Source organism: Lissotriton vulgaris, chromosome 3_1 (assembly GCF_964263255.1).
Source record: "Lissotriton vulgaris chromosome 3_1, aLisVul1.2, whole genome shotgun sequence".
Taxonomy (NCBI): domain Eukaryota; kingdom Metazoa; phylum Chordata; class Amphibia; order Caudata; family Salamandridae; genus Lissotriton; species Lissotriton vulgaris.
In genome coordinates, this window is record NC_141689.1 from 137,009,163 (window position 1) to 137,081,251 (window position 72,089).

Consider the following 72,089-nt stretch of genomic DNA (forward strand, 5'->3'; position numbering starts at 1 on the left):
AGACTCTAACACATCCAGAACGCCTCCACACGACTCATCTTGGACATCCCCCAACACAGCCACATCTCCGGACACCTGAGAGACCTTCACTGCCTCCCCGTCAGCAAGAGAATCACGTTCCAACTCCTCACCCACGCACACAAGGCCCTCCACGACCTGGGCCCCAGGTACCTCAACAACCGCCTGACCTTCTACACTCCCACCCGCCAGCTACGATCGACCAGCCACGCCCTCGCCGCCGTGCCACGCATCCGAAGATCCACCATGGGAGGAAGATCCTTCTCCTACCTGGCAGCCAAGACTTGGAACTCCCTCCCCATCCACCTCCGTCTGACCCAAGACCACCTCTGCTTCAGGAAGCAACTCAAGACATGGCTGTTCGAGCAGTAGCGGACCCCCCTCCCCCAAGTGCCTTGAGACCCTCTGGGTGAGTAGCGCGCTATACAAATATCCTGATTGATTGATTGATTGATTGCCTGCATGCTCGGGATGTGTAGCGCGCGAAGTTACCCATGATGTTTGTCCCGCCGCATGCTCGCGTCCCCTTATTTCCGGTCACTACTAACGTGTTCGCGAGTTATTCTGTGCCAGATTGCAGTTTCTGCATGTTCGGCAACTCGATCTTACCGACAAGCATCCTCGCGCACGCGAAAATGCTATTGAGCGCGCGAGAACTACGCTACGCAGCAGTTTGCGGAGTATTCGACAACTTCGCGTTCTCCGCGGAGCGCGGAGTTGCCGAAACTCCGCAAACTCCGCGAACGGAGCGTAGTTCTTCGCCCAGGGTTAGTGATCATTATGTTTTAGGGCGCCTTTAAACCGGAGCAGGTGCTCTTGGTATTTTAGTGGAATTTCAATCTCCTCGCAAGGAGTGTATTCATCTGGAGGTTCCTCTATTTTGTAATAGTGGAAGTCTTTTGTCGCAGCGTGTGCTGCTGGAAAATGTATCCATGAATAGAATACATCTGTCTGCCGATATTCATGTGCCTCTATCACTAATATGACTGTACCACCTTGCGGTGTCAGTCCATTTTCTATAATTTTTAGAGTTATAGTTCTTCTTAGATAGACCGGAATGATTATAGCATTCGGTTCAGTTTCATGGAGACTTGTGTCTTCCTCTAAGAGTTGAGCTGCTAGTTTTATTCGCTCCCTTTCGTCTTCAATTTCTGACATTTTAACTGACAGAAAGCTTTCTGTTGCAGATCGAGTTTCAAGGAAACAAAAATTAGGTGCACAATATTTTGGAACACTGTATCCTTCAACGTTGATCAAACCAAAAACCAATACATAGGATTCTCAACCTACTAAGTTCCGGCAGAAATTAACTTTTCACCCACTCCAGACGTCTATTGGAGTTGTAACTCTAGTGCAGGGTTCTTCAAACTGTGGGGCGCGCCCCCCCAGGGGGGGCGCAGCACCATCCCAGGGAGGCGCGCGCTCCATTCATATCTTCCCTTTGTGCCCGTTCCTTTGTCTGGTTGATTCTCCCAGGAGTGGGCCAATTCATGAAGTCGACAGCTTCGGCTGCAGTGCAGGCCAGGAGTCTCCTCTGCTAAAAACGAAAGCAAACAAACAGACATGCTTTCAGCTTTAGCAGAGGAGACCCCTTGCCTCCCACTGCAGCTGAAGCTGTCAACTCCGTGAATTGGCCCCCTCCAGGGAGAGTTAGCTCTTCCCAGAAGGGAGAGAAGGTTTCCGGAGAGGGTTTGAGGCACGGGCGGGGTGGGCTCTGGCCCAGGGCCCCAGCCTTTCAAGGGGGATCGGAGTGAGGGGGAGGGGGGGCGGGAGTCCTTCAGTTATTTTGGGAAGGGAGGGAGAGGTTGCAATCCGGGTTTGGGCCATGAATCGGTACGGCGGGCTCTGGTCTGCGGTCATCAACTCATGAGGATCTTTGTGTGGGGCACCGAAGTGTCTGTGTTCAGGGATGTTGGTCTGCAGATTCGAATTTGAATCATCAAATGTGTGAGGAATGTCGGTTGGAGCCGGCCACCAGACGTCCGTTATGTTGCCATGTGGGTGAATAGATGTATGGGTGGAGTGGTGAATGTATGGGTGGAGTGATGGCTGGAATGGGTGATATGTGGGTGACATGGTGGATGTATGGGTGGGGGGTGGATGGATGAGTGAGGGGATGGATGGGTGGGTGAAGGGGTGGATGGATGGTGGGAGAGAGGATGGATGCATGAGTGGAGGGATGGATGGGAGTGGATGGATGTGTGTATGGTTGGAAGGGTAGAAGGATGGGTGGAGGGATGGATGGATCAGTGAAATGGTGTATGGATCTATGGGGGGGTGGATTTTGGGCGAGTCAGTGGGTGGATGGATGAGAGAGGTGATGGATGGATTGATGTATTGATGGGTGAAGGGGTTAATGAATGAATGGATGGATGGATGAGTGAAGGGGTGGATGTGGGGATGGATGGGTGATTGAGGAGGGTGGATGGACGGGGATGGATGGAGGAGTGAAGGGGTGGGTGAGAGGTCAATGGATGGATTCATGAGTGGATGAGTGGATGGATGAGTGGGTGGATGGGTGAAGGGTGGATGGAGGGATGGGTGGGGGGTTGAGTTGGTGAACGGATGAGTGACTGGGTAGATGGATGAGTGGGTGGGGGGATGGATGGATGGGTGAGAGGGTGGGTGGTTGGATGGATGAGTGAGTGGATAGAAGGGTGGAGGAGTGGATGGATAGGTGGAAGAGTGGATGGATTAATGGAGGAGTGGATGGATGAGTGGGAGGATAGCTTGGGTGAAAGGGGGAGTGGTTAGATGGATGAGTGGGTGGATGGATGGGTGGAAGAGTGGATGGATTGGTGAGGGGATGGATTGGGTGAAGGGATGGATGGATGATGGATGGATGGGTGAGGGGGTGGATGAAGGGATGGATGGGTGAAATGATGGATGGAGGGATGGATGGTGGATGGGTTTGCAAGTGGTTGAAGGGGTTTGGATGTGGATGGGGCACAGATGGAGGGACGGAATGAATGGTGGGAGAGTTGGTGGATGATACGGTGTACATGATGGATGGGGAGGATTGTGATGACTTCCTTTGCCTTGGAGGATTGTGTTTTGAGCTGTGTGGTATGCCTCTGTCGTTTCGCCACACCCACTCACAGGCCTGCAGTTTGCTAGGCACTCTGGTTGTGTTGAGCATTGTTTGCCGGATATGGCCCGAGGTGTGCGCGTTGCAGTCGATCATGTGGTGTGCCAGATTCCTGAGGTTTCGGTTGGGTGATGGGGGGCCCAACATCTGGGGGAATTCAGCTGGGGGAGTTCAACCTGGAAATGTTTGAATACCTCTGCTCAGTGTCTTGCGTTAGATTATCGCCTTACCACACGTTGGGCGCCATGTATTGTAGTTCCTATTTTCCCAATAGGCTCTGCGCATTGGAATAACATAAACAGCAGTGTAGACATAGGACTGAGGTCATCTAGGTCTCTACTGACTATGTTAAACTTAATTTAGGTTTGCGCCTGCTAGCTCAGAGGTCATGGAAACTTTCTTTTTTTTTTTTTGTCCTCATATTCGCCCTTGGTAACCATATAGTGACGAAGAAGTATAGAAGATGATTGAGGCACTGGCCCAGGTAAACTGGGGGGGATTTAGATGGTACCTGACAGCGCATCCCACAGTGCCACTCATCCCAACCTTGTCCTCATCCAATGGAACCAACAGGGTTAGTGAACTGCTATGTACAACCCATTTTATAGCCAGAGTCGCATATATTGGGTATGTAAAGCAAAAAGGGATCCAAAAAAATAAAAGTAAAAATAAATGATCCATCCAAGCAGCACAATCATAGGACTTGGGGGGGGGGGGGAAAACCCCACGATGTTCTGGCCTATAGTTACCAGTTCAAAGGTAGCCAAAATCTCCTCTTGTGTTGGTTGCCTACTCTAGCCAGATCTAATATGGACATCTGTAACATCGCTGCTCGCCAGTCTGTATAGAAAGGAGGTGTCTTGTCTTTCCAGCGTTTACAAATTTCTCTTCTAGCTAATAAACAGCTATAAAAGACCAGTTTTTTACTTATACCTTCAATCTCAGGTATAATACCAAAGAACACTAACGTGGGGCAGGGACTAACTTGTAGATCAATTGCTAGTGAAAGGGAGGCACAGATTTCGTTCCAAAAAGATGTTATATAGGGACACTCAAAGAACATGTGTACATCTGTTCTGCTAGTAAACCACATCTAGGGCATGCAACCTGAGCATTATTGGTGAACTTTGATAGACGTAGTGGAGAATAGTAGGCTCTATGCAGTGTCATCAAGTGATTACGACGAAGCCAGGAAGGTTTTACAGTCTCCCCCAGAATCTTAAAAGATTTGAGCCACAAACCCTCTACATCAGTATTAGGTATATATGTTTCCCAAAGGGAATGCGGAAGCAGAAATTCACCATCAATCTCATCTAGTATAAGGTTGTACCAAAATGTTATCTCTTTTTTAAATGGAGGTTTGTCCATCATATAGGATACTAGATTATGATCAGCACCTAATTTATGCCTACCCCTTCCTAGGCTGTAAGCTTGAGACCAGCTCTGGATTTGAAGATATTTAAAGCGTGAAAAGCGAGTTCCTATTATTGAGCTCAAGGTCTCCCATGGAAGTAATTCTCCATCAACAAACAGGTCCCCCCAAGCTGAGATCCCAGCCTCTCTAACTGGGAGAGCTAAACTGTCCAAAAGCCAAGATGGAGCACCTGGGGAATCCCATAACGGGGCCCTACTCTGGTAATAATCCAAATTAAGTGTACGTCTTAGATTTCTAAGTCCCTCAGCACCTTTAACTTAACCTTCTTAAAGTATTTTGGGTCTCCAAATTTTAACAGAAAGTTTGTTAGCCCAATTATTTCCCCTTTAAGAAGTGCCACGAATAATTTACCGCTCCCTACGTTATTAGGGGTCTTTAAAAGCATCCTAATATGGGAAAATTGGAAAGCCCAGGCGTATATCTGAAGGTCTGGTGCTGCAAGGCCTCCTTTTTCTCGACGCCGTCTGATCTTCTTCCAGGATAACCTGGGCATACGGCTATTCCAAATGAATCTATTTAATTCCGTTTGAAGTTTGGCAATCAAAGATGGATCAAAGAAAAGAGGGGTAGTGTTAAACAAAAACATAATCTTGGGTAAAATAGTCATTTTGACCAAATTAGATCTACCTATCAGGGAAATAGGAAGAGCTGACCATGACCTCAGCAATCTTCGAGCTTCCTTAGCCACTCGGGCAAAATTTAACGGGGCGATCTTATTAATATCCGTATAGATATGTAATCCGAGATACCTAAGGGCAGCACTTGGCTGTACTCCTATAACCGGAGCAGATTGATTCCAAACCATAATATCGGTTTTGGAAGCATTCACTTCATAACCGGATATTGCTCCAAACTCTTCTGCAATAGATATGACCGTAGGGAAGGCTGAACTTGACTCAGATGAAAAGATAAGAACATCGTCCGCGTATAGTGCGACTTGCCGCTCCCAACCTTCGAAAATAAAAGGTTTTATACTAGTATTGTCCCGAATCAGTTGAGCAAAAGGCTCGATATATAAATCAAATAAAAGTGGTGAGAGGGGACACCCTTGACGGGTTCCTCGTGTAATATCAAATGGCTCCGTGAGCTCCCCGTTAACCAATAATGAAGCAGAAGGATTTTTATATAATAGTTTTACTGCTCATCTAAAATTCTCTCCCAGATTGAACCTTTTTAACACTTCTTCTAAATACACCCAGTTTACCCTGTCAAAGGATTTGGTGGCATCCAGGGTGAAAACTGCTGGCGGAAGTGATGCTGAACTGGCCATATCTATTGCACCAATGAGGTCATACGTCAGTTCATGCAGTTGCCTCTCTTTCACAAAATCTTTTTGATCCATATGCAAAATGTTATTTGCTACACCACTCAATCTATTCGCAAGTACGGCTGCAAAGATTTTGTAATCCGTACTGAGAATTGAGATTGGTCTATACGACCCACAATTAGATGCGGGTTTACCAGGCTTTAAAATCGGGGTTATGGAGGCCCTGTCCCAAGAAGCAGGAGGTAGGGCACCTTCTAGTAAGATGTTGTTAAACAGATTTGTTAGGTAGGGAAGAATAGTTGGACTTATTACTTTGTATATTTCTGAGGGTAACCCATCTGGTCCTGCTGCTTTGCCTTTTTTACTTTTCGAGATGGCAAAGCTAACTTCCTCCGATGTAATGGGGCCGTCCAACATTCCCATTTGTTCAGGGGTTAGAGCCGATAAAGCGATCCTGGTTAGCCAGTCCCTTGCTTGATTGGGTTGTACAAAACTATCTTCTTGATATATCTCACTAAAGAAAGTCCTAAAAGCGCCACTAATTCCCTCATCTGTAGAATTTAATCTACCATCTTTGCTGATGGTGCTAATATTATTTCCGACCCTATCAGTCTTTGACTTTCAGGCAAGGAGCTTACCAGCACCTTCCCCATATTCAAAGTGGGCCGGTCTACTAGCCTCCCATCTCTCTAAGACCCGTGCATTCAAGACTGAGGAAAGACTAGGACTATTACTTTCTCTTGCATCCCAACAGGTATGGACCCTATATATGTAAAATTCCTGGTAATCTCTTCTTGAAGTCTTGCTATCTCCACTTCCAGAGAGGCAACTGCTTCCCTATAAATCTTACTTTTATGTGCAGATATATTGGTTATATAGCCCCTTAGGGTTGCTTTGAATGCGTCCCATGTTATTCCAGGTGGCGCAGACCCCTGGTTAAACTCCCAAAAGAGATTAACTTCTTGATTTAATGCCTCTGAGATATCCGAAGAGAAAAGTATTGATCTATCGAACGATCAGTATTTTAACGAGGGCCTGGATGGAACCTCAAACTCAAGCAAGATGGCAGTGTGGTCTGAGAGATGGAAAGGTAGATGAGAAACTGATTTTACGTATTTGACTAAATTTTGATTAATCAGAATGAAGTCTATCCGAGACTGATGATGAAATTTATAATTTTTAAAAGTGACCCCTTCTGAGACCCATGTAGAGTCCTCCATATGTCGATATAGTTCAAAGTTTTCATATTATTTAACAAAAACATCCTAGTCTTGGATAAAGTTATAGCCCTGTTAGTGGAAGACTTATCTAATAATGGATCTAGAACAATATTAAAGTCGCCTGCTAGGATAACCAGCTCTGAAAATGCATATAGTTCTGCAAAGAGAGATACCAATACTGATGGATCGTCTTGGTTTGGACCATAGTAACCTACTATGGTGAATGGTGAGCCCGAAATAATAACAGAAGCTATTGCCCATCGACCATTCGGGTCTACCTGTTTAGTGACTAGCCTAGCCTTGATAGATTTTTTAAAAAGAATGGCCACCCCCCTAATGTTTGAGGTTTGAGATGTTATAACTCCAAAATCTATCCATCTATTCTTGCTCAACAGGTATTGCATTTCCGTTTCTGCTAAATGTGTCTCCTGGAGCACTAATACCTGTGCAGCCGAATATCGTAGATATTGCATAATATTATTTCTTCTCGGTGAGGTACGAAGCCGATTAGTGTTCCAGGACAAAATACGTAGATTATGCATTACAGCAAGAAAAGAGATATCCTATAACTCAAAAACCAATACTGCCAAACTCCAAAGAGAAAACTATAAATTGAGCGACTCCTGTTGTTTTTTTCTAGAGAGTGCTGTAAAGGACGTTTAAGAGGACTTTTTTTTTGCTTCCCCCCCCCAACCCCCCACCCACCCCATGCCCCCCACCCACGGGAAACCCCCACACAATCTATCTGGAAAACCCAGAAAGATAGCACTCCGCTGTGGACCCCTGCAGATGTCAACCATCCACCAGTTATGTGAGGAGATAAACAAGAAGAAAAGAAGTAAGGGCAGGAAAGAAAAAAGACCTAAATGGGATTAAAAAGATATTATGATTTCCTAAACTAAAGCCCACAAGTGATTATATATCACCTAGTTTGACAAGATTAAACAAGAAATATATATATATATATATATATATATATATATATATATATATATATATATATATATATATATATTCATTGTTATTTTATATATGTGTATTTTTTTGATTTTTTTTTTCCTTTTCTCTCTTTTTTTTCTCCTTTTTTTCCCTTCTCTCCTTTTTCTTTTTTCTCCCCCTTTTTTATATTTATTTAAACACTTGCCTGCCACCTATTATTTCAATACTAAAGAACTCATATTTCTTTTATGTGTCTAGCTGCAGACTATCAGCCATCTAGCAAGTTTTTAACCTAAGCTAAATAACCTAGGCTAAAGAAAGATTTATTAGAGCTAATTGTAAATGTGTGTATTAGTCGAATTTGTCAAGAAACTTGGATACAGTGAGGTAACCTAAAAAGAAAACAGATAGAGGGAAAGGGAGAGTACTACTTAGGAGACTCTGACCCCCTGCCCATACTCAGCAAAAGATCATCTGCAGCCTGTACTGATCTTATGTTATGCATAGTGTTCTTGTACATAACTCTCAATGCCACAGGGAAGACTATTGAGCGACGGCCCCTTGACTCCTGAAAGCTTCCAACCTTTTGCCAAGCTCCCATTGTCTATCAAGCGTGACTCTCGAGAGATCAGATCTAAATTGAAAATTGAACCCCTTGGCGTTTACAACTTTCTGTTTCAATGCCAAATTTGGAATAGTTTCTTTTAGGGAGTAGTCAGTCAGTCAGTCAGAATATCTTTAATCGACTTATTAAAGTCATACAAAGAATGAAAAACATTAAAACTGCACGTTAAAAAGTATACATTACGGTCATGACATTAAAAAAGCTTATACTCAATACACATTTTAAATACTATTTACACTTAGTTAAAAGGTATGTATATATATAAAACCATGCCTATACTACAATTTCATACATTTAATAAACTTTTAGGGCGAAGATTGACCAGCAACTTTCGCCCTAGCTGCCGCGACTAAAAAGTTTGCAAGACCAAATGCAATACATGGGTTAGTCATTAGCTGTAGATAGAGCAGTGCTGGTCTCACCTGTGTGAACCCAGCATTTTTAAGCAATGGAAGTAAGTGTTTTTTTCTCTGCTCGTGGAATAAACTACAGAACATAATGAAGTGCATGGTGTCCTGCACAGAGAAATGGTCGCAGCTGCAAGGGGCGGCTAGTTCTGGCTTCTGCCAACCCTTAAAGGAACCTAGGTGAAAATGAATAAGGTTAAACCTTAGTTTGGTTAATAAAAACCTATGATAAGGGATAGTTACGAAGCGAAGGTATGGGGCCAATTGAGAATCGCTCAACAATAGGAAGTGAGCCCTAACTGCCGGCTTCTGAAGCTCGACTGCCTCACGGCTTGCTTCCTTCCTTTCTAAAAAGGCTTTTTTAGTTTGAACTATGTCGCGGGTCGTGATTTTCTCAGGGGAACGAAAAAGTTCTGGGCGACCCAGATCTGAAAATGATTTACTTAGATAGGCCAGCCAAGGGATTTTACTCTGATTGTCCAGTGATAGGACATCGCTCAGAATTTTGTGGTTCAGAGGTAAATCAGCGTTTAGCCATATTTTCAACCATAAAATCAGGGGTGCAACGCTCAATAGGTCCGATAAATATGGCAAACCAACCTCCTTATGAATCGAGTAGGTAGGGGTTGATTGGGGGACAGAAAGAAGGGATCTTATGAATCTGTTTTCTGCTCTCTGAATGGGGTCGAGATTTACATAACCCCACAGAGAAGATCCATAAGATGCGATGGCAACAGGCTTACTTTTGTATATCTTCAACAACGCTTCCATGGGTCTGGCACCCAATTTACCGGCAAAACCCACGAGTGCGGAGGAAGATCTAGTTACTGCCAACCTCTTTGCATTGATCTGTGGGCCCCAAGTGCATTTTTGATCGAACAACACTCCCAGATATGGAAATGTGGTTACCTCGGACACAGCGGTCCCACTGCAAAAAAATGATTTGTGTCTTCTCTTTGCGCCCTCTATGCCCATGACCATGGTATGGGATTTAGATGCGTTGACCTTTAGGTCCAGATTTTCCATAAAGGAGCCAAAGGCATCAAGAAGAATCTGCAGGCCAACACCTGTACGGGCTATCAACACGGCGTCGTCCGCGTACAGGAGTGCCGGAATATGGGTGTCTCCTGCGCGCGGTACGTCCGTGCCCCTGCCCCTCAAATGTGCCCCAAGGCCGTTAATATAAATGGTGAAAAGCGTAGGGGCCAGGATGCAGCCTTGGCGTACTCCTTTGAGGGATTTAAATGAGGAAGTACACCTACCATTGTTAGACACTCTAACAGCTGCAAAAAGCTCCTGGTGTAACGAGGCCATATACGTGACTAGGGCTTCGTCAATTCCCATGTCTAACAAGATCGACCATAGTTTGGACCTGTTGACGAGGTCGAAAGCCGACGAAAGATCCATAAAGGCCAGAAAAACTGAGCCCTCCTTAGCCATTGTATACTTAGAGATGAGTAAATGCAAATTAATGCATTGCTCAATCGTGCCTTTACTCTCTCTAAAGCCATATTGTAGGTCGCACAGCCCGCCACAACCCTCAACGTTCTCCCTCAATCTTACTAGAAGAACTTTCCCCAGAATTTTTACAGTAGAGTCCAACAGAGATATGGGCCTATAAAAGGCTGGGTCGTCCCTCTGGCCTTTATTTTTGTAAATGGGAACAATAATAGAGTTAGCCCATGAGGCGGGTGCTGTGCTAGAGTTTACTGCATTAAACACGTTAGATAGCACTCTCGACCACATTTTAGGAGAGAACATAAAAAAGTCGGCCGGGACTCCGTCCGGGCCCGGGGCCTTATGTTTGGTTGTTTCCATAAGTGCCTTTTCTACTTCTTGAGGATTAAAAACAATAGGGTTAACCATCTCATAAGAAGGTAAATGTCTATTATTATCCTCAACGGCTGCATTGTCCCCATACACATTTTTAAAAAAGGATAACCATTTTTCTTCAGTGATCACACAGTCCATCGGTAAATTATCATCTTCCATAAAAAGAGGATGCTTGATGATTGCCCAGAATCTTCTGCTGTCCTTAAGCACCGAGGCTGAGAGGAGTTCCTCCCATGTTTCGCGCTTAATGGCGTCTTTACGGCTCTTTACTGCTGATTTGTAGATTTTTCTCAGCCTCGCAATTTCCTCTTTTGGTCTTGGTACAATTTTAAGAGCCGCCAACAGATCTCTATGGGCCTTCGAACAAGCAGCGTCGAACCAACGCTTATGAACTTGAGTTCCCGAAAGAGGTTTAGCTATAAGATCTTTCGAGACCTGTGCACAAATTTCCTCGTAAGCAGAGACCAGTAGGCTCCCTTGGGTGTCGGAGTTCTGACACAGCTCGATCTGCATTTTAATTTTGGGGAAACATTTTTTATAGAAGTCTTCCGGGATTACCTTTGCCCATTTTATTCTTCTATCTTGATCTGTAGGCCTCAAAGAGGAGGCTGAGTTTACGAAAGATGGTGCTGTGCCCATTTTACTGCCCCACGCCACTTCGAGAAGCACTGGGTTGTGGTCGCTGAAGTGGGTTTCCACCGTCCTATATGCTGTGATAAGGGATAGGATACCAAGAGAAACGAAAATATAGTCTATCACAGAACCATTCTGACTGCTGTTGAAAGTTGGCGTTCTAGCACCGAAATTGGGCTCATAAAGGTTATGAGTAGCCAGTAGGTCTTCAAGCTCCTGTCCCTCTATGGTATGTTCAAAGTGGGGCGCATCCAAGGCAGCGTCCTCATCGTCGCATACTGCTCTTCCCTTACAGGTTAAATTACATAAATGAATGTTAAAATCACCTAGTAAAACTAACTCAAATACAAAGGAGATATTCTGTAGGACTGAATTTAAAATGCTATCTAAGTTAGCAATATTTCGACCATTATAGGCACTGTTTCTTGAGTTGTAGAAGTTGACGTATAAGGTCCTACTAGTTTTATTGATAGTCCTTTCAACGATCAATATATTATCAGATTCGGACCTAATCTGTCTGTAACTTCCTTTTAAATCCATGGAGAATAAGAGCACCAGGCCGCCTTTGGCTCTACCCATATTGCTAGGGACTGCAGGAATTGCAAAACTAGTGTATCCGTCCCACCAGAAATTGCTGGCAGTGTCCCATGTTTCTTGCAGCGCAATGATGTGATACTTAGAAATAAAGCTGCGCCATACTGGGTCCTGGCGTTTGGTGCTTAGGCCTGCCACATTCCAGCTTGCAATCCTGCATGACTCCCTGGTAGTCGTGGGTTCGCTGCCACACTCAGAGTCGCCTTCCTCGAAAACTTGCGCTAAAGTGGCACCAGTAGAGTTCACGTGACAAAGAACCTGTCTCGTCCCGCTGATAGTGCCCATGTCAGGATCAGCGTCTGACCCGAAAGAAAGTATCTGCTGACCACGGGTGGTGGGTATATATGAATCTATGACTGCGTTAGACCTATAAAAGCTTTGGGGATCATTGGTGTTTTGCCCCTCTTTGTGTGAGTTTGAGTTGAGTAGTCCAAAATTGACTGGGTTAGATCTTGATGCAAGTCAATCACAGGTGTTAAGGTCCGATAAAGGGCCAAACCTGTTACCTGTGGTGAAGCCCCAAGCAGAAGGGGTGGCTGGGTGGATCTGAGCGGCGTGGGCTTGATTCCACTGATGATGTGGGGTGAATGGGTGGCCCATGGCCGGCTCCATACTCTGCCATCGTGTTGACCTGATGCCCCGTGCGCTAAATTCGTAACCCGGTTCGCCGTTCAACCACCCGTTAGGTCCAAACCCATGTGGGTGAGCCGGGGGGATAAACCGCTCATATGGGTAAATGATTCTTCCTGGCATTTGCTGCGGTACAGGCGGGAACCGATCACTAGTGAATCCAGGGCCCTTTGCCCCTCCCCAGCTACTATTGCTCCTATGCTTAGCTGGCCTGTTAGCATTGGCTAAGGTAGAGGATTGGGTCTCGTTGTTAAAAAATCTGAGTGTTAACGGAACTATGGATCTATTACGCCGTTGAGGCGGGAAGAGATTAATCAGGATTTCAGGAAGAACATCTGCGTTGGAAAAATTTATGATAACGCAGTCTCCCTGAAATTTTTTTGGCTTATTGCCAATCCAAGGTACCCTCCTGGACGAAACTATGACACCTGCCAATTTGTCCAACCCTTCTTGCGCCATGTAAATGTTGTTAGAAAGCCAATGTAGGGCTTTGTCCTTGAGATCCTGGTTGGACTCTGTTTTGTCTTGTGATAAAACTGGAACATTGGCCAGTACCAGGACTAGCGGTAACGCTTCCGCTAAAAACTGGACCGGTCTGGCCTCTTGGTTGAGTACCACTGTTGCGTCGGTGGTGATGACATGAGGTCCCCCGGTTGCCGCACTCTGATTCGGGGCTATTGATGTTAAGGATGGGGGTGGGTGTGGCAGGTCTGATTGAATGGGCTGCGTGTTTCTATCCGTAGAGGGGACATCCTCATCCGTAGATATTAGGTCTGTGACGAGGTTTGAAAGATTCTCTAGTTCCTTAGCCAAATTACCGTGGACCCCTCCCAGTTTCTTAACTTCGGCAGTCAGTTTGTCCACTTTCCCGATCAAGGGCTTTATAATAGTTTTGATCTTGATATCTATCATTTCCTGGATCCTGTTGAAGAGATCATCATCAGATATGCGCCTGGACTCGAGATCTACCTCATGGTCTGTGGGATTACCCCTTCTTCTGGAAGGTGGAGTGGCTGGCTTGTTCCTCCCCTGTTGTTTCCCCCCTCTCTTAGCTGCTGTTTTCCTGCATGCTCTAACGGCACGATTGGGGGGGGACTGGAGCTGAGGGGCCTCATCTATGACGTCTGTCTGAATACTTGTCTCGGTGGAGGCATCGTCAGCTAGGTCTATCAGATCAGCACTGTCCTTAGCAGAAGTCAAATTTTCAATGGCTTCGATTTGATTAATCATAGAGTTAGGTCCAGAATCTGCGGCAATTGACTGTGTGTTACCTATCAGAGAATCGGACATAACTGTACTTGTAGACGGGCTATCTGCAGGCAGCACTGGTGATTGACTTAGGCCCAGAGATTGTCTTCTCTTACTATTAATGCTGGTTACCACTTGAACTACATATGAGTCAAGAGTGTTCACGACCTCTGCCGATTGAGGAGCCAGTCTTTTGACCATGTTTTGAATTTGTGTTTGTAGGGTCGTAAACCCACACTGTCGGCAGAACTGTGGTCGAGGGACTCGCAGGTCTTGGTAAATAATGGTGTATAAGGTGGTCAACTAAGGGAAACTGACTAAACCTGCGTTAATGACCGTATTTACTCCCACATGAAGGAACCAAGCAGCCGTACCTCAAGTCCGCGTGGTCGTCTTCAGGGTGGTGGCCTAGCCTGGCCTTGTCACGCCTCGGAGGGCCTCAGAGGGCCCGCCCTTTGCCCGGGCTTAGCCCCGGGCGTCCCGCTCGCGTCCCGCGACGCTGAGGGCTGTTGCCTTTCTAGAGCCCCTCCCGTCGCTTCTGCAGCGTCGGGGAACGCGCCGCCGCTGAGCCCGATGGGAAACGTAGTCCCAAGGCGGCGGCGCGACTGGTGGCGGTAACTCGGCGTGGATGATGGTCTCTGGTCGCCTGCTCGGTCTCCTGACACAAGCGCTGTCTTACTGGGTAAGGCTCCGTATGCAAGATGCTCCGTGGGTTAGTGGCTTGTGCAGCGTCTCCCACCCGCTCCACCGAGGGCTGTTGCCTTTCTAGAGCCCCTCCCGTCGCTTCTGCAGCGTCGGGGAACGCGCCGCCGCTGAGCCCGATGGGAAACGTAGTCCCAAGGCGGCGGCGCGACTGGTGGCGGTAACTCGGCGTGGATGATGGTCTCTGGTCGCCTGCTCGGTCTCCTGACACAAGCGCTGTCTTACTGGGTAAGGCTCCGTATGCAAGATGCTCCGTGGGTTAGTGGCTTGTGCAGCGTCTCTCTTTAGAGAGTATGTGAGAAAGTTAACCAGGATTTTCCTAGGCTTTGTTCTCTGTGAGTTTCTCCGAAATGGCTCTCTGTGAATGCGCTGAATATCAGCAGCTATTTCTTGTTCTGACAAATCGAGCCGTAATGCCTCTTTCAAGAGAGAAACAATGAATTGCTTGATGTCTGCACCCTCTTTCTCCTCTGGTATATTCAAAACTCGAAGATTGTTCCTGCGGGCATGATTTTCCAACGTCTCCAGCCTTTCGGACAAGCTCTGATTCATTTGTCTAAGGTCCCTTAGTTCTGCTTTTGTGGCACTTAGGTTAATATTAACTTCTGTAACGGGATCTTCAAGAGACTCTGTCCTAGTCGTGAGAGCACCAAGTTTGCTATCTAATGACTGACAGTAGCATCGAATATCGGCTTGATTTGATGCAGAAGTCTCAAACCCCTTTTTAATATCTGTGGCCAGGGTCGCAAACATTGCCTGGAAAGAGACCTGAAGTGTAGAAACCAGATCTGAATTCAGAACCTGTGTAGTATCATTGGGTAAGCTGGAATCTCCCCTGCAATCAATAGAAGATATTGTGCCTGATTCCTGGAAAACTGACTGTAGGCTAAGGCCGGATGCTACACTCGGTGGTGCTAGAGGAAGTGGGGGTGCCAGTGGTGCGAACAGTACCAACGAAGGCGCTGATTGCTCTAAATTGATAACATTTAGGTGGTCTGCAGGATTCAATTGACCTACTTCTCCTGACTTAGAGGAGCGCGATTGATCCATGTGGTAGTCCATATCTTCCTTGTGTATATCTATATTGCCAATATTACCATTGTTCATGGTGGTACTATCGTTCATAGATTTAGCAGTGGCAGTGGCAGAGGCAGTGGCAGAAGTACTGATTTCATTCAAAGCCACACCGGCTTCCAGAAAGGGATCTGGAGTAGGGGTATCCGTTCCAGCTCCAGCCATCTCCCTAATAATATGCTCAGTGACCAAGACATTTGTTCCTACCATTTCCCTTATAGTATGCTCCTCCACATGTTTAGCGGCCATCTGTAGCTCCGGTGAAGTATTCCCTACCTCCCCTACCTCCTGGTTTAAAAGAGGAGAGCAAGAATTGCTTGCCAAGAGCACCACTTGAGGAACCACTTTAAAGTAGGAACGCAATGAGGGGGTAATTTTTTTTGAAGTGGTAGCGGAGTTCTTTGATTTATTTTTTGTGGACTTAGGAGTATAGGAGCGTTTTGCCTTAACCTGACCAGTTAAATAGGTCGACAACTTTATTTTCCCCGTACCCTCAGCAACAACAGCAGCATTGATATTGGTCTCTGTAGTGGAGTGGGTGACTACGCCTTCTGCAATCAAGCCCTCTTTCCGAACACCACTAGAAGCTACCCCCCTCAGTACGTTGTGATTTATCGATGTATCCACACCAGAGGAGGGAAACTTATTTATATTTTTAGTTTCAGCATTATGAAAAGAGGCCTTATTAGTTTCTTTCTTGCCATCGACTGCGCGTTTCCTTCTCACCCTCCCTCTCTCTTTCCCTTTGCCTTTCCCACTGCACTCCTGGAAAACCTCCTCAGTACACAGTGATATGCCTGCAGAATTCAAAGAAACAGAATCTTCCCCATTACCCCCTTCAGTGCTATCAATACTGGTATCACTGGTTTGCTTATTGCTCTGATGTCTGCGCTGACGCCGCTGCTGTGCTGGGGACCGTTTCTCCACAATCTCTCCCTCCTCCTCCTCGTGCAGCTCTAGCTGTGCTTTTATCTGTGCCTTTGAAGCCACCGCTGCACCAAGCTGCCCCAAAAAAATACCTCGTGTTCGGCGTCCTCGCCGGAGCTCCAGGGCGGCCAGTGACCAAATCCAGCCACTCGCTAAGGAATGCGAGGGCTCGAATGCTGGCGGACTTACTATCACTAAACGCTGTGATGCCTGCTCTTGCTTGCCGAGTGAGATCGTAGGTTGAGAGGACGCCGCGCACACTGCTGCTGCTGCTGCGGGCTCTGAGTTTGCCTCCTCCCCCTAACACATGAGAGGCGGAGGCGAAGGTGTAGCGGAATGACGAAGAAAACGCTGATGCCGAGGTAAATGGTTGTAAATGGTGGTCAAACTGATTGTCTACAAGTTCAGTGAGTTTTAAGTTCAAAATGCAGCTCTCTGCGGTATAGCGGTATAACGGAACGGCATAGGAGATCAAAACCGCTGAGGTTTCTTCACTCCCATCGCACCGAACCAAGAGACTGCAGGAGTCCATGGGCGGAGTACTGCCGCGGCTCAGCCGGCCGCCGCCATGTTTCCCCTTTCATGGAATCTTTCTTGAATGAAGAGGGATGGACAACCTTCCCTGGCTCAGACAAGAAGGGATTCAGTTTCCGACAACCGCATAAACATGACAACTCTGCTCCCTCAGAATAAGAGTATATCTCTAGGGTCGTGTGAAAACAATAGACAACAGTGCATACTTAGTTTCACCAGAATGCAGAGAAATAGAGAGAGGGGCGTTTTCAATAAAAATATGTTATTTATTGAGCAGTCTTCCTTCTCATGCAAGAGAAATGAATTGCCACAATTGCAATACTTAAAGTAAAGTAAAGTGCGTACAGTAAAAGTAGTATTATGAAATAATACTGTAAAAGCATTGATACGGTTTCTTAGCCATATGATACTTTAAAATGAATAAAATATATACATACATAAATACATTGACTAATGTACTAAACTGGTGCTGCTAACTAAGCCTACCCAGTCGTACCTGACCTAGGCCTGATACTCTGGCAAAGGATGAGTAAGTAGCAGTCTTAAGTTAAGTTGGTTAAGATAATTTTGCCAAGAATCTGCATCAAGAATTCTCTTAAGGGTTTAGTCAGCTCCATACCTTGGTAATAGAATGCGGGAGGTCTGGTATCTCTTTCCTCAGGACTCGATATCCCAGCAACCCGCAAGGGTAAGCTGGAACCACCGGAGCTGGAGAAAAAGACAGCGTCTCTCTCAGTGCATCAAACAGGAGGGGCGGCTTCCGAGGGCACTCGCATCAGCTGGGCTCTCGGGCACGTAGATGGCCGCTCTGCTCCAAACCACCGTGTGTTTGCTTAAGGCAACTGTTGGTATTTTATACCTGAAAGGTGCGAGGTTTGACGTAAGGTTGGACATAAGACGTCACCAAGAACTAACAGTTCTTGCAGGACTTCAGGAGTTCTTGTTCAAATCAAAACAAAACCAGGGGGGTTTCCCGGGCTGCTGGAGGCTTGGTTTGTTTAAAGAATGCATTGTGCTTTCTAGGAGTCGATGGGAGTATCAGTGCTGTGCTTTGGATTGCATGGGCTATTACTGAATATGAATCTGATTCTTATGCCTTTGTCAGGATATTATTGATTTTAACCCCACAAGGGCATAAATCGGGAATTTCGAATTAGGGTCCAAGATAAGAACACGACAAAAGGCTGATGTTAAATTCTTGCTGCTAACTTGGCTTATGGCCTGCTTTTTGGATCGCATCACAGATTGGGCTGGTCGTTGAAATATGGGGAAGTGGTGTTTTCGTTTTTTTTTTTGCATGGGAACGCCTACTCTGCATTTCAATAGCGTTAGTTGTGGCTCTCACCTTAGGTTTCAGAAACGTTATAGTTAGATGGCCATTTCACTGATGCAAAACCATAGAAATTCCCCCGTTATAGTTAGTTGAGCTAACTATAGCTCGTGCCCCCACAATGTACTGCGGATGACGTCACATATTATATAATTCATGCCATGATCAGTGACATCACTGATGACATCACTGATGACATCATCCATGTGAAAATGTGATGCGCCTTCTCACACCCTAATATAACCTTTGATACACCATCTCCAAAATACATAATAGTATTTTTGAAATCATAGACACACCAATACCAGTTACTACATATGTAGTCACTGATTTTTAGGTCTACACATACATCCACTCATTCACCCATAGATTCACTCATACATGCAATCAAACATCAGTACAACACGATCAAATGCTATCAAACACCTACACAGACACTCATACCCCAGCTCTCATCCACAGTTACTCACACACCTAGTCACTCAGGCAAACTATCAATCACACTTCCATTTATTGACCTATACATTTATACAAGTTAAACACTTATCCATACAGCCACTCTCACAATCGCTGACTTTCACATATAGTCATTTGTATACACCAACTCTCACAAACACTGCCTTTTACATATGTACTTAGTTGGACATGTACCACTGAGACATCCCTTCACTCACCAACAGACCCATATGCACACTCACCCACCCATACAACTGTTTCCACATGTACTCTTAAACTCATACACCCAGTCAATCAACCACTTACTCATCTATGCACAGAGTCGCAAACGCCCTACCCAACAAGACATGGACTCAGTCTCCCATACTAATACTCAGGCACCTAATCAATGACCCATATAGACACTCATGTAGCTACTGACCAACTGATGCAGTAGCCAATACAACAATATACAACTGATCCAAACATTCACACAGTTTAGTCACTAACCCATGTATTTAGTGAGACACATTTAATCACTCACTTAAACAGTCAGTCACACACCAACTAAATCCTCCATCCAGACAGTTATACATACACACATTCTTCAATGCAGCTGGGTATGTACATAATACATATTTAAAGTAAACCACATTCACTGGATGATGTCATCACTGATGTCATCAGTGATGTCATTTGAGATGTCATCAGTGATGTCATGAGTGATATCACTGACCATGGCATGAATTATGTAATACGTGATGTCATCAGCAGTGCATTGCGAGGGCGCAAGTTATAAATAGCTCATCTAACTATAATGGGAGAATTTCTATGGTTTTGTATGAGTGAAATGTCCAACTAACTATAACGTCCCTGAAATCTATGTTTTTTCAGTGAATATACATATATTTATATAGCTTAACCTTTAGATGTGACTGCTTGAATCTTCGACTTAATTGACAAAAATTATTTTCTTAAAGTTTTTCAGGACCTGGGATTTCTCCAGTGGAGAAAAACTCATCAAAGCCATGGATTCCCCACAACTCTTTTCCTTTCTTCTAATTGTGATCACAGGTAAGTGACCTTATATGACAGAAGTCACACAAATGTGCATAAGTACACTATCAATACTCACCAGAGGGATTAAATACTAGGTAAATAATCATGTTATATGGACAAGTGAGATAGACATTCCAACCCTATGCATAATGGACCCTTGCAGATCTCCGCTCAATCTTCCTACATAGCTGCACTCTTGTGTAGCCACTTTAAATTGCATACAGCATTTATTTTTGGTAAAATTATTTATTTAATTAATGAAACAGATTTGGTTGAATATATGGAGTTGAAAAAATGGTCAGTGGTAAATACATTGCTTAAATGTACCAAAAACTATGGAGATTATTTTCAAGAGGGTTGTGCCACATTTTCACCGTGTAGTTTGGTAGATGTGTGATGAAAACCTTTAAGTCAGATTCTTAGAAACCACACACAGCCACTTTGCGGGGCTCTGAGTGGCTTCAGTAATCTGGAATAATGCATCACTACGCAAATCGCTGCTTTGGATTACTTTGCCATGGGCTGGCATTCCATGAGTGTTGTGTGGGTGTTCCCAGCCAACTCCCATATATTTTGATGCATCCTAGGATTCATAAGAACTTGTAAAAATGGGAATTCACTAAAATCATATGACTTCTCAGGGGAGGGGTATGAAGAATAAATATCTCTATTTCTTCTCATTTCTATCTCTTTCTATGTGTGCTGAACCTTACAATCTTCTGCACCAATGGCATTCTGCAGCACACATAGGAGGAATTTACCTCCCAGGATTGTTTTTCAACAGGACGGTGTCCCTTTCTGCTCAAAAACAGTCCTGCTTGTAACAAAGACACCCTTGAGCCATGGTGCCTGCAGTGGCACTAGTATGCCAAAAGGGTGTTAGTAAATGGAAAGGAATGCAGCATATTGCCTTAAATAGGGCACATTTCTGCCATTTCCCTGTCACACAGTGCACACAGTACAGCCTGGAAAGTTGTACCAAACAAGCATTTTGGGTACATTACAGTGCAATCCATAGGACATATTCCCTGGGCTGGCATTTCACCAGAGTATATTTGTACACAAAGCTGGTTTACGCACTGGAGAAATCCAGCCTGATGCTCAAATTCTTTATGTTTTCTTCCAACTACCCTCCCTCCTCCTCTTTTTATAGTTTTGGGGTCATCTGATCTCCTTCCTACTCTGAATGGGGCTGAAAGAGTTATTATATGAGATCCACTCTGCATGAATGGGAGTATGAGGTTGCCTCCCACCTATTCAATACATTGGATACTGGGTCCACTGTCCGTGTCCTCTGGAGCTGTTATAATACAGGTGACATCAGACACTATTGTCAATTAGATTGGGTACATGTTCATGCTCAGTCTATAAATGTGCATGCCCATCATTTGCATCTACATTACTCTGTTTTCTCTTTCACCTACATTCTTATTTTTAAAGTCTGCAGACTGTTGAGAACTGAATTGCAAAGTGCTTTCTCAGCACTGTGCTCAAAATCACAGCTCACCCTTGCTCATTTTGCCGAGTTCTTAATGCCATTCCTGCAAGGGGAGGCTACTCCTCCTTACTTCTGGACAGAGCAGTTTCCAGCACAAGCCAATTGCCTCTGAAAGTAGGTCCAAAAATGCACAATGACAGTAATAGCTATAAAACCTAAAGTACACTGAGAGTGAGAGCATTCTAGGGCTCTTGCAACTCACTTGGAGGACGTGAACTGGTCCCCTGTTTCTGATGAATTCACACCCTCCCTAGGGGGACCATTTGAGGATCTTTATTCTGTATGTTGATCCACAGACATTTTGCGTATATGACCCTCTTTATATGCTCTTCAAAAGCCCATGTAAAGCTCTTGGTTGTTTACAATGGTGTGGTGGGTACTATACAGAAGTTCAAAATAAAAAGATAATGTTCTAAAGATTCCCAGTTCCCAATTATCCATGCAACCTCATGTTAGCAGATACAAACACTGTTCACAATCTTGACACCTGAATAACGAGTAGAACACATTTCCTTGATCTGGTCCTTCTCCTGCTCCCTTCAGACCCACCAGTTCTGGAAATCTCCTGCCTCATTTGCCAACTTGAATGTTCACTTAGTCTTGCATTTGACCTCTACCCATACCCAGGAAGGGGTGGTGCCTGCTAGAAGTCTTTGAATGCCCACAAACAAACAATAATGTGAGTGTTCCTGTTGACCAGCTTAATCAGTCCATGAACAAGTACATTGCCCAGTCCTGTGAACATCTTTATTTTAATGAATTAAGGCATTAGTAAATCTATTCATGAGTTTACAATCACATTTTATGAATTGCAATCATTAATTTGTCACTCAGGTACCTAACTCTCATGGAGAACAGCTGTAACCGCAGCTCCAACTCCAGGAGCGGGCACAATATATAATGTGTAGAACATGTAACTTTCAAACAAATGATGTGGTCCATTTGAGTTATGCTTTGCAGTCATCTGCATCATGATTGAATGGTATACTTCATGTGGAAAAGTCACGCAAGATCGGATCTGAATTTAGGCCAGGTCTTACAATTTCTATATAGTAACTATTGCCAAGGGCAGTCTTTATGCTGCCTTTCTTGATCTCAAGTCCGCCTTCGACCTATCCCACAAAACAAACTGTGGATGGTTTTATACGCCTTTGGCATTCCCCATGCTCTATTAATTTTGCTGATTCAACTTCATGAAAATAACAATGTTATTGTTTTCTGGGGATCCCAAGGTGATCTTTCAGATAGCTTCTTTATCAAGAAGGTGTGTGTGTCAAGTGTGCTTTTAGGCCCTAACTTTGTTTTATTTGTTTTTAAAATGTGTTGTTCAATTTCTTTTCTCTTCTCCTACTGGTGCCCCAAACATCAGTAGCCACTGAAATCCCGATCCTAATGTTTGATGACAATATGCTATTAATCTAAAACCCTGAGTGGGCTTCAGCCTGCTTTGTGTTATTTTGAGAAATTCTGTGGTCTGAGGGGTCTTGTAATTGATACAGATAAAACTATGGGTATGTCTTTATATCAACAAAATTCATTTAAAGGCAGCATTTTATTCGGGAGGACATTTTGGAGTGTGCTGAGGTTTTTAGTTATTTGGATGTGACTCTGGCCCCAAATGTATCTTGGAACCCATACATAAGAAATGGTCTTTTAAGCATCTCCAACTTGCTGGAATCTTAGTAAAGTAACTTAGCACTTCTTAAACTAAACCAATCTGCCAGGTTCTCCAAATGTACGATGCAAAGGTTCTTGGTTCAGTCATTCATGGTGCTGACCTTTGGGGATTGCCTGATACTAGTTCAATTACTAATGCAGAAAATAAGTTTCTGAGGACAGTAACATGTACTCCAAAAAGCACCCCCATCAAACCACTGTTGATGGATCCGGGTATAAAAGCTATGGCATAGATTATGGACCACCCAAGAAATGCCAACTACACAGCAGTTCTTAATGGTGTTATTTCAGTAGACTGCTCTAAAAAATAAAAATAGGCTGGCTAAAAAAATATCAAACTATCTATCAGTTATTGATATGACAGAGCTATTGCTGATCCTTCGGTATCTCTATTTACAACTGCTGTTATCTGAAAAGAACAGTTTTGGTAAGCAAACCTTTTAGCCGAGACATGCTATTCTTTTGAGCTATATTAGGCCGGTACATCTGTCTCCCTGGATAGGAAACTATATTTGCAATTCTGGGTGAGATACCTCCCAATTAAATCCTTTACCAAAAACTGGAATATTGATAGGGGCGGCAATTGCCTTCATTGCCCATCTAGTGAGGAATCCCTTTCAAATGTATTGTTTGTATGTCCAGATTTCACCTATATGTAGACCTTTGGGGTCTAAACGCGGTATTGTAGCAATGAGAATTTTAATGACTAATTGCAGGCCCTCAATTGCATTTTCTTTTGTCACGTTTTTGGGATGGATGTGGGCCATCAGCCAGCGAAAAAAAAACAAGTGAATGCTATGAGATTATATTTATGTTTAAATATTTTTTAAATATTTAAATCATTTTTTATGTGCTGTAATGTATTATGTGCCACTTATTTTTGTACTTTGCTATTAAATATTTGATTCAGATAATATTGATGCTTATATCACAGTGTGGTAAAATGCTTTACGTTTTATGACCTTGTTTGTCAAAATAAAGGTAATTGAATCAAATTGAATCTCATTTAGGGGTATATTTACAAAGAATTGATGAAAAACAGCACAGTAAACAATGTTGCTGTGCTGCGTTACCTCGAGAGATTAGAAATATGGCTGTTGGGCATGACCCGTCTTAGTGGATTTTTGCCAAAAACCTTTTGCTTTTTTTCCTCCTGGTTTTTGCAGATTTTCCTTTTGTGGCTTGGGACTCTGGGCACGTTCCCACTGCAATGTAGTATGAAAGTGTGTATGCCCTTCCTACCCATGCTAGGAAGAGGTGCGTACCTGATTGGTTTAGGTGCTTTAACTGTGAGTACCCTGTAAAAATGTATACCATATACCCAGGGCAGGTACGGCACTGGCTACTAGTGGAACACAGCACTGATTGTGCCGCCCTCAAGAATTGCCTTTCAAACATGTCGCAGGTCTGTGGGTGAGCAGTTGCCCTTAGGCTCAGTGTGGCATTTCCAACTTCCACTACCAATGGATAACCACTAGGGGAAACCCAGCTGGGCAGAGCAAGTAGTAAGCTAAAGGCAGGGCAGGGACACATCGGTGTTCCATGCACAGGTAGTGAAGAACCCCATGAGGGTTTCCACTAGCAAGGTGGTCATCTCCTCTCCCGGGACACCACAGGGTTTTGCTCTTTTTTCTTTTAGTGGCCTACGGCTCTGGGCACTTACCCATTATAAATGCGGTGTGAAAGTGTGTGAAGGATCCCTTCCTAAACTTGTTAGGAAGTGGTGTTGGCATGGTGTTTTTAAATATGTGTCAGGCCTGTGTGTGCGCACTTGCATCCATGGTCTTTTTAAACATGTGTCAAGTCTGCCATTGCAGGCCTGTGCATACGACATTGCACTTATGCACAGGCTGGCTTTTTTAAACCAGTGGCCAATTCCTAGGGGACCTTTCACTAGAGCAGGTCTGGGGTAAGTCTTAAGGGGTGAAGCGTGTGGTAGGTGAAAGGAAGGACAGGTACACATGTTTCTTGCCCAGGTAGTGAAGAATACCTATGTGTTTTCACTACCTACCCTTAAGTTAACATGCGAAAATGATTAAAATTAGCTCAAGCTGCAATAAAGGATTGCAGTGGAGTAGTATCATAGTTTTTCCTATCGTTGAATTCACAGTGACAAACCCTCTCCTGTGGTGAAGGGGGATTTGTCATCAGTGCATTCCCCATCGACTGAAAAAATACTTTGCGTATTGAACTGGAATAACGAACCTCTGCCATTTGATGGTGTGGCTGGATAGATTTGAGGCAGAAGTTTTGGAAATTGGCCTCTGGGAACCAGAGCATTATCTCATAACTGAGATTAAAATCTGCATTTCTCAGCCTCATGGCAGACAGGATTTAAATTATTGGGAGATAGCTGTGGTTCAAAGAGAAATCCCCTGAACTACCCCAACTTTCCCCTGAACTACCCCAACTTCAAAGGCACACTCCAGTACAACTACTGGTGCCATATGTTTGCAGGGCAGAGTTACACTGGTGGAGATATGGGAGTGGAGAACCTGGGACTGCTTAGTGCACACTGTCAGAGAACTCTGCTGTGCACAAGGAAGATTTGTCACATTCCTCCTTGTAAAATCCTCGGGAATGTGCTGATGCTCAGGGGGTTGACCTCTTGATCGCCCCAAGTCTGGAATAAATAATACACACAGACTAGTGGGATAGTCAAGCGAGGGAAGGAAAAGGTTGGAACAGCTTGGAGGGAGATCTGAGGATGACAAAAACAACACTAGATGAGTACTGATTCAGAAACTCTGTGGAACCACTGCATGTACTGTTTAGACTTTGGCTTGCCCCTAAAAGCCTAGAACATACTACCTGAAAAACAATACAGTCTTGTATCAATCAGGTGGGTGTATGTATATAATCTCTGGTTATTCCAAAATAGAACCTGTGATGTGCCCATCCAGTCTGTAACAAAGAAAATACAAATAAAGCACTAGAAAATGTGGTCAAAGTACTTCTGTAAATATTCCTCTCCGGAAAACAGATATGTTATTACTATCCCAATAACGGGCACTCGAGAAAACAATGTCACTGGGAAGGAAGTAGCAGGCTTCCTGTTACTCACGGTTTGGTGCTTGTCTCCCAGCATTAAACCGTGTTCTTGCTGGTCTCTCCAACAGGGATATCATGAGGAATGGAGACACTGACTCACTCTCCTCTGCAAAGAGAACCAGAAGGGCAGACCTCCGCCAACAGAGGAAAGCACAAAGAAGCACTTGGGTGTAGAGGAAAAGAACACCCCAAACCTTCCAAAACAATGCCTTCAAACAAGAATGGTCCTGGAAAAAGCGCAGAACTATTAGCAGCTCGACAGGATCCACAGACAGAAAAGAAGCTTACTGCGGGCAAATCACCTGAATATTCAGCAGCGTTTACAAAGTCAGAGCCACCTTTACTCTTTCTTCCGGCGTCATGCCCGAGACACGTGAGATGTGACTCGTGCATTGTGCACCGGGAAATGTAGTTTAGTCAAAGGACCACTCTTCCGTGGCTTGTAATGTTACAGTCAGTGTACAATCGGAGGAGGAATCCTGACAAGATTAATGCCTTTGGAAGGGAAAGTGTACCCTTGAATAGTTGATGGCCTAGACTTTCTACCTTCTGCTGCGTGTCAACCTAATGTGTGCCCTCCTAAGGCTTGTTGGCTTGCACCCTGTTCTTTTGGGGACTCAGGAACATCAAATATCTCTGCAAGGAACCCATAGCATCTAATTGTGATACATGGAGAGCAGTGCTCTATTAAGTGCCCACATTGTCTGCTGGACCCAAGTGGTAGCGCAGTGTGAGCATGGAGCTAAGAATTGTGCCTGGATACCAGAATACAGAGGCTAAAATACTCCACTGGTGCTTCTAAAATAAGCCTACCCAATGTACCTAACCTAAGTCTGGTACGTGGGAAGTAGTAAGTCTTGTCTTTTGCATAGGTTTAGTTTTTCCACAAATCTACCAACGGTTTCTCTTGGTTTCTATCAGCTCCATACCTTAGAATGAAGGAGGTCTGGTATCTCTGTCTCGGGACTCGATTTCCCAACACCCCGCAAGGGGACTCAAAAACACTAGAGCTAGATTTCTCAGAAGTGCATGGCAGCTTCTTGATCAGTGCATCAGCTGGAGAGTCGGCTTCCTTTGACACTTGCTGCGTCGGGCAAGTCGGTTGTCAAACTGCTCCGAACCACCGTGCTTTGCCATAGCAAGTCAAGGTATATTTATACCTTGTAGGTGTTTTAGGAATGCCATGTTTGACGTAAAGTCGGGCATATGAACATCATGAATGAACCCCTGGGGAATAGTTGTTCATTATAAAACTAACAGAGTGATTGGAAAAATCAATATTCAAGCAAGGGGAAGACCCTAGCGGATTAAGCTGGTTTTAGAAGAAATCGTTGTGACGTTTGGTGAATGGATGGAAGAGCCATGCCTGTATTTGGGTAGCATGGGCTATGCCTAAATAAGGGCTTGATTTTTATGCCTATATAAGGGCAACGTGATTAGTACATGAATCGGGAAAATCCATTCGGATTCTAAAATGGTACACAGCAATGCGGCCCTGCTAAACTCACGCCTGTGTATGTGTGGCCAGAATTGTCTGGTGCAACCGGCACTGCTTGGTTGCTCCTTGAATCAATGTGTGTCTGAAAGGGTGCCTCCCTCTTCTGAGAGGCTCATCTGCTTCTTCCCCATTTATTGATTGTTCCCATTGAGCCATCAGTGTGGTGGACCACCTGTCCTCTCACCATGCCTGACGACTTCATGTTGCTAGGTACTATTGCCATAACGGGCCTGGGTAGTGAGAGGAACACTTCTGAGAGCAATCAGAAGTGGGTCAAACAACTGCATAACCTCCGCCCCTGTGCTTTGGAGAACTGGGTAATTGTTCAGTAAGAAACTATTGCCCTCAGCCCGCTTCTGCTCTGCATCCTGTGGGTGAACTTCCAGAATGGAATTAGTCCTGCTACATTCCCCAACCTTCTTCTCGAGGACCCTGCCAAAGTGTGACTCTGGCCGCGATCGGCCTAGTATCAGGGAAGGGCTGTTCATCTCTAACCCATGGGTGTAGTGTAGAGAGGGTTAGCTGGAAGAGTGAGGGCTAAGAACATTGGGTCTGCATAGTACTGTCAACTGACCTGCTGGATATTAGTTGTACCTCATTACGCTGCTGTGTGCCAGAGTACCCCATAGGGACCTGCCTGGTATCTGTGGCACTGCATAACAGTGCAGATTGAGTGATTGTTTTGGAGTGTCAATGTGAGGACTCCCTGTTATGTAATACATCGCTGGGTGTTGCTGTTTTGTTGCAAGGGATCTGCCTCATTAACATTCATGAGGCAGGTCACAATTTGCCACCCATTGGGAATGGCCTGATAACTTTTTTTTCAAATGTAGCCCATTTTCCTTGAAGGAGTTTTAAAGCAAAAATGAAAAATGGAAAGGGGTCCTCTTGTGACACCTTCCTGTTTGTGGGCGGATTACCACCTACTTTAAGTAGGTAGGTAAACTCCCAGTTTTTTGTGACCAAAACAATGCTTATACCATTCTGACATGCTATTAGGAAGTGACACCCTTGGCACACCCCTTCCTAATAGCGACTCGCAAACACTATTTTGTAAGTTACCTGTGTGCTAAATAGCATTTGTACATACCACCGCCCTTTTTTTGCAGTCACAAACAGGTCAATTTCCCGTTTGCCACCGCAAATAAAGGCTGTAGATCTAGCCCAAAGAGACAAACCCTATAAATGGGCTTGATTTCTGTTATAAATGGAGTAAGCATTTAGTCCAGTAAATAAAACGTTTTTTAGTACAGCAGAAATAGTGAAATTGCATATTTGATGGTGCTCTCTACTGTGATAATAAAGAAAAAGGTGGCTCCATGAGACAAGTTATCGGCCTAGGGTCACTCTATTTGTAACCAGTTTACGGGTCAAGTACATTACATTTGAAGATTCTACCTGGCTAGGGCCTCGCCTCAGCAAACCAGTGCCAGTTCCTACAGTTGCACATCTACAAATATATGACCCTGTTCTGCTTACGCATTGCACTGACACACTTTGGAATGCCTATCACAGATGTAAGTACTCTTATGCCATGGCCCAATGGTGCCTGCATTGTGGGAAGAATAGTTGTTTTGTTTTTGGGGATCCCTTTGTTCAAAAAACTAACTTCAGGTCAATCTCACTGCTTCTATTCACAGCCAATGTCATCGAAAAGGCGTAAACACCCAGTTAGCAAACTTCATTGAAGCCAACAAGGTTTGGATAGCTCCCAAACTGGATTCTGCAGAAACCACAGCCCAGAGACCGCCCTACCCGCCTCCATTGACGACATATGCGCCCTCCTCAACCAGGGCCAAATGGCAGCCCTAATCTTCCTGGACCTCTTAGCTGCCTTTGATACCATCTCCCACTGCACACTAGCCACCAGACTCGATGAAGCAAGCATCTGAGGAAAGGCCCTTGACTGGACACGCTCATTTCTCACAGGCTGAACTCACCGAATCATACTCCTGACCAACCTCTCAGAACCAACAGAAACCAAATGTGGAGTATCTCATGGGCTCAACATTGTCTCCTATACCGACAACACCCAGCTCATCCTCTCTCTCACTAAGGACCCCAACATCACCAGGCAGAACTTCCAAGAAGGGATGAAAGCAGTTTTCACCTAGATGGAAAAGAGCTGCCCGAAACTCGACCCAGGGAATACAGAAGTCCTCATCCTTTGCTCTACCCCCTCAGCATGCTATTATGCCTGGTGGCCCCTCAACTTTGTAAACTGCCCTCACTCTCCCCCTGACAGACCAGACACTATGAACTGCCAGATCAAAGCTGTATGCTTGGCCTGCTACAACACTGTCTGCATACTCTGAAAAACCTTCAGATGGATCCCCTTCGAATTCGGAAAAATGGTCACGCACACCCTCATCACTAGTAGACTGGACTATGGCAATGCCCTCAATGCTGGAATCAACAAATACCTTCACAAGCTCCAGACATGCCAAAAGGCTACATCCAGACTGATCCTAGAAAGCCCCCGTCAAAACCACATCACCCAACATGTCTGGGATCTCCACTGGCTCCCCATCAAAAGAAGAATAACCATCAATCTTCTCACGTACGCATAGAAGGCCAACCACAACGTCGAGCTAGCATACTTAAACAACCGCCTCACCTTCCACACTGCCTAGATAGACCTCTGATCAGCCTACCTCTCTCTGGCCACCATTCCACACAGCTAAAAGAGCAGAATGGGAGGTCCCCTACCTCGAGGTCCTGACCTGAAACAACTTCCCCCTCCGGCAAAACCGTGCACATCTCCAGTTCAGGAAGGACCTCAAGACCTAGCTCTTCAGTTGACTCAGCACCCAACAGAGCCGCCCACCCAGTGCCTAGAGACACATGAGTAGCTGCACTTAACAAACCCATGATTGAATGATTGAATAGCTGCCAGTCCCAAGATCCATATGGATCCCATGAATTTTAGCACTGTTTTGAAGGCCAAAAAGTCAGTTGTAAAATAATGTCAAGCTATAGTGCAGTACCTTTTGTATTCTGACATCCAACCTATCTAAAAATATTCAAAAACATGACTGGCTACTCTTTAACCTTTGTTCTTCTCTTCTCCCCTTTCATGTACAGTGTTTCCGGGTCACATTTTGGAAGACACTCCTGTTACAGACAAGAGTTTCAGACAGGCTGTTCTGCCGCCCTTTGAGGATGGCTTAAATTCCTTGACGTCTGTTGCTGAAACGTTGCTGAACAGCACCAACCTGCCACAAGATATTGAAAATGTTCGCCAACTCCTAGAGTCATCTCACAAAAACCTGTCACTTGCAGAGAATGCATCCGAGGCACAAGTGAAATCATTGAGCAAAAAAATAGATGAGCGCTTAGGCAAGATAAACATTTTGAATGGTAATCAGAAAGTGCTACAAGATAAGAAACAAGTTCTTACAGTGCAACTGCCTGAACAACTAAAAACAGCAAAGAATGATCTCAGGAATGCAACTGATGGAATAGAGAGAGCGACAAAAGCATGGTACGATGCACATGCCCTAAAGATGAAGTTGTTCCACATAACTTCTCTTTATGGACGAGAAAAAGGTATTTATTGCTCTTGGCTCAAATTGAATATCATATAAGAGTTAAGACACCTGTATTCATTTCACTTAGTCCCAGACAAAACCAGTTAAACACCTTGGGGTATATTTACATGTTCTGGCGCATCTCTGCAAATCAGCAGGGATGCACCAGAACAGATGCCTTATGCAATCCCCTCCTTCTACCACCACAGATGCGCCGCATTTACAATGCGTTATAGTTAACAGGAGTATAACCCATATACCTGATTAGGACTGGGTAAGGAAGGTACAATCAAAAAACAATGTCCCAATAGGTAAAATTAAACAGTCAATTAAATAAGCATGCACTTCGCATTGCTACAAGGAAAGAAGGAGAACACTCTAGAGTTTTAAGACAAGATAGTCAAATCATCTTATTTATAATATACGTTCATGGTCGAGATTATACAGTTATATAAGCAGCACTGTGTAAACTCAATTACATGACAACCATAAAAGCTTGGTGCTCTACAAAAGTGACTGTCGTGAAAGTGAAAGTGGCGACGCAAGTGAAGAAATAAACAGCGTGAACGGCGCACTGTGAATAAGGTGCAAGTTATCTACAGTGGGTGGCTCGTATCATGTGACAAGGTGATATCACAGATTACAGTTTTTCGCATTATTTGAACCACATTGGTAAAGTACGCCAATTAATCAGCTGTGGAGTCGACGGCGTTTCGAACCACTTTAGTGAGGATCATCATCAGGACTTGGTTGTCTAACTCGGGAAGTGCTGCACAGGAAGGAGAATGTGTCAGGGACTGGGTGAAGGGAACTCGGAGTGTTGGGCAGTGGGAAACTTTGGAAAGGTAGGTGTTTACCTGGGAGGAAGCTTGGTTTAGAAGCGATCAGGAGCGATCGTCAATAGTAGGTTGGGGGCCTGCCCGGGGGCACTGTAATTGGAAGAGTAAAAATTGGTGCATAAGTATTCATAATTATAGATTAATGTGATGTTAATAATAAGGGGTGCCAAGGGGGCGGAAATACGTACTGGCTCGTAGGATATAAGCAGTCGTCTGTGATCCGCCAAGTATCTGGACGTGTCCTGTAAGGAGGAGAGACACGAGGGGTGTAATCAGTACATGTGCACCCACAATGCCTGATAGTCAAAACATGGGGGGTGGGGGGCACAAAATCAACTATGGTAGGCTCTGTTTGTATTTACCTTAAGTCATTTTCTAATTATTATTCAGAGTGTTTGAAACGGGAGACGGAAACAATCCAATGGTTCGGAGCTCACCAAGTAGCTGCGCGTGTCCTGCGAGGGGATAGACACGAACAGAGCAGTCAGTGTGCGGGAACGTAACCCGTTATTAAAGGTGGTAAAAGGAATCTCAAATCGGCAAAAGAGAGCTCCGATGCTCTTTACCTTATGGTCTACGTGCTGGAGCCGGAGTAAATCCTCGGGTCTAGAGAACAGTGGCGTTCGTGCCGGCGAGTAAAGTTACTTCCGTGTGTGGGCGGGACTTAGGCGTCTTCACGCCAGTTGGACAGGGCAGGCGGGGGCGGAAGGGGAGGCGGAGCTTGAGGGAATCCCGGATGATAATGTAAACAAAGCCCGGCGACGCTATTGATGGAGTGTTGCCGGACGGGCACATAAGGCATCTTAAAATGTACATATACATATTAGCTCAACAGTATGGTCGTTATATAACAGTTGAAAAGCAACAATTTACTCGTTGTGTAACAGTTAAAAAGCAATTTACAAACTAGACATGATTTTAAAGTATACGTTGTAACTTTCAACATGATTAAGTGTGGCCCATTTTTTAAAAAAAGAACGTACATGACGATCTATCAGCTAGTCATACCGCTTAACTTAAAAAACAAGAATCTACACTAAACATTGTTTGAAGTACATGTAACCACATTTGGTATATTCAACTGTTGACTGCAGCTTGGGGAGCCCATGTGCATTAACCAACACATACCTTCATCAGTTATCTAATATAGGTAAACATGAACGTACGCCGGGTGTAACATTGTTTAATCAGTAAAGGCGTGACACCAGTAATGTTTCGTGCATGTAGGAAAGGAAGGAAAGAGAAAAGGAGGGGGGGGGGGGGGAAAAAGGGGGGGGAGAAACCACCAGGTGTCAAAGTCATAGACGTTTTATTTGCGGGGCAAGGTAATTTGGAACGGAGGGGGAACCTAATTAGATACAGATACTGGAAGTCAGATTACCCAGGAGCAGGTTTAGTATTCTAAAGGACTGGTCACAGAGTCAGAGGGAAAGACTGGTAGATTAATGTGGTCACAGTACTATTCCATTCGTCAATGGTATTGAGGCCATTGTGAGTCACAGATGGTCATCCACTTGCATTCCGCCTTGTTAAGTAGAGATCTGATGTCGCCTCCACGGATGGGTAGAGAGGACTTTTCCACTACTTGCCAAAAAATGTCTGTGTCCACAAGTCCCATTTCTAGGTAGTGTGCCACTAGAGGTGCGGTCAGTATTTTACAGTTTATTCTGCTTTTATGTTGGATGATACGCTGTTTAATCATCTGTGTGGTTTGTCCAATATAGTGAAGTTGGCATGGGCACTTTATCGCATAGATGACGTTTTGTGATCTACAGTTCGTATGATTTTTTAGGCTGTATGAGCGTTCATTGATTTTGAATTCCTTTGTGTTGAAGGTTAGACTGCACACACTACAATTTTGGCATTTGTAATGTCCCACAACCGGGTGAAGGCCCCAGGCTGCTGTGATGGTGTTTCTTTTAAGATTGGTCTCTGGCCAAGTGATGGCATGTACTAAGTGGCTGTCCAGGTTATCGCCTCGTTGGTAGGAAAATAGCGGGGCTTCATGAAAATGTTCGTTGGCGCGAAGGAGGGGCCAATTTTTCTTTATGATTGCGCTGACCTTGTTACTGTGTGGGCTAAATGTAGAGACAAATAGGATCCTTGACATGGATTTCTTGGGTTGAGTCGTGAGGAGGACATCCCAATGGCAGTACCATGCTCTCTTCTTTGATCTATTCACCAATCGTCTGGGATATCCCTGGTGTATTAGTTTTTTGGAAAGTATGTCTGCTTCCTTGAAAAAATCTTTCCGCCATTTACAATTACGGCGAATCCGCAAGAATTGGCCGTACGGTAAACCATCACGTAGGCCGCGTGGATGATAGCTGGAATACAGGAGTAGCATATTCTTTTCGGTGGGTTTCCTATACAGGGAGGTGCCCAATAGTCCCTCCTCAGCATGAATGGTTACGTCCAAAAATGGAAGGTCATTGTTTTTACATTCGCTGGTAAATTTCAGGTCTTCTTGGGAGCCATTCAACCAGGTAATGAAGGGGTCCAAGGTGTCAGAAGTGCCATTCCATAGTAAAACCACGTGGTCTATGTATCAACGCCAAAAGTTGATTTGTTGCAAAAAGGGATTGATTGGTGTTAGGATTAGAAGTTGTGGACAAAAAGGATAGCAAAATTTGGGGCAAAGCAAGCGCCCATAGAGACTCCCTTGACCTGAAGATAGAATGTATCCCGGTACAGAAAGTAATTATTTTGTAGGGCAATTTTAAGAAGGTTCATAATAAAATCCGTTGGAATCCGGGTGGGTTGGGGTCTGGAAAGTAGAAGCGTCTGAATAACTTGTAAGCCTTCATCATGCGGGATATTCGTATAAAGGGACTCTATGTCCAATCCTGCCATCACTTGGTTGGTGATGTCAAAGTGTAGGTCCTCTATTGTATTAATGAGATCCATTGTATCTCGAATGTAAGTGTCTGTAACAGGGACAAATTCCTTGATGATTGAGTCTATATATTTGCCAAGAGGTTCCAAAATAGATCCGCATCCAGAGACAATTGGTCTGCCTGGTGGATTTTGATTGTTTTTATGGATCTTGGGCAGGACATATAATACAGGAGTACGAGGATTCTGGGTGTTTAGAAATTCAAACTCCTTCTTGCTGATAATGTCCTTGTCTTTGGCCTCATTGGTGATTGTGAGTATTTTGGTGTGGATGTCTTCCAGGGGGTCTTTAGGCAGGGGGCGATAGTGTTGTTGGTTTGTCAGTTGTCTTTTAATTTCCTGATCATATTTGGAAATACTCATGACCACTATTCCGCCCCCTTTGTCCGCTGGCTTGATAATGATGTTGTCATTATTCTTTAGTGTCTGCAAAGCTTGTCTTTCTGACATTGGTAAATTGTAGGGTATGAATTGGGATTGGTTTTTAAGGTTCATCACATCTGCTAACACCAGGCGTTCAAATGCCAGGATTTCAGGTGGCATGGCATGTGAAGGGGGGTTAAAGGTGGAGGGTGGGCGAAATGGAGATATCATGGTGGAGTTGCCATCTGGTTTATCTGAAAAGAATTGTCTCAGTCTTATCCGCCTGAAGAATTTAGGTAGGCTGGATTGTAGGTCTAAGAAATTGGTTCGTTCAGTTGGTACAAAGGTTAGACCTCGAGAAAGTAGAGCAGTTTCATCATGGTTGAAAACGTGGTCTGAGAGATTAAAAATAGGTATTTGTAAATCTGTAGTAGGCATCAAGTCAGTTTCACTCACTGGGGATGTCCCCATTGGTAATATCGATTGCGAGTTTGACGCTCGCCGGGTAGTTGTGGTTGGTATTGTCGATTTCTTGTACCACGGTTTGATGGTGGAGGATGGCCGCGTCCGCGGCCCTGTCCTAAAAAAACGGGTGGGAGTAATGGTTGTGGTCGGTTGGACGCAGAGGACGGTTGTCAGAGTCAGAGTCTTCCACAGAAGTATTGGATGAGTCGGAGAATGTGACTCGTTGGTTGTTTCTAAATCGACCCCAGTTGCGTGTTCTCGGAGGGATATATGGGGTATTGAAAAATTACTCGTTTAAATATGGATAGGTATTTTCTACTTTGTAGTTTTTTATATCCTTTTGGACTTTGTTGACCTTCTTGTTAACCTCAAAGGTATTGAAAGTGGAGATTGTTGTGTTGATCTTCTCCAGGAGGCTTTTGGCGTCCGTGTGTGAGGTATCTGCTAGAATTAGTTTTTCAAGTTAACATTTATGCTTTGATGAGGATGTGATTAAATAACATCTCTCATTTAACAGTAGAAGATCTGTTTCCTTTATTCCTGTAAATTGTTATTCAGAATTGTCTGTTTTCTTCAAATGCCTATACTGGGACTACTTTCCTTGCAACATTCTTCCATACTCTTGCACCTATTTTGCACTCTAAGCTCTGTCAGTGCTCAGGTATTTGCACACACCCAGTCTGTGATTCCATGGACTCTGGTATGGATCCTCAGTGCTCCCAAATCATTACCAAGCAAACTAGGAGTGTCACAGAGACTGCTTTCTCTTGCTTACCAGCATCCCCCTAGTCAAAGGACACCATTGCCATAGGATGGTTTGTCATCACATTGTCAATGTTTGTGACTGAATAAGATCTTTCAGGCATGCAATGATCAGGGGACACTTGATACTGTGATACTGTGTATTTTTGCATGTTATTGGGCCAGACGACTAAGTCGGCTTGGTCCACATCCCACATAAGAGTTACGTCAGTGAGCTCTCTGACATGGTCAAGGCCCTCCTGATATCCCATCTTGAGAGTGGCCACTGCATTTACTGCAGAAGAACTAGAGGCATTTTTTATGTAGGGAAACTGATCAGTTTCTTGTTTTTTCAACCAGGGTGTCCAGATTGGTGCCCAAAGGAACAATATTCCTGACACCAAGCTTCTTAGGATACCAATTCTTCCCCTGGTACACCCCTAGACAATGAAGAGTCTCAGAGTCCACCCTTCTGAACAGGTTTTTTTTTTATCCCAGTTGAAGACTCTTTGTTCTTAGGATTACCCTCTTTACCTGGGTTGGGAATTTCTGGCCTCTCTCTTATGGTCTCACCCATCAGTGGTAGTACTGGTCATGCTAGTTTTGATCCAGTGGTTTGATTTCTTCCACAACTCTTGTGAAGAAAGTAGACCCAGGTATACGAGATGCTGATGTTACTACTCAAAAAATGCTCGTTCATAATTAAATATTAAAACCCTTCGTAGTCTTTAACATTTTTACCTGTAACCTACCATCACGTGTTTTTACTTAAAAGTCAACAAATTTGACCCAGAACTGACTCTGGGTGGTTAGATTCTCCCAGAAACGTATTCTATACTCTACAGTGGTAAGACCAAAGAACTTTGTCAGGGCACACTCCAGAGGATCATAGGTCTTTTTTTTTTTTTTTTTTATAATCACCCTCTGTGAAGAGACCCTTTTTAAATTTTTCCTCTTTTTTTCCCCTATTCTCCATCCTTATATCCCCTGTTTCCTTCGCCTCTTTTCTTGTCATTATATTTTAACTAAGTGACTCAGTGTACCATGTCTGTTTTAACCTGAGAAATATCACTAGATGTTACCCTGTTGGTGATCATTAATAGACGTCAAAAGTTCATCTGCCTCCAATGGGGAATGGATGTTGTGCATTTTGTTATTATACATAACCCTCAGAAAAGCAGGGAACGTCATTTGAACAGTGGCTCCCAGAGCCCTAAACTTCTCCATTTTTTGGCCTAACTCAAATTGTCTATCAAGAGAAGATTTAGATAGGTCGGATCTTACAAAATAAGAGAAGTCTGGAGCTTTTAAAGCAGTGGATTTTAGAGCTAAATTCAAAATCTTCTCTTTTACAGAATACGTCAAGAAATTGACTAGAATCTTCCTAGGTTTAGACCTTCCCTGTTTTAAGCGGAAGGGGTCTCTGTGAGCTTGCTGAATATCTTTTTCTAGCTCTTCCACGGATTCCTCCAGATTTAAGGATTCTTTAAGCAGGGAAGCTACAAATTTATTCATTTCACTCCCCTCTTTTCCCTCTGGAACTTTCAGGATTCTAATGTTGTTTCTCCTTGAGTAGTTCTCCAAAGATTCCACTCTCTCTTTTGTTGCATTCCCATCACGCCTTAAGTAATAAATCTTTTCATTAGCAGAATCTAGTTTGGCTTTTAGTTCATTTACTGTGCTTTCGAGAGAATCTGTCCTCTCAGAGAGAAGATCTACTCTCTTGTCCAGGGCATCAAACGCCGCTTTTATCTCCTGCTGGTTACGCTTTGATTCAGCGAACCCACTTTTAATTTCATGAAGTAAATCTTCCAGTGAAATCTTCTCCTTCATCTCAGAGGTCTCACCTGCCTTGTCCTGAGCGGCTAAAAGCCCAGCTTCTTCCGAGGTATTTTGGACAAAACAACCTGAGTCTTCTTCCCCTTCCACTTCCACCACCTCCACCGGGGTGGAACCTTGGGTATCATCTATATCGCCCATCTTATTAATATCATCTAGGGGTCCGCTAGGGATTTCTAGAACTTGAGGCAACACCGTAAAATAAGATCTAAGTGAGGGGGTAAGCCTCGCTGCACTACCTTTAGTATTTTTAGATCTTGATTTAGTGCCAATTTTTAAGTCTTTTGGTCCTTTTTGCACAGACAACCTGGGGGTTATAGCCGCAGTTACTGTGGTGGCGGAATTTGCGGTGTGGACGCCAGAAAACACAAAAATAGAAGGGCCCCGAATAATCTCTTTAGAGCCAGATTCAGATTCTTCTGCAGCGTCTTTAGCTCCCTCCTTAGCGCAGGGTTGAGACCCAGTTTAGTAAAAGTATCAGCGAGGGTGTTATCCTTGACAATGCCTCTGTCTAAAGTCTGTTCCCCATCGCCAACCTTACCACCCTTAACGGCCACACACCCCTGCCCGAACACCTTACTAGATGGTAGTGCTTGGACGAGTGATTTTTCTGCTCCTTCCTCCTCTGGTTCTGCCCTTGTCTTTGTCTTTGTTTTAGGTTTAAGGCGACAAATCCTCTGGGTTTTGCCCACGTTGAGGGCGCCGCCTGATTGAGTCCCTTTAGTTGTATTAGGGCACTTTAATGGTGTATGAAGGCTGCTGAGATCACCTCTAGCAGCCGCTCTGCGGCTCCTTCGCAGCTCCACGGCTGCCTCTGCCCACCGGGAAAGTGTAGCTGAAGGCAGGGTCTTGACGCCCACATCCACACACCTGAAAACTAGACGTTTTTGGTTGAGATTGAACTGAGGCCAGTACTGCCGTTTTCTGCCGCTTTCTGCTCTATTCTGTCTCCTCTGTAAAAAAAAAATTAAGAAGCCTGGGCGAGTAAAGGTAGAAACCTCCTTTGCTTGCTCCGCTCCGCTCAGAGCGGCTCCTGCCTCGGCTCCTGTCTCGGGAGGTGCCTCGGGCGTCGGACGCCGAACGCCGAACGACGACAACCAGCGTGATGTGCTGAGCACCGAGAAGGGGCGACGGACCACCAACGCGTCGACAAGCCGACAGACAGCCCAGGCAGCCCAGCGACAAAGCAGACGTAGGCGGGTAGAGATAGAAACCACCTATGCCTCTCACGGAGCTCCGCAGCTCCGCTTCGCTCAGAGCGGCTCCTGCCTCGGCTCCTGTCTCGGGAGGTGCATCGGGCGTCAGACGCCAAACGCCAGCAACAAAGGTAATGTGCTGAGCACCGGGAAACATGCTAAATAACTTCGGCGAAGTATGATCAAATCCACTTAGTGCATGCTCTCTTCAGGGGGAACCGCCAGTCATGCCGATTTCACCGCAGTTCACAGGGCTTACTGGAGCTCCACAGTAGAGACGCGACCTGCCCTAGCCGGCGGCCGCCATGTTTTCCGCCTTCCCACAGAATGCTGAGTGCCAGAAGATCATAGGTCTTAACATCTATCACATTCAATGTCCAGAGTGACATTTTCCTGAGAACAGTTCCAATAGGAGAGTTTCAATGTTTTTTTTTCTACTTCCCTAGCTACACAAGCTCTCTCAAAAGCAGTGAACATTTTGGTGATACCATCACCCTCTGCAAATGGGGGAATATCTCCTTTGGGGTGTTTTAGGTTAAAATATTTCTCTCTCACTATTTACTTGTATGCTGTCACCAGAGATAGGTTGTAGGCCCACTTTTTCCTTTCAAATTTCTATTTCGAGGAGCTGGGTTTCTAAACTCAGCAGCTCATTTATGAGCCCTTACAACACTTTTGTGCCACTGGTGTGCACTTTTTCTGACACACCGTCAGCGTAAAAAATGTGCCATGTGGCACCCTTTTGAAAAAGTGACACTTCTAGGCAGATGTGCCACTTTGTATACCCCTGTGCTACATTATACCTGCAGCTAGTATAATGTATGCAGGGTGGGCGTTCCCCCACATCCAAGCCTCATAGAAGAGGTGCACTGAAATCTATAAGATTTCAGCGGCCCACTTCTAGAAAGCCATTGCGTGAAAACCTTATGCCTGCCTCATAACAGGTGTACAACTGAAGCAGGCCTGTTCACATGGGGCTTGCCCCATGTGAAAGGAACATTACTGGAGTTGTGTCACGCTTCGGACACAACTCCATCAATGTAATACTACTTATTTGTCATTGAGTGCGAAATGATGCATAATACTGTTGTAATTTGGCAGTGATCGTGGTTAGCATCTAGCTGAAGCCATCTAGTTTTCGGCAGACATCTTGTCAGCCATGTGCTACCATGTGCTCACACTGTGCTCTGTCCTTCCTTACTGTTGTTTGCTCTTGTATTCTGCAAGTGAACAAACTATATTTAGCTTCTTCCACTCTGCACATGCTCAGTTAAGCTTTCAGCTGTCCATGCAGCTGTCTTTAGTCTGTAACTATCAGGATGTGTTTGCTAGGATCAGCAACTGTTAGCTCCTCCCTCTTGTTGACTTTGCATTTTCTGTATGACATATGTACATAAAATTTTCTTTTTGTACTTGTACCGCCTTCTTTTGAGCGCCTGTGTGGGTATAAAAGGTCGATGGTCCTTCTGTTCAGTGTGCTACTTCATACATTACCAAAGGGTGCTGTGTGAATGTAGTTCCACCTCATGAGGTTAATAAATAAAAAAACTATGTTTTATATTTCTTTGCCAACTTATATTCTATTGGTCTGAGGACTTGTGCATAGAAGGTCGAACCCCTTGCACTGGTAGGTCTTGCTGAGGCTCACCCCGACAAATTTGCCCCCAACCAGTGGGGCTCATCGACGACTCGGATGCCAAAGGAGTGGTCAAAACGAAGGATTGGAATCTCGCTGCGGATGATCAATGCCCGAGGAGACCCGTGTCTTGGCGACCACAGCGTTTTTCCTCTTTCTGATCCGTCCCTCCAGGTGGTGCTGGTCCTCAACTGAGATATTTTCTGTTGATTCACCGTGCAGTGACCATTTGGTCGATTCAAGAATTTGGCAGTTGGAATATGGATACAGGGATTGGTAAGAGTCGTTTTGATGCAACACTTGTTGTTGGTTTGATACTAGGGATTACTAAGATCGTTTGTTACAGCTTGCTGTTGGTTTTGGAATTTGTATTGGCCAATTTGGGATTCCGTGATATAGGTATATATAAATTGCAATTTATATAGGCATCTAATGAGGAGACTTTTCGGTACTTTGAGTAAGATTTGAACAGCACAACGTACAAGCGCACCTTAAGTGCTACTTTGGTTATAATACTGCATATGTTGCACTATTTTCAGCATGCCTGTGTCTAGCACAATTCATAGAATGTGTTGCTTTTGTGGTAGTACCAGTTTGAGACTCGATGAAGCTCAACCGCCTCCCCCGGAGGGGACGCATAATAGGGATATGTATATTAAACATGGTATTTCTTCTATAATGTACAGCATGTTAGGGAATGAATATACTAGTAAGAATCCTGAGTTGCGTTGGCCAATGCATGAATTGTTTGATTTACAAAAAGATTCAGTATGTGGAACAATGTATGTTTAAGCAAAAGACTAGGCAAGATATGTTTGACTGTGTACGAATGTGGGAGAAAGAAGTGCGTGAGCAAGCCTTGATTGAAAAGGATTCAGAAAAGGGGGTGGTGATCGACAGAGTATCTGAATTAAACAGAACACTCGTACCCAGTCAACAGATCAGGGCTTGATCCATCACCGTTTTTTAGCTCACTGCACCATCCCAGCTCAGAACCTGGCTACATGCAAATTAGTGTGTCCCTGGCCCAGTGCATCATGGGAACAGGGCAGACCAAACTACCAAGCCAATTCTTATACTGGAAAGGAAGCAAGCTTCCTGGGACAGGTTTCTGGCATTACAGCCATCTTCGGCCCGGCTTGCTTGAATCCTGATGGTGCAGTGAGCAAGGGACTCACATCTGAGTATACACTTCCACACTTATGGTGGACAAAACGATTCAGAAAAGGGGGTGGTGATGGACAGAGTATCTGAATTAAACAGAACACTCGTACCCAGTCAAAAGATTAGGGCTCGATCCATCACCGTTCTTTAGCTCACTGCACCATCCCAGCTCAGAACCTGGCTACATGCAAATGAGTCTGTCCCTGGCCCAGTGCATCATGGGAACAGGACAGACCAAACTACCAAGCTAATTCTAATACTGGAAAGGAAACAAGCTTCCGGGGACCGGTTTCTGTCATTACAGCCATCTTCGGCCCGGCTTGCTTGAATCCTGATGGTTCAGTGACCAAGGGACTCACATCTGAGTATACCCTTCCACGCTTATGGTGGACAAAACGATTCAGAAAAGGGGGTGGTGATGGACAGAGTATCTGAATTAAACAGAACACTCGTACCCAGTCAAAAGATCAGGGCTTGATCCATCACCGTTTTTTAGCTTACTTCACCAACCCAGCTCAGAACCTGGCTACATGCAAATTAGTCTGTCCCTGGCCCAGTGCATCATGGGAACAGGGCAGACCAAACTACCAATCCAATTCTTATACTGGAAAGGAAACAAGCTTCCGGGGACCGGTTTCTGGCATTACAGCCGTCTTCGGCCCTGCTTGCTTGAATCCTGATGGTGCAGTGAGCAAGGGACTCACATCTGAATATACCCTTCCACGCTTATGGTGGACAAAACGATTCAGAAAAGGGGGGCAGATGGAGATTCTGGTCCATCTTTTCCTCCTTATGCCTGTTCATCGTTGTCGTCTCACCAGTGTGCGTACTGTAGGTAATTTGGACATTGGGCTGCTGATTGTCTGGCATTGAGTGCTCATCAGTATATACGTGTACGGGTACAAATGAGAAATCGTTCAGGATATTCAGGGCTTTGAGGAAGCACGGATGATTGTGCTAGGTTTGATGCTAATACACGTGGACTGAATGGTTTTAACACTTTTTATAGACAGAACCAATATCAAATGTCTGATTATTTGCCATCTGATTTGAAAGATTCTGCTAATGCATATGATTGCTTAGGATGGGGTAAGGAATCAGTTGAAGTTCCAGTAGATGTCCACCCTTCTGAACAGGTTTTTTTTATCCCAGTTGAAGACTCTTTGTTCTTAGGATTACCCTCTTTACCTGGGTTGGGAATTTCTGGCCTCTCTCTTATGGTCTCACCCATCAGTGGTAGTACTGGTCATGCTAGTTTTGATCCAGTGGTTTGATTTCTTCCACAACTCTGGAGAAGAAAGTAGACCCAGGTATACGAGATGGTGATGTTACTACTCAAAAAATGCTCCTTCATAATTAAATATTAAAACTCTTCGTAGTCTTTAACATTTTTACCTGTAACCTACCATCACGTGTTTTTACTTAAAAGTCAACAAATTTGACCCAGAACTGAATCTGGGTGGTGAGATTCTCCCAGAAACGTATTCTATACTCTACAGTGGTAAGACCAAAGAACTTTGTCAGGGCACACTCCAGAAGATCATAGGTCTTTTTTTTTTTTATATAAACACCCTCTGTGAAGAGACCCTTTTTTATGTGTATTTTTTTTTTTTAATTTTTCCTCTTTTTTTCCCCTATTCTCCATCCTTATATCCCCTGTTTCCTTCGCCTCTTTTCTTGTCATTATATTTTAACTCAGTGACTCAGTGTACCATGTCTGTTTTAACCTGAGAAATATCACTAGATGTTACCCTGTTGATGATCATTAATAGACGTCAAAAGTTCATCTGCCTCCAATGGGGAATGGATGTTGTGCATTTTGTTATTATACATAACCCTCAGAAAAGCAGGGAACCTCATTTGAACAGTGGCTCCCAGAGCCCTAAACTTCTCAATTTTCTGGCCCAACTCAAATTGTCTATCAAGAGTAGATTTAGATAGGTCGGATCTTACAACATAAGAGAAGTCTGGAGCTTTTAAAGCAGTGGATTTTAGAGCTAAATTCAAAATCTTCTCTTTTACAGAATACGTCAAGAAATTGACTAGAATCTTCCTAGGTTTAGACCTTCCCTGTTTTAAGCGGAAGGGGTCTCTGTGAGCTCGCTGAATATCTTTTTCTAGCTCTTCCACGGATACCTCCAGATTTAAGGATTCTTTAAGCAGGGAAGCTACAAATTTTTTCATTTCACTCCCTCTTTTCCCTCTGGAACTTTCAGGATTCTAATGTTGTTTCTCCTTGAGTAGTTCTCCAAAGATTCCACTCTCTCTTTTGTTGCATTCCCATCACGCCTTAAGTAATAAATCTTTTCATTAGCAGAATCTAGTTTGGCTTTTAGTTCATTTACTGTGCTTTTGAGAGAATCTGTCCTCCCAGAGAGAAGATCTACTCTCTTGTCCAGGGCATCCAACGCCGCTTTTATCTCCTGCTGGTTACGCTTTGATTCAGCGAACCCACTTTTAATTTCATGAAGTAAATCTTCCAGTGAAATCTTCTCCTTCATCTCAGAGGTCTCACCTGCCTTGTCCTGAGCGGCTAAAAGCCCAGCTTCTTCCGAGGTATTTTGGACAAAACCACCTGAGTCTTCTTCCCCTTCCACTTCCACCACCTCCACCGGGGTGGAACCTTGGGTATCATCTATATCGCCCATCTTATTAATATCATCTAGGGGTCCGCTAGGGATTTCTAGAACTTGAGGCAACACCTTAAAATAAGATCTAAGTGAGGGGGTAAGCCTCGCTGCACTACCTTTAGTATTTTTAGATCTTGATTTAGTGCCAATTTTTAAGTCTTTTGGTCTTTTTTGCACAGACAACCTGGGGGTTATAGCCGCAGTTACTGTGGTGGCGGAATTTGCGGTGTGGACGCCAGAAAACACAAAAATAGAAGGGCCCCGAATAATCTCTTTAGAGCCAGATTCAGATTCTTCTGCAACGTCTTTAGCTCCCTCCTTAGCGTTGTCAGGGTTGAGACCCAGTTTAGTAAAAGTATCAGCGAGGGTGTTATCCTTGACAATGCCTCTGTCTAAAGTCTGTTCCCCATCGCCAACCTTACCACCCTTAACGGCCACACACCCCTGCCCGAACACCTTACTAGATGGTAGTGCTTGGACGAGGGATTTTTCTGCTCCTTCCTCCTCTGGTTCTGCCCTTGTCTTTGTCTTTGTTTTAGGTTTAAGGCGACAAATCCTCTGGGTTTTGCCCACGTTGAGGGTGCCGCCTGATTGAGTCCCTTTAGTTGTATTAGGGCACTTTAATGGTGTATGAAGGCTGCTGAGATCACCTCTAGCAGCCGCTCTGCGGCTCCTTCGCAGCTCCATGGCTGCCTCTGCTCACCGGGAAAGTGTAGCTGAAGGGGGGGTCTTGACGCCACACATCCACACACCTGAAAACTAGATGTTTTTCGTTGAGATTGAACTGAGGCCAGTACTGCCGTTTTCTGCCGCTTTCTGCTCTATTCTGTCTCCTCTGTAAAAAAAAAATCAAGAAGCCTGGGCAAGTAAAGGTAGAAACCTCCTTTGCTTGCTCCGCTCCGCTCAGAGCGGCTCCTGCCTCAGCTCCTGTCTCGGGAGGTGCCTCGGGCGTCGGACGCCGAACGCCGAACGACGACAACAAGCGTGATGTGCTGAGCACCGAGAAGGGGCGACGGACCACCAACGCGTCGACAAGCCGACAGACAGCCCAGGCAGCCCAGCGACAAAGCAGACGTAGGCGGGTAGAGATAGAAACCACCTATGCCTCTCACGGAGCTCCGCAGCTCCGCTTCGCTCAGAGCGGCTCCTGCCTCAGCTCCTGTCTCGGGAGGTGCATCGGGCGTCAGACGCCAAACGCCAGCAACAAAGGTAATGTGCTGAGCACCGGGAAAAACGCTAAATAACTTCGGCGAAGTATGATCAAATCCACTTAGTGCATGCTCTCTTCAGGGGGAACCGCCAGTCATGCCGATTTCACCACAGTTCACAGGGCTTACTGGAGCTCTACAGTAGAGACGCGACCTGCCCTAGCCGGCGGCCGCCATGTTTTCCCCTTTCCCACGGAATGCTGAGTGCCAGAAGATCATAGGTCTTAACATCTATTACATCCAATTTCCAGAGTGACATTTTCCTGAGAACAGTTCCAATAGGAGAGTTTAAATGTTTTTTTTCTACTTCCCTAGCTACACAAGCTCTCTCAAAAGCAGTGAACATTTTGGTGATACCATCACCCTCTGCAAATGGGGGAATATCTCCTTTGGGATGTTTTAGGTTAAAATATTTCTCTCTCACTATTTACTTGTATGCTGTCACCAGAGATAGGTTGTAGGCCCATTTCTTTCCTTTCAAATTTCTATTTCGAGGAGCTGGGTTTCTAAACTCAGCTGCTCATTTATGAGCCCTTACAACACTTTTGTGCCACTGGTGTGCACTTTTTCTGACACACCGTCAGCGTAAAAAATGTGCCATGTGGCACCCTTTTGACAAAGTGATGCTTCTAGGCAGATGTGCCACTTTGTATACCCCTGTGCTACATTATACCTGCAGCTAGTATAATGTATGCAGGGTGGGCGTTCCCCCACATCCAAGCCTCATAAAAGAGGTGCACTGAAATCTATAAGATTTCAGCGGCCCACTTCTAGGACGCCATTGCGTGAAAACCTTATGCCTGCCTCATAACAGGTGTACAACTGAAGCAGGCCTGTTCACATGGGGCTTGCCCCATGTGAAAGGAACATTACTGGAGTTGTGTCACGCTTCGGACACAACTCCATCATGTAATACTACTTATTTGCCATTGAGTGCGAAATGATGCATTATACTGTTGTAATTTGGCAGTGATCGTGGTTAGCATCTAGCTGAAGCCATCTAGTTTTCGGCAGACATCTTGTCTACCATGTGCTACCATGTGCTCACACTGTGCTCTGTCCTTCCTTACTGTTGTTTGCTCTTGTATTCTGCAAGTGAACAAACTATATTTAGCTTCTTCCACTCTGCACATGCTCAGTTAAGCTTTCAGCTGTCCATGCAGCTGTCTTTAGTCTGTAACTATCAGGATGTGTTTGCTAGGATCAGCAACTGGTAGCTCCTCCCTCTTGTTGACTATGCATTTTCTGTATGACATATGTACATAAAATTTTCTTTTTGTACTTGTACCGCCTTCTTTTGAGCGCCTGTGTGGGTATAAAAGGTTGATGGTCCTTCTGTTCAGTGTGCTCCTTCATACATTACCAAAGGGTGCTGTGTGAATGTAGTTCCACCTCATGAGGTTAATAAATAAAAAAACTATGTTTTATATTTCTTTGCCAACTTATATTCTATTGGTCCGAGGACTTGTGCATAGAAGGTCGAACCCCTTGCACTTGTAGGTCTTGCTGAGGCTCACCCCACACAATTTGCCCCCGGCCCCAACCAGTGGGGCTCATCGACGACTCGGATGCCAAAGGAGTGGTCGAAACGAAGGATTGGAATCTCGCTTCGGATGATCACTGCCCGAGGAGACCCGTGTCTTGGCAACCACAGCGTTTTTCCTCTTTCTGATCCGACCCTCCAGGTGGTGCTGGTCCTCAACTGAGATATTTTCTGTTGATTCACCGTGCAGTGACCATTTGGTCGATTCAAGAATTTGGCAGTTGGAATATGGATACAGGGATTGGTAAGAGTCGTTTTGATGCAACACTTGTTGTTGGTTTGATACTAGGAATTACTAAGATCGTTTGTTACAGCTTGCTGTTGGTTTTGGAATTTGTATTGGCCAATTTGGGATTCCGTGATATAGGTATATATAATTTGCAATTTATATAGGCATCTAATGAGGAGACTTTTCGGTACTTTGAGTAAGATTTGAACAGCACAACGTACAAGCGCACCTTAAGTGCTACTTTGGTTATAATACTGCATATGTTGCACTATTTTCAGCATGCCTGTGTCTAGCACAATTCATAGAATGTGTTGCTTTTGTGGTAGTACCAGTTTGAGACTCGATGAAGCTCAACCGCCTCCCCCGGAGGGGACGCATAATAGGGATATGTATATTAAACATGGTATTTCTTCTATAATGTACAGCATGTTATGGAATGAATATACTAGTAAGAATCCTGAGTTGCGTTGGCCAATGCATGAATTGTTTGATTTACAAAAAGATTCAGTATGTGGAACAATGTATGTTTAAGCAAAAGACTAGGCAAGATATGTTTGACTGTGTACGAATGTGGGAGAAAGAAGTGCGTGAACGAATGAAGCGTGAGCAAGCCTTGATTGAAAAGGAATCAGAAAAGGGGGTGGTGATCGACAGAGTATCTGAATTAAACAGAACACTCGTACCCAGTCAACAGATCAGGGCTTGATCCATCACTGTTTTTTAGCTCACTGCACCATCCAAGTTCAGAACCTGGCTACATGCAAATTAGTGTGTCCCTGGCCCAGTGCATCATGGGAACAGGGCAGACCAAACTACCAAGCCAATTCTTATACTGGAAAGGAAGCAAGCTTCCGGGGACCGGTATCTGGCATTACAGCCGTCTTCGGCCCGGCTTGCTTGAATCCTGATGGTGCAGTGTGCAAGGGACTCACATCTGAGTATACCCTTCCACACTTATGGTGGACAAAACGATTCAGAAAAGGGGGTGGTGATGGACAGAGTATCTGAATTAAACAGAACACTCGTACCCAGTCAAAAGATTAGGGCTCGATCCATCACCGTTTTTTAGCTCACTGCACCATCCCAGCTCAGAACCTGGCTACATGCAAATGAGTCTGTCATTGGCCCAGTGCATCATGGAAACAGGGCAGACCAAACTACCAAGCCAATTCTTATACTGGAAAGGAAGCAAGCTTCCGGGGACCGGTTTCTGGCATTACAGCCGTCTTCGGCCCGGCTTGCTTGAATCCTGATGGTGCAGTGTGCTAGGGACTCACATCTGAGTATACCCTTCCACACTTATGGTGGACAAAACGATTCAGAAAAGGGGGTGGTGATGGACAGAGTATCTGAATTAAACAGAACACTCGTACCCAGTCAAAAGATTAGGGCTCGATCCATCACCGTTTTTTAGCTCACTGCACCATCCCAGCTCAGAACCTGGCTACATGCAAATGAGTCTGTCACTGGCCCAGTGCATCATGGGAACAGGACAGACCAAACTACCAAGCTAATTCTAATACTGGAAAGGAAACAAGCTTCCGGGGACCGGTTTCTGGCATTACAGCCATCTTCGGCCCGGCTTGCTTGAATCCTGATGGTTCAGTGAGCAAGGGACTCACATCTGAGTATACCCTTCCACGCTTATGGTGGACAAAACGATTCAGAAAAGGGGGTGGTGATGGACAGAGTATCTGAATTAAACAGAACACTCGTACCCAGTCAAAAGATCAGGGCTTGATCCATCACCGTTTTTTAGCTTACTTCACCATCCCAGCTCAGAACCTGTCTACATGCAAATTAGTCTGTCCCTGGCCCAGTGCATCATGGGAACAGGGCAGACCAAACTACCAATCCAATTCTTATACTGGAAAGGAAACAAGCTTCCGGGGACCAGTTTCTGGCATTACAGCCGTCTTCGGCCCTGCTTGCTTGAATCCTGATGGTGCAGTGAGCAAGGGACTCACATCTGAATATACCCTTCCACGCTTATGGTGGACAAAACGATTCAGAAAAGGGGGGCAGATGGAGATTCTGGTCCATCTTTTCCTCCTTATGCCTGTTCATCGTTGTCGTCTCACCAGTGTGCGTACTGTAGGTAATTTGGACATTGGGCTGCTGATTGTCTGGCATTGAGTGCTCATCAGTATATACGTGTACGGGTACAAATGAGAAATCGTTCAGGATATTCAGGGCTTTGAGGAAGCACGGATGATTGTGCTAGGTTTGATGCTAATACACGTGGACAGAATGGTTTTAACACTTTTTATAGACAGAACCAATATCAAATGTCTGATTATTTGCCATCTGATTTGAAAGATTCTGCTAATGCATATGATTGCTTAGGATGGGGTAAGAAATCAGTTGAAGTTCCAGTAGATGAGAAGGGTCCCTATGTTACAGCACATTTTTTGGGTCTACTGATCAGCTTCTGGTTGATACAGGAGCTACTTGTAGTGCCTTATCTAAACAATTGGTTCCAAGGGCTCCCATGTCTGTCTTAACCATTACATTGATAGGTGTCGATAGAACACCTTCCCTTATCCCACTGTCACAACCACTTGCATTTCATGTTGAGAAATTCACTGCTCCTTGTCCATTTTTGCTTTCTCTCAACACACCAGACAATATTGTGGGTCTTGATATGCTCAAAAATTTTAGGGCTATGATACAATGTTTTCCTGAAGGTGTACGTGTTATTCTGAATGAAAACTACCCCATGATTGAGAGATCTTGTCTTTATAAAGAGGACACTGCATTAGCTTGACTCCTAGTACTTTGTGGGCTACTTCAGACACTGATGTAGGGCAAATGGTTATTCCACCAGTACATATTAGTGGCAAGGAAGGCGCTTCGTTGCCACGCTTGCCTCAATACAAAATTTCTCAGGAAGGCGAAGAAGCACTTGTACGCATTGTTCATGATTTAATTGAAGTGGGGGTTGTGGAAGAAGTTCCTTATAACATTTGCAACGGTCCTATTCTTCCCATTTTTAAAAAAGATACTGACAATAGGATTTACAGATTCATTATTGACCTACGAGAAGTTAACAAGATTGTAATACTGCAATACCCAGTGGTTTCTGACAAAACAATATTTCTTACTTTGGTTCCTCTGACAGCACCACAAAGTGTCACAAAAGAAATTACAATATTGTAGACCAAAGGTTACCTACTTAGGTCACCTTCTGTCTAAGGAGGGGCGTTCACTTACATCAGATCGCATTCAAGCTATATCAGATACACCAGTGCCTTCTACTCAGAAAGATGTCCATGCATTCATTGGTCTTACTTCCTTTTGTAGGCAATGGATATTAGTTTTTTCACACATTGTTAAACCCTTGTTAGCGCTTTTGACCAAAGAGCCTCCAATGCCCCTTCCATGGACAACTGAATGTCAGAATGCTTTTCATCAGTTACGTCAAGCTCTTTGCTCAGCACCAGTGTTGGGCACTCCAGATTACACCAAGGCTTTTATACTTTATGTTCATGAGAAAGATGGGTGTGTATTGTCAGTTTTAATACAGACACACGGTGATAAGCAGTGTCCCTGTGCATATTTTTCAGCTATTCCTGATCCTGTTGCTCGTGCATTACCTGGCTGTTTCCGTTCAGTTGCAGCAGCAGCTGTGTCCATACGTCAGAGTGAAGGGATAGTTTTGTCACATAAATTGTTGGTGCTAGTACCCCATGCAGTAGCTGCCCTTTTGAACCAAACTAAAACGCAACACTTGACTAGTGCCCGCTTGACAGGATATGAATTGACACTGTTGGCCCCTCATATTACTCTGAAGAGGTGTGCGACTTTAAACCCAGCTACGTTGTTGTCATATCCAGCCACTCAGCCTCAGTCACAGGAGTCTCATGATTGTATATTCCTTACTGAGAAACAGAAAAAGGGTTGCGTTGATTTGCAACATACGCCCCTTTCAGATGTAGATGGGGAACTATGGGTTGATGGGTCTTGTTTGAAGTTACCAGATGATTCAGAAAAGGGGGTGGTGATGAACAGAGTGTCTGAATTAAGCAGACCCCTCTTACCCAGTCCAAAGATCAGGGCTTGATCCATCACCGTTTTTTAGCTCACTGCACCATCCCAGCTCAGAACCTGGCTACATACAAATTAGTCTGTTCCTGTCCCAGTGCATGATGGGAACAGGGCAAACGAAACTACCAAGCCAATTCTTATACTGGAAAGGAAACAAGCTTCTGGGGACCGGTTTCTGGCATTTCAGCCATCGTCGGCCCGGCTTGCTTGAAACCTGATGGTGCAGTGAGCAGGGGACTCATGTCTGAGTATACCCTGCCACACCTATAGTGGCCAAAAACGATTCAGAAAAGGGGGTGGTGATGAACAGAGTGTCTGAATTAAGCAGACCACTCTTACCCAGTCCAAAGATCATGGCTTGATCCATCACCGTTTTTTGAAGTTACCAGATGGCACGACATCAGCTGCATATGCAATTAAGACACTTCAGCCAGTAGTGGAGACAGCTCGTATACGACAGAAGTCAGCTCAAGCAGCTGAGCTAATAGCTTTGACACAAGTGTGTGAACTTAGCACTGGCTTGTGTGCGAACATCTATATAGATAGCCGCTATGCTTTTGGAGTGGCCCATGATTTTGGCCTACTTTGGAAGGAAAGAGGCTTTCTTACATACAACGGAGTGCAGATAATGCATGGAGAACTAGTGCATAATCTCTTGACTGCGCTAACGTACCCGAAGAAAATAGCTATTGTTAAGTGTAGCGCACACAACAAAGTGACTGACAAGGCAGGCAAAGGCAATGCCTTTGCAGATCACGTTGCTCGTGAAACTGCGATGCAACGACGCGCTACTTCTATGTATGTAGTTAAGTCACAAGCTGAACTTTGGCATGATACTAGACAAGAAGTTCTAGACATACAGAGATCTACTTCTGTGGATGAGCTTGAGCAATGGTCTTAAGAAGGACTGTTGGATGATGAGGGCTGTTGGCGAAATAAAGATATGAATAAATGGAAATTGCCTTTAGCCTTTTACAGCCTATGGTTCAGATGGCACATGGGCTGGCACATGTCGGAGCCTCTGCAATAACGACATTGCTTATGCAAGTTTGGAAGCATCCTGAAATTGCCGGCACAGCTAAAATGATAGTATTGTCCTGTTTGATCTGTAGGCAGTATAATCCTGGTAAAGGGACACAAACTCCTACAGGAGGGTTTGCTACACCAACGACACCTTTTGAAGTTTTGCAAATGGATTACAACAAACTTGAACGCTGCAACAAATTGACGTATGTTCTAGTGGTGGTATGTGCCTTCAGTAAATGGATAGAAGCACACCATACAAAGGATAATACTTCGCTCATGACAGCAAAGGTGCTTTTAAAGGAATTCTTCCCTAGATTTGGTATTTGAATTCTTTTGTGAAGTGACAACGGACCTCATTTTATTTGGCAAGTTGTTGAGTATCTTCTGAAAGGATTAGGGATCAAAAATAAGTTCCATGCAGTCTCCCACAATCAGTAGTGCTAGTGGAAAGGCATAATGCTACTTTGAGGCTGAAACTAGCAAAAATACGGGCTTCCATGTCTTTGAAATGGCCTGATGCATTGCCCTTGGCATTATTGTCTATTAGATCGGTGCCACATTCACAATCTGGACTTACACCATATGAAGTGGTATTCGGGAGACCAATGAACATTTGGGGAGTTCCCAAGCCACGCCCCATACATGATGTACCATGCGTTCTGATGAGTGACAATCTATCATAGTTGACTGACAGTTTGATTTCTATTCATCAACAGGTTTGAGAAGCTCTTCCAGACAGATCCACAGGTGAGGCCCATTAACTCCGGCCCGGTAACCATGTGATGGTCAAGGTCTTCGAGAGGTCGAACAGCTTGGAACCCAGGTGGCGAGGACCAAAAGAAGTGCTCCTGGCTACGAGGACAGCGGTTCAAGTGACGAACAGGAAGAACTGGATCCACAGCACTCACTGTAAGCGATTGTCGCCTACTTTGGTGGAACCTGCTGTGCTGACTGACAATAGAGAGATTCTGGATACAGAAAAACCTTGCCATATCACCTGACGAATCTGAGGAAGTCTTCCCGGACCACACGATCCCTGAAGTATCACAGTACCAACTGAGACCATGGAAAGAGTCTGCATTGTTGAAAAAGACTGGTTGAGCTGCCATCCTGGGTCGGTGAAACGGAGTGCTGATTTGGCAAGGGGGGATCAGTCCTACATAGTTTCACCTGTCTTGACCCTTGGTGAAGACACCAATGGCTGCCCAGGACTTTAGAGCTCCAACGATTGATTCAACAACAAAGTGATTATGTCTGCAGGGAGATAAAATGTTGCTAAGATCTGTTGTAAAAAGATCATTGTGCTGTAGGATTTCTTGTTGCTATGATGGCTGTAGCAGTGACAACCTGGTTTGTTGAAAAGTGTCTCCTGCTCGGCAGCTGCTGATCGCCACTACCCCAGTACCAGTTGAAAATAATTACTTTACGCTTTCATACCATGATCAGAAGCATCGACAATCCTACTTGAACAACACGTTTATTCAGATGCTGCATCACACTCAATGTGCCACGAATACTACTGACTGTTGGGTGTGTGGGATGATACCTGCTCACCAGAAGAAGGGAGGAACACCTTTTATTCCTCTTCCCTTTTCTCATAATGGTCCTTGCCAAGCCTGGTTTGTGCTTTTATTTGCTTCTGAAAGGGCCACCATCTCAAGGATGACAGTAGGACGGATTAATTATCGCCTCCAAAAGGTGTGTTATCCCGATGAAGATGGTTACCCTCAAGCTAAAGGGACTAAATGGGAATGGGAGGAGTATCGACCTGAAAATATTTCTACACCATATGTTTTCACAAATACAAGAACTATAAAGAACAGAGGACCATTTGTGATTTCTGTGTATAGGCAGTGTTCGGAGAATTCCAGTAGGATGAAGTGAGTGTACTATGGTTCCAAGGTGCCAATAACATCCCATCCTCGCACAATACTTATTTTGTGTGTGGTAGCAAAGGATATTACCAACTCCCAGTTGGATGGTCTGGAGTATGCTATGTGTCCTCTCTGTTGCCTTCTGTGTTTTTGGCACCTGCATTGTATCATCAGGACTTTAAGTTGTAAAACAATATTTCCAAGAACAGAAATAAGAAATAAGAAGACAATAAGTATTGATGAAGTAGATCAGACTGATACCACTTTGCAACAATATGTTGATTTCAATTTGGGCTTGTTTTTCTTTGTGGTTTCTGCATTAACCCCTTCACTACTCATGACGAGCTCAGCTCGTCATGAGTCACAGTGGAGTTGTGCTTATGACGAGCTGAGCTCGTCATCAAGCAATGGTATTCAAAGTCACCCAGCACAGGAGAGGAAAAGCCATAACAGCCAAGGTGTTAAACAGCAGAAAGGTAAGACGATTGACTAGAGTTGTGAAAGTTGGTACCAATCAGACGTCTATGGCATTTGGGAACATTACAGAAGAGCTGCAAGTTGCGAGGATTGTAGCACTCCAAAATCGAATGGTCCTAGATGTGATTTTGGCTGATAGAGGTGGTGCATGTCGCATCAGTGGTAGCAGTTGCTGTGTCTACATTCCGGATCACTCTCCTTTAGTGTTTAATGCAATCTCTAAAATGCATAAGATTGCTGCAGAAATGTATCCAGAGACTGGTACATGGACTTTTTCAAGCCGGTTCTAGACATTAATTATTACCTGGGGCTGGAAGCTACTGACCATCATATATGTAATACTAGTCATATTAATTACATGCTGTGTATGTATACAATGTGGTCCCATGCTTTGCTCCATTTTTGTCACTGCTTGTACACCTACTAAAAGAAATGTTGCAGAAATAAAAGCCCAACAAATGCTGAATAAAGAAATTACTGAAATAATGTTAATAGATGTACAGGATGCATATTTAGATTACCCCAAATGAACGAATGTCTTCGGCTAATGCTAAAAGAGTTTTCTGTTGTAATTTGGCAGTGATCGGGGTTAGCATCTAGCTGAAGTCATCTTGTTTTCGGCAGCCATCTTGTCTGCCATGTGCTACCTTGTATTCAGCATGTTCTCTGTCCTTCCTTACTGTTGTTTGCTCTTATATTCTGCCTGTGAACAAACTATATTTAGGTTCTTCCACTCTCCACATGCTCAGTTGAGCTTGCAACTGTTCATGCAGCTGTCTTTAGTCTGTAACTGTCAGGATGTGTTTGCTAGAATTAGCAACTGGTAGCTCCTCCCTCTTGTTGACTGTGCATTTTCTGTATGAGCTTATATGTACATAAAACCTTCTTTTTGTACTTGTACTGACTTCTTTTGAGCCCCTGTGTGGGTATGTTCCTTCTGTTTAGTGTGCCACTTCATACATTACTAAAGGGTGGTGTTTGAATGTAGTTCCACCTCATGAGGTTAATAAACTCTTTGTTTTATATTCCAGTTTCTGTGCCAACATCTATTCTATTGGTCTGAGGACTTGTGAAGAGAAGGGTGAACCCCTAGCACTGGTAGGCCTTGCTGAGGCTCACCCCAACAATACAGTTAGAAAGACACATTCAACATTTCGCAAAGAGGGGGCACTGAGAAGTGATTCATCGCAGTCTTCACGCAGCGATGCGTCACTTAAATAAGACCCTCAGTCTCTTGGCCAATCGTTTTAGCTGGAGGTCTTCTTTTGAGTTGACCTCAGCTGTTTCTGAGAGGACTGACTCATGTCCACTCTCAGTACCATTATCAGTGATAATGTTCTCATCCTTAAATTGGGCTACAACATCTGGGTGATCTTTTTTGAAGAAATTTTGAAACAAGGTCTCAGGTTTGTTCGTTGCCGTGCACAGAACATGTATTTACATATACTATAACATTATTTACAGTAACACAAAAAAAATTATAAATAAGTGCTTTTTCACAATTTATACAAAACAATTATCACAAATAAGTTTTTATGACTTCAAGGTTGTACCCTACTGAATGATTCTACCAGGTTTGAGGAGGATTTTTTTTTAATTTGGTATAAACCTGGTCACACAAAGTCTTTAAACCTAATGTATGTTTTTTATGCCATTACACTCATGGAAGTGTTTCAACAAGCCTTTTGCGGAAAAAGCATTAGTTTTTTACGAATGTCTCAAAGCCGACGCGTTTCCAAGTCCGTGATTCATTTATCGGACTTTTCTTCAGGGCTTATTAGATGGGTACCTGTATTGAAGCAAGGGGAGGACATACTTTAATGTGGGACCTTCAAATATAATGTCACTTACAAGAGGGTTGTTTGGCATTTGTTTACTACCTTCTTGTACTGTATAACCGAGTCTACTGTGTTTGTCTGAGACTCTTGACTGGCGTTTATTTTTTAATCTGCAAAGTAAAACACAAGGGATGTATCTCTTTTACATTGGGGACACTGTGTTACTACTTCTGTTTAATTGCCCGGAATATTCGGAATAACTTACATTTTAAATGACTTTTGTTTCTGCCACTCTGTGTCCTTTGAGCTGAATTTGGTGCAGGTTTTAATGTTGAGAAGCTCATCGGGTGCTGTAAAATTACAACAGTGCGGTTTCAGTTAGAAGGCTCTGAATGTTAAACGTCTGCAACTTTTTATATAAAAAAACACCTTTACTTACTTCTGGCTTCTGGTTTGTTTAACGGGACGCCATCGTTTAGGAGGGGGCGCAGCCTCTATTGTTTGTATGTTGTTCTTCCCCCCACGGTCACCGGGTACTGTAACGTTTAAACAGAGCGGTTTCAGATAAACGCTCCAAATGTTTTCATCAATTCTGATACCGTAGCACTTACAGATACTTCTACAATGTGAATTCTTAAGGTCCAATTAAGGGGTCATGTCAAGCTCCTGATCATGGCTACTGGTTTCAGGCATTATTTCACTAAAGTTCTGACCTTTTAAGAGATTTAAAAAAAATAACTAAATTACTCTGTCCTGAATAAAGTACAGATTTTTAAATTTGTAAATGTCTGTTTCAGAGACTTAACCAAGGCCCTAGCAATTTATTTGAGAAATTTTGAAAAAAAAGCCAATCACAAATTAGTCTATATAATGGCAATGTTGGGATTTAATCATGTGTTAAGTCATTGACAAAGTAGTGTAGCAAATGAAAAGGTGTGTACCCCACCGCTGATCCACCAATCTAAGATACTGTGTCTCTGCACAGTTTACTAAAATGTTGTAAACCATGTAGAGTGTGAGATATATTCCCAGGAGAAGATGTCGGAAACAAGCAGCTAATACTAACTCTCTTTTTGTGGTAATGTGGGTGAGCAGTTAATCTCATCAGGGGACAGTGTTAAACATTTTTTGTAGTCCTCGAGGTAATAAATGTGACACATACTGAAGGATAAATAACAAGATTCTTTACATAGGTTTATGAGAACCAAGACATAAAATCGGAGATATATGTTATACAGTTAAAGGAACTTGAATACATTTTTGTAGACTTTTAAATATGGAGAGAAATGCTATGCAGTTCAAAATATACAGTATTTTCAGTATCTAGCCACTCAGTGGTTGAAACCATCAGATATTTACCATTTCAGTTGTCAGAGAACGCAGTGGAAGAGTATCGCTTGAATGGAGTTCAGTAGACCATCAACACAGTTACCGTCACAGGTGATGGCAGCAGATCACTGCCGGTCTATGGATGCCAAAGACCGCCAACTCAGCGGTAGTGGTTGCTGGACGGCTGTTGTGGATTTTGATGGCAGTTGCATAGTGGTCACTGGAAGAAGAGATCAACTGAGGAGTTTCAAAGTTCACCAGCACCAATGGGCCACAGGTGTGTTACAGAGCAGATCCCTCTTCTGAAGAGGCAGATGCAGATCCTGCATGAGGAAGGTGTGACCACCTCTGCTCAAATCACCCATTGTCTCTGGATCTGGAGATCTCTTGCTCTCTTCCCATTGGTCTAGAAATATGTCTGGTGATGGCAGGCTGGCTAAAATTAGACCAGAACAACACCAGTGTTTGGTAGGCTTTCAAGGAATTGATGTTTTTTTTATATAATAACAAGCAGCGGGCAGAATTGTCAGAGTTTGATTGAACAGAATTCCATTACAATTCTGTGGAATTCGGATGGGGCAGAATGGTACTATTTTCTTAATGCAAAATACACCCTTACATCCAAACAAGGCCGGAAGAGGGAGCAGTCTCTCCATGTTTAAAAAAAATTGTAGACTAAACTTTGTCCGAAAACATAGAGAGACTGCTTCCTCTTCCTTCACAGTTTAGAAACAAACCACTGCAGATTATTTCAGCCAGCAGAGCGGCAGAATTTATCAGTAATTCTGTATAATAGGAGTAACTCAGGATTACCCATATATCCATCCAGAGCTAATTTTAATAGTTAGCATATTATTCTAGTGGCAAAACATAAAATCCTTTTAAAAAGGTGCCTAATATAAAAATTATAAACAATTGCAATGATATGCTTTGCCCACCATTAAGTGCTTGGTCTGAATATTCTCTTAATGTATATGTATTTTACACACTTCCGTGTTACAGTGTACCGATAAACATGTCGTCTTTTTTCCCATTCTCTTAGGTCAAATCGCAGTCAATAAAGTGATCGTACAAACTCAAAAGTCAGTAAATGACCTGAGAAAATATAGATGGTTGGAAAGAATACACAAGATAGCTGTGGAGAAATATGAATCTCAGTATCCAGCCGCTGAGGCAGAAATCCATTCCATTGAACAGTCCATTGCGGCTAACGCAGCAGAAATTCAAATCCTCCAACAAGATCTAAACTCGGAAAGGACACTGTTTCAAAATTTGAATAATTTCCAAATCTCATTGAGAAACTGCACCAGTTTACTGAGCACTGTTGCTGGCAAGACCAGTGCGGCCAACATGTACCTGGAGCTCAGTGAAGTTCTTGATGGTCTGCTTGGAATCCTGAATGAAATCGTAGTGACTCTACGCCCCCTGGTTGAAAGTAGTACAGAGTACTCACTCCTGATCACTTCTAAATTACCAACCATCATAAAGAGGCTGGAAGAGGCTAACAAAGGGTTGAAAAAAGCTGCAGCGTCCTCCTAAATCAGTGTGTTCCTCTAGCACTGCAGTCTGTGTGCAATCCCTGTAATCTGCTTCTTTTCATGCATTTTGCTACACAATACCTTTGGTTGGAGCTCTCACATCTCCTAAGTTTCTCTCCTGAATTTGGAATGGGCTGCTAGCTGACCAGGTCCTCTAGCCTAAAGAAGGCATTAAATCAAGCACAGAATCAACTGCCTGCCAGACTCAGTTTTTCCTTATATACAGAAAAGTGCAATCTCATTAACCTCTTTTTCAGTCAATGAATACAGACCATCCAACAGCACATCGACAGCACCAACCCTTCTTCAACTCTTGCAACTGCACTTTGCCCTAAAATCCAGCAACAATAAATCTTTAAATTCCCATCTCACCATAGTATTCCCTCAAAGGCACTTCTTATAAAGATAGGGATGCATTTAGAATATTTTGCTGATGGGCAACACTGTAAGTCTTCCTGCTGCACTGCCTTACAGCAAAAGAAAAGGACAGGAATGTGCCTTGTTGATCTGATATGGCTCATTCCTGTCCTCATTCCCTGCACTTGTGCCAAAGTAACTGCCATGCACCAGGGTGCAAGGTTGTCTGCATTATGGACATTATTGTTTTTGTGCAGGAAAACACACCATCCTGAACAAAAGCAATCCATGGAGGCAATTACCTCCTCTATGTGCTATGCTTAATGTAGAGGAAAGACTTTTTGGAGAAAAAATATATTTCTCCTTATTGCACCTCCCCTACTACTCACCATCCGTAAAATTCTGATGCATTCCCAAGTTTACAGAACATTGTAAATCTAGGAATGTGTCAAGTGCCATGGTCTTACATGTGAACACCCACAGAAATGCCCATGGCAGGCCTCCTCATCCCAGTGCGAGGCAGCTCAGAGACTTGTGCTGTGTTGCCTAACGCCATACCTACAATGCCAAGAACAGCTGAAAATGGTGGATTTACATGACCTTGTAGCTATGGCACTGCAATGTGTGCATCATTAAAAGTGACGTTCTAGCAGTGCAGGGACCGTGCATATGAAGCCTTTAATGTCTTACCCTGACCCTTTATAAAAGCTCACTCAGGGAACTGCCTCTTACCCATACTCTGCATTGCCAGTGCCTCCCTCACTCAAGGTATCTTTTCAGAAGCTCTTAATACAGGCCAGATCCTCCCACTCCTAAAGAACACTACACTGATGAGCTCACCAACTTTCAGTCCATCACTCACATAGCATTCATCTATATTCATCTTCAAGCTCATGGGATCTGGCTGATATTGCAGCTGTTGCCAGGCATTGTCCTATCAATCTAGAAAACAGACTTTAAGGAGCACTAGCAGGTGAGAGGCGTTGACTCCGTCCTTATGTTGATAGTCTGTAGTACATATTTTGATTAGGCAAAAGGTATGTGCATCTACAAAAAGCTGCTTACCCTACAAACAGCTGTGATAATTTTGTTTATGAAGACAGTTGCCTGAGCCTAAATGTTCATGGACACACACATTACATTGTCTTCGATAACAAAATCATTTGCAGTGTTTGTTTTTCTCTGGCAGCAGCACAGAGTGCGGTAACACTTTTGCGCTTCAGACATCAGCTTTGTGTTTGAGATCCAAGGCTTTACTAACCTACATGGATTTCATTTTCCAGCGTGAAATTGCAACTGTTACCTGAACTTATATGATCATTGTAAAAGAGCTTTAGAAGTCGTACTGAGAGTGGGACGTAGGCTCCACCCACACCATGGTTCTCATAACTTGTCTATTTTAATGGGCCAAATATGTGTGCTTGGACTAAAATACTCATTGTATTCTAAAATGTGAAATCACTACAACTGTCTATGAATAAATATTATAATAAAAGCACAAGACACTGGGCCTGACACATTTATTGTGTAATGCATGTGTTTAGGTCGTTAGACATTTAAGGTTGGAATGTAATTAGTCTCTTTAAAAGCCTGCAGTTAGGTATGTAATATAGAATCTGACATAAGTGCCATAGTAGGCAGTGGTTTTTGTATCGGTCACTTAGTGTAACAAACTGTTGATATAAGAGGTTTGCTGTGTCAAAATCATTATTAGCGGGTATTTGGACTCACATTTTTTTACAAACCTTTTCAGTTTTATTACTATGTGTCTGACTGCTGAATAGTGGGACAGCTTACTTCCAATTCTGTAAGCTTTAGACTGTTAGGGTGACAAACTATACATCTGTTTGGTGCACTTTAAATGATACTTCTAATGACTTGGGTCTGGTCATCTTATTATGAAACATTATAACAAAGGCAGTTGGTCTAGCTTATTAATTGTGAAAAGCATATGTTAAAGCCAGAAAGATTTTAGTTGTTGGTTATCACAAAGAGTTACAAGCTATTGACAGTTACATGTAATCTCACAGATTACTATAGTGGGTAGGGCATATTGCAATGGCTACCCACTCTGGAAAAAGTGGAGCAGATGATCCTTGATAGACCTTATCTAGAGGGATTGTTTATTGTTTTGCATTTGTATTTTATTACATATTTGTGATGTTATATCTGTATGCATGATGGTTGTAATTGTACAAGCATTTGAATAAGCATGTCATGGTTAAGGTGTAAAGCAATCGCAAAGGCTAAAGGTGAATGTCATGATTGATTTCATGGTTTTATCTGTTTATTATGAAACAATATAACAAAGTCAGTAGGCCCAACCTACGTATTTTTGAAAATCATGTGGTAAAGACAATAGACATATAAGGATGGATTGTTAATATACTGTGAGGAGCCTATACACAGGAATATTATTAGATGGAAGTTTCACTGATGTAGTAGTAGGAAATGGTTTCGGTGATCCACCGAGCAAAGTCTGTAAATTTAATGATCCTTGTTAATCTGTCTTAGGAGTGATTGTCTTTTGTTTTGTCAACTGAGTTTCTTAGCACCTGTATATGTGTGACTGCATCCTAGATAGTTAGCATGTGGAAAGCTTGCAAGATGTAAAAGACATGATTTGCTTTAGATGTGGCAAAAAGGCCAGCATATGCAGAAGATGCAATACTAAAAGACATTTTGCTCCCATCTCCAAGAGTACGTAAGTGCAGCTATTGTTACTCCATCATGCATTGTATGAGGAAACGTTTACTATAGCTCTCAGAACATTTCCACACTTTGGAAGGATCAACAAAACAGTTGAAATGAGATGCAGCTTAGTGGCATTAGTTGACGACTTTTAAACTTAAGAAACCATGAGGTATATTTACTAGACATTCAAAATATAGGACAGCAAGCAAAGTTGCTATTCTTTGTTGCATTAATGGGAAAGAGATGAATATCTAGTAAGACATGGTTCACTTCACCTCTCACCTAGCACTTTTGAACTTGAGGCTGCCTAGTGCACAAGGAGGAAGGGTTCCTGTGTCATAGGTATATATATATATATATATATATATATATATATATATATATATATATATATATATATATATATATATATATATATATATATATTCCAGTACTCTATCTTAAGAATCCGCTAACCAGACAGGACTCAGATAGACAAGCGCGGACCCATTCTTTCGTGCTTTTCAATATTTATTCAAAGAAAATTCGCCACGCATCAGTATGCCGCCATGACGCGTTTCGGTCCGACCTGGACCTTGATCACATGACGCGTTACTCATGGACCCATGCCATATTTAAAGTGACAGGTAACACATAATTGTAAACAGCTGTAACATTGCAAAATGAAACTGAAAGACAGACTATGCAATGCACATAATGCATATAAACCAGACTGCTAATGGATTATATATACACACAAATCTTAATAGGCTGTACAATTAAAATCATGCATATTTACAAGTAAAATCAAGCGTATTTACAAGTAATTTCATGAATGCACAACTATATATTTATACAAAAATATACATATAAGTCTCAAATAGAAAAATATATATGTATACACATCTGTTGATAAATAAAGACATTTTAAGAAATGGCTCCCAAATAATATAAGGAGCACTCCTCATTGAAGAATAACCAAATCACTGGTCAACAGCTATATAAACTGTATCAAACTCCAAATGCAGTCTTAATTATGCTGTTTACATTAAAATAGCCCAAGTGGGCGAACACCTTAAAATTGGCAAAGGGGTCCTGGGATATAAAGATCGATATTATCAGCTGCCTGAAATGTATAGGCGAGAAATAAAGTGATAACATAATTGTAAAACAGTGAAAACAAAAGAAATAGAATAAAAAGCACAATATTCCATTCTATTACTAGAGATAACCCACAGTGTGTTACGTGAATTTAAAATGAGAGAATACTCAAATTCATATTATAGCGCAGATAAATATTCTAGAGAGACATTTAGAAAGGCAATGTTGGCAAGGCTAAACGGAGATTCAGAAACGTGCCAGAGCAGTGAAGATAATTCATCAAACCGTTGTTAAAAAGTTTATCAAATCATACAAAGCCTGTCAGAAATGTTAGGATCAGCATTTATTCCAGGGACAGAGAGACTAATTTATATACAGGTATATAAGTCCTCCGTGGTATTAAGACCATTTGGGACTTTGGAATTAAATTCCAGAATGTACCTGGTTTCCAGCACTCTCAGGGCACTGTCCTTGTTGCCACCCTTGCGAGATGGAGGTATGCAGTCAATGGCAAAGTACTGAAGCAGAGTGTTATCGCTATCATGCTTAGCTTGGAAATGCCATGCTACAGGATATGTTTGATCCTTGTTGTTGATGGCCCTGAGATGTTGCAGGATCCTCATGTGCACGGGTAGGTTAGTACTGCCAATGTAGCGCAATGCGCAGGGACATTCTAACACATACACGACATATTCAGTTTTGCACGTAATACGTCGCTTGATTTTAACTGGTTGAGGCAAAAATGGAGTACTGTATCCCTTCACATTTTTCGCATGTTTGCAGGCTTTACATTGGAAACACTTAAAAAAACCTTTTTGCTTGGAAAGCCAGTTAGAGGGAGGTCTGATTTCGAGACAGACAGTTTCCCATGGATCTAGCTTTCCGAAAAGTTATCAGAGGGGTAGGATTGTCTCTAAGCAAATCATTGCCTATGACAGGATCCTTCAACAACAGATCCCAATGCCTCCTGAAAATCTTTCTAATGGCCGCCTGCTGTTTATTATAGGTTATAATGACTCGCAATTTATTGTTGGAATCATTGGCCATGTCAGGGATTCTGGGGGATAGGATATTCTCACGATTCAAAGATTTAGTTTTCCTGATCGCTTTTTCAATGATCGCGGGTTTATATCCCCTTTGAAGGAACCGCTCTTTACAACTTTCCTGTTCCAGTTTACATTCCTCATTGTCACTGCAGATGCATTTGATCCGCGGCATCTCCCCATAAGGGATGCTGTTGATCAAGTGCTGGGGGTGATGGCTTGAGGCATGGAGAACAGAATTACCAGCGGTAGGCTTTCGATGGAGTCTAGTGCATATGTTGTTGTTAGTGACATACACTTCAACATCTAGAAAGACTACCGAAGTTTTGCTCATATTAGCAGTAAATTGCAAGTTCAAAAGATTATCATTTAACTTGTCAATGAACTCCCTGGCTCTTTCCTCAGACCCCCTCCATAAGATGAAGAGGTCGTCAATGTACCTCAGCCATAAAGGGACATGTGCCTTCAAGATGTTTTCATATTCCCTTTCCAAGACCTGCTCCTCCCACCAACCCATATGAAGGCAGGCGTAGCTGGGGGAGAAGCAGGCCCCCATAGCTACTCCCCTTATTTGCTGAAAAATGGTGTTGTCAAAGCTAAAATAGTTGTGTTCTAAACATATTTTAACCATTTCCACCAACATCTTATTGTGGAGAGAAAAACATGCAGGTCTGCGATTGAGGTAATATTCAATCGCTCTAAACCCATCCTTGTGACTAATGGAGGTGTAGAGGGATGTAACATCCATGGTAATTAAGAAAAGGTCATCAGACCAGATATTGTCACTGATTTTTCTCAAGAAATCTGAGGTGTCCCTAACATATGATGGAAGTTTGAGCACCCATTCTTGTAAGAAAAAATCCACATATTTGGAGGTGTTTTCAGTTAGACTACCAATACCCGATATTATGGGCCTACCAGGTGGTTTTATCATACTCTTATGCACCTTAGGAAGAAAGTATATCGAAGGTACAGCCGGGTAATCATTGTGCAAAAATAGGTATTCATCATTGCTGATTAAAGCACTACTTTTCCATGCCAATAATTTGCCATAGTAGTCCAACCAAGATGACTTCATAATATGAACATTACTACGTTTATATATATATATATATATATTCCACACAAAGTTCCAATAAAGTAAGCTCTCAGGAACGACACAACAATCCAGGAGTAAACTTAGATCCTTAGTTTATTCACATAACGCGTTTCGGCGACTTGCCTTGATCACGTGTGACAAAAGTGTGTGTGAAAGTGTGCCCATAAATGAAGTTACAATGTCAAAACAGAAGTAGGACTACGTTAAAGTTTACAAAATAATGTCGGCCATCTTGTAATGGTGTTGTAAACATAACAATAACGTGACTAATTCTTCAAAATAACGTTGATAAGATGAGCTTCCTAATATAGCTGTCACAACCAACAATAATTAAACAATGTAGTGTCATAATTGGTACGGAAAAAGATCTCAGTCTAGCAGTGAGTCTCGGGAAAATAATACCAGCGCTAGAAACAAGTGGAACATTCTCACATAATCAATATCCTGTTCATTGACAAGTGTCCTGAATAGTAAGATACAACACCTGTAGTGATCAGATGTGGACATTCTGATGCAATAGTCAGTAATGGTTACAATGATATAGTAGGCGTCAGAAAACTAAGGGATAGTTAGCTGCATATTGAGACACAATTCACTTCAAAGTGCAACATGCATACCTCCTATAAAGTAATAAGAAGGCAAAACTAAAATATACAGTGGCATATTCAAGCAATCAAATTGTTCTATATGTCATCGACATAAAACAGCCCAACATAGTGCATTGCAGCAAGGTAGCAAGGTACAATAAATCTGTACTAAGAAATACTGTTGACAAGTGTCCATATTAAAATATGAAAAACTATGAAAAAATTGAGGGCTATAATCCCTGCATCACATCAGGTGTGATATTCAATAGTCGGAGGCGTATTCATTCATACTCGTACCAAAAAAGGCGTGGTCCTACTTGAAAAAGTGACTTCAGTGATGTGAAACAGGTGCAAAAAAGGGGGGGTGACTGACTGTGAATTTGTGCCTAGAAATTGCAGTGGTGAAACCGGAACAAGTGCCAGAGACAGAGGTGCCCATTTGAGGAATCCATTCATACTGGGTGTCCCTGCCTGTACACCTTTAAATCAAATACATAAAGAAGAAAATATATGTTAAAATATGTACCAGCACACATAAGAACATGTTAAAAAGTTGCAAGTAGACAAAATAAGATCACTTAAAGAGCAACAATAGTTGATAGTCAAACAGATACGATCAATCAAATTCAGGGGGCATAATCAATACATTCCCAAAGAAGGACTCAAATAGATCCCTACGTGTCCTCCCTAAGGTGTACTTCTAGTTCTTCGTCCCAGTTAAGGCCTCCCGGATGTTTACTTTGAAAGTTGATGATGTGTCTCGATTCATGTTGTCTAAGGGATAGTAGTCTGTCTCCAGCCCTGGGACTAACATGAACTTGTTCAATGAGCATATAGCTTAACAGATTAGCATCAGAGTAGTGTTTTTCCTTGAAGTGTCGTGCCACCTTAGAGGTCTTTGCAACACCTCTAAGTTGTACTCACCTGCATTTCCATTCGCTCGTGGCCCCGTTCCGCCCCGGCTCTGTGCCGTTTGTGCGGAGGGTCAGCTTGAGGAGTGTCAATTCCTGCTCGTGACACCACTTCCGCCCTGCACGGAATCTTCGCAGGTTAGCGGTCTAGTGTTCCCTCACCTTTAGTATTTAATGGCGGTATGGAGGAAGCGCAGCGGACGAGCGCAGCGGGAGCTCCGACTTTGCGCCGAAGTCGCGCACAAGTCAAGCCCGTCTGCGCCCGTCCGCGGCCGACCAGGCCTAGGGCCTTGTCGTAATGCCCATTTTTATTCTTACTCCTCCTCTGACCTCCTGAGACTTAAATCCTCAGGGCCTATTCCCGCCCGCACTATCAGGGCGGCTCAGGAATGTGGTATTCTCATTCCATCTGATTTCTCCGCACTTGAATCCCCCCACGCCCCCTCCCCCACAACGCCGCCGACTTCCGCCTCTTTACTCATTTATTATCCTAATACCCGATCCCTCATTCGCCACCAGCTTGAGATATTTCAACTGTTGCATCAGAGCACCATCGATATCCTTCTCTTAGCCGAAACCTGGATCACCGAGGACTCAGCCCCTGACATCCTCGCAACAATCCCTACGGGATACTACATTATGCAAGCCAACCGGCCCGCTGGGAAGATGGGCGGCGGGGTGGCGGCCATCATCCGCTCTGAACATAAATTCTCTGAGGTCACAATGACACCAATTCTCAAAACTGAATGCTTAGCTCTTAAATTTTCTTCTGCTAAGTCGTCCTTTATTTGTGTTATCGTTTACTGGCCCCCTGATTATATGCCTCTCTTTCCCCAACTCTTCAGTGATTCTATCGCCCAACTTGCGATCAATCACGCCAATATCTTGGTGATTGGAGACTTCAATTATTGGCCATCTGCTGCCCATGAAAGCCAATCCTCCTCGGAATTCACCGACCTATTAACTAGCATGAACTTCTCCCAGCACATCCACACCCCACCCATCACAAAGGCCATATCCTTGACCAAGTCTGGACGTCCAATCTCGACATCTCCCCTCCCGCTGTCCTCCCCTGCTCCTGGTCTGATCATAGTCTCATCTCCTTCCAAATGCATCTTCATACTCTGTGCCCTCCCCCCCTTGCTAAGAATCTCATGGCTCGTAACTGGAAAAGGGCAAATCTGCCTGAATTTCATGCCTTACTGGCCTCCACTGCACCCACGTCATCGAATTCGCTAGGGGACCAGGCTGACCATCTTGAGGAATGGCTACGTCAGGCAAGCAACAAAGTTGCCCCCATTAAAAACATCAAAGCTAAGCGCCCTCTCGACGCACAACGGTGGTTCACGGACCAACTCAAAGCGGACAAACTTGCCCTACAGCAAGCTGAACGCCGTTGGCGCCGCAACTACGACCTGCAGCTCAAACTCGTCTACACTGACTCTCTAAAGTCTTACAAAAAATCGATTTTGACAGCTAAAACAGCCTATTTCTCTCAAAAAATAATGGACTCTCACAACAAAACCAAAGAGATCTTCTCAATTGTCAATGAGCTTTTCATGCCTGACAGGGTCACACCCCAACCCCAGCCAACCCAAACCCTGTGCGACTCTTTAAACTCCTACTTCATCGAGAAAATGATAACCATAAAAAACAATATCCCGACCCCTGCGTCCCCTCTTCCTCCCCCGCTCCCCCCCAGGAACACCAGCATCCTGACGGAGTTTCCCCCAATCTCCCTACAAGAGTTCTCCTCTCTTCTTCTCAAAGTTAGCTCAGGGTCTCATAACGACTGCTGCCCCCCTCAGATCCTGAGAGAAGCCTTCCTTGCTTGCCCGGACCCCCCACTCGCATTGCTTAATAACTCTCTTGCTACTGGGGAGGTCCCGCGCTCTTTCAAACAAGCAGCTGTTCTACCCATCTTAAAAAAATCCAACGCGGACCCCACAATCCTAAGTAATTACCGACCAATCTCCCTCCTCCCTTACTTAGGAAAGATTTTGGAGACTCATGTCACCCGCTGCCTGAGTTCCTTTATTGAGAAATCTTCTTTCCTGGACCCCCAACAAGCTGGTTTCAGACCCCTCCATTCCACTGAGGCGGTCATAGTAGCAGTCATGGACGCCCTCAGGAAAGGGGCTGACAAAAACATCTCTCAGGCCCTTGTCCTCTTAGACCTTTCGGCGGCATTCGACACGGTCGATCATGCCATCCTGATCGACCATGTCCACAATGCCGGTATCCAGGGGGTCTCCCTCGACTGGCTCAGATCATTTCTGGACCAGCGTTTACAATCTGTTCACCTATCCACTTTTTCTGCACCCTACACATCCCTCACTTGTGGTGTCCCACAGGGCTCTGCACTATCCCCCCTTCTTTTTAATTTGTATCTGCAACCCCTCTTAGCTTCCCTCCGCAATTCCCCGGTCACAATCTTCAACTACGCGGACGACCTTCAGTTAATTTTTCCCATTGATTCCCTCCCTTTCTCCCGTCTCAGTTTTCAGTCCATCATGCTGACCATCGCAGAGTGGATGTATCACAGCCAACTAAAACTGAACCCCACAAAAACTGAGCTTGTACTTGTAGGGGGCCCCACTCATCCGTGGAATTCCACCTTCTGGCCAACTTCCCTGGGGACGGCACCCACTCCAGTCAGCACAGTGAAGAGTCTGGGGGTGATTATTTCTGAAGACCTATCGATGAGACCACAAATCAACTCTGTCACCTCATCCTGCTTTTTCCATCTCAGGCGGATCCGCAAGATCAGCAGGTTTCTCACTAGGGATGCCCTGATCCAAGTCATCATCGCTCTCATCACCTCCAGGCTCGACTACGCCAACATGCTGTACGTGGGGATCCCTGCATGCCACCTCCATCGGCTGCAGCTGGTGCAGAATCAGGCTGCCCGCCTGATTTTCCGCCAGCCTAAACATCAGCATGTTACTCCCCTTCTCCGCAGTCTTCATTGGCTCCCTGTCTCCAAGCGATGCACCTTCAAGCTGGCATGCTCAGCGTTCAAGGCCCTTTCTGACGCAGCCCGGCTTTCATCTCATCTGTCTTGACACGCCACATCCCCCTCAGAGCTCTTCGCTCAGCATCTCTCAACCTCCTCGTGGTCCCCAAATTCAAACGCAAAAAGCACGGTGGCTCGAGTTTTTCTGTTCTGGCCCCCTCCACCTGGAACTCCCTGCCACTCACGCTTCGTTTATGCCCCAGTTACGACAGCTTTTGCAGACTACTAAAAACCCTGCTATTTCAGTCTGCTTACGAATAACCCCCTCACCCTGATCACTGTACTTGTCAAAGAGCGCCATGAAACCGTTGGTGAAAGTGCGCGGTATAAATAATTTTAACGTAACGTAACGTAACAGGATATTTAGGGTCTTGATTAGTTATAGCCCTACGATGTTCCAGTACTCTTTTCTTCGCACTAAACTTGGTACTCCCTATGTACCATAGGTGACAAGGGCATTCAATAACGTACACAACATAACTGGTACTACAAGTGAGAAATTGAGTTATTTTTCTCCTGACTCCATTGTACACCAACTCATTTTTAAAGACACTATTGCTGCAGGCTTTGCAGTGACTGCAAGGGTAGAAACCCTGCAGGCCATGTTCAGTAGTATCTTTGTATTGAGTAACGTCATTTCTTGTTACCAGATCCCTGATATTCAGATTGCGCCTGTAAGTTATGCTCGGTCGTTCTTTGACCACATTACCTATGATGTTATCATGTCTCAAAATGTCCCAGTGTTTGGCAATCACCCTCTTGACACCTTCAGATTTAGCATTGAAAGTGAGTATCAATCTGGTGGTGTCATCAGTCTCATCCAGTACAGGCTCAACATTGTCTAAGGTTTCTTTTCTGTCTACCTTTTCAGCTCTAACAATGGCTCGCTTGATGACCCAATTGGGGTAGCCCCTTTCTTTTAACCTATCTGCAATGATATCTCGTTCCCTTTCAAATGCCTCAACCGTGTTGCAGTTTCTTTTTGCCCTCAACAGTTCCCCATAAGGTATGCTCCATTTGAGCACCTCTGAATGACTGCTGAGGGCATGCAATACACTATTGCCTGCTGTATCTTTGCGAAAAAGGGAAGTGCAGATACGGTTGTTTTTGATTTCCAGTCTGACATCTAGGTACTCGACAGTGGTGTTAATAATGGTTCCTGACAGCTTGATGTTATATCTGTTAATGTTGAGATTGTCCACAAAGGTTTCAGCCTGTTCTTTGCTCCCTCTA

General features: G+C 43.9%; 1 protein-coding gene across 1 annotated transcript; it reads left to right on the plus strand.

Moving 5' to 3' along the window:
- Window positions 1-30,799: 30,799 nt before the first annotated feature.
- On the plus strand, window positions 30,800-60,070 carry LOC147726095 (uncharacterized; the record flags this gene model as incomplete). Its single annotated transcript, XM_086963415.1, has 3 exons — window positions 30,800-31,219; window positions 32,341-32,362; window positions 59,547-60,070. Coding segments are annotated over 3 exons (966 nt in total), but the record flags the coding sequence as incomplete, so codon positions are not given.
- Window positions 60,071-72,089: the final 12,019 nt, after the last annotated feature.